The following is a 70,557-nucleotide window of genomic DNA, read 5'->3' on the forward strand; positions in this document are numbered from 1 at the left end:
TATTAACGTCCTCCACAAAATCCTATTTCTTGTTCGTATAATCCAAGTCTTAATCCAAGTATGAGATTTTGCATTGAGGAGCGAAGGCTGAACATGGACTTTGAATTTGGGGTTTGACTCGGTCAAAGAAAAAAAAGAGAAAAAGATAAGAAAGGAAAAGATTTACTTTCTTTTCTTATGCTGGAGTTACGTGCAATGGTTGACCGACTCTTACTTATCCGAATAGAAGTTGGTTGCTCGTCCTTTTGTACCCCACACACACACACACACACATATATATTCTTGTTGGTCTCCGTTGGGCGAAGTCTTGAAGCGCCGTACATGACATGAAGACTATTGAAGCGCCATCTCGTCGTTGAGTGCTTGAAAGGGTTTATCTTCGTTGGTTTTGTCCGCAAAATTACATCGAGAAGAATCAATGTTCGAGCCGACTAATCTTGTGAGTTTAAAGGTTTGTTTTAATTTCTTTGCGAGATTGAGAGATTATTTCGCTATAAATTGGAGGTTAAACACTGTGTACGTTATTGAATGTAATTGGAACTTGGGAATAACCGAGAATGCTTGAGTTACTTGAATTTGATCCGTAATCTCCGTGTATCGTTTGATCTATAATGTAATTCGTTGCTACTCTTCCCGTGAACATAGGTTTTTACGACCGAACCACGTACATCCGGTGTCCGATTTATTTTCTTATTCGATCTATTTATTGTTCAATCGCTTATTCCGCACAACACGGAGGTTGCGAGCCGAATTGGCTGCCTATTGACATGTCCACAACTTCGCTGAACACGAAGATCGGCGTGATCAATCTCGCGTGGGACGAGTCTTGTGTAGAGGTGATTGGCCATCGCCCCCCCCACACACACACATTAAAACTCGAAAGCTCCGACCTTCTCCCGACCTCATGCTTTCGGCGCTCATCTTGCTCTTGAGAAACCATCCGGTTTTCCAAAAACCCTAGTCTTATAACGAATGGCTAGAGAGCCAACTCTAGCTTAAGGGAAAATCCGACACCAATCATGTTGATTCCCTATCCGACCCCGCTCTAACAACGGTTTTGGTTTTTGAATTACCCACTATCTCACCCTACATGACAGGGGGTAATCGGTTCCACTGGAGCCAACCTTACTTGTCCGGCCAATTTCAAAGTCTACTAGAATCGGTCTCTTTTTTCAAATAATAATTAGACAAAATTTTGAAAAAGAGGCATGAAGTGCCTTTATTTTTCAAATAAGGACTCGAAGTGAAAGTTATTTCAAACAAGGGCATAAAATACTCAAATTATTTCAAAAAAAGGCCTAATCGAAAGACATTTTTGTTCTTTGTTTTTTTTTTAACTTTTTCTTCTTTTAATTTTTTTTCTTTTCTTTTTTTATTTTTCTTTTTTCTCCCCTCCCCAAGCCATTGCACGAGCCGGTGTCAGGCAAGGGCAGCTTGAGGCCGACAATGGCTAGAGGAGGGGAGGGGAGAAAAAAGAAAAAGAAAAAAGAAAAGAAAAAAAAAGAAAGAAAGAAAAAAGGAAATGGGAAAAAGAAAAATAGAAAAGAAAAAAAAGTTCAAAAAAATAAAGGACGAAAATACCTTTCGGTCGGGCCCCTCTTGAAATAATTTGAACACTTTAGGCCCTTATTTAAGTAAACAAGAGTACTTCATGACCTTATTTAAAATTTTCCATAATAATTATAGAAGAATAATATGAGCAATAAAATAGCTAAAACTAAAGCAATAACAAAAGTTAATTTTCATTTAAGAATGATAAATAATTTTCTTCCAATTTTAAAAGCCAGGTTCTAATCTCTTATGGAACGGGTGGGTGCGTTCAACACCCGAGACTTTAAACCTACCTGTACAACACCGAATCCAAAACATTGAAATTGGGAACCGAACCTATTCTTATGGGCGGTCCGGACACCGCAACCGCACCGGTTGCACAACCCTACCACATGATATTTTTAACATTTTCTCTATTGACTTCTTTTCAAGTTGGAATAATGATATGGATGATCCCAACTTCAATGAGCTCTTATTTTTTTTTTAATTTAGTGAAAAAAATTCGCTCAATATAGTCTTTTCATTAAATATTTTAACACCCGTTAGGCGACGTGAACTTGACTTAAATTTGCCACACTGATTCCCACGTGGAAAGCAAACATACCATTCCACGTCACATCTCCTCTACCCCAAAACAGTGTACATTACTATTTTGGTATAATAAACGTTGATGCGGTAGTCCACATTAGAAAAAGACACATACCATGTCATTTGTTTAACGGAATGCCTATATGAAATTGACTTTTAAAAATTCAGGAATTAAATTGCACAAAAAAAATTGAAAGACAGCTTTGAATTATGAAAAAAGCGTTCAAAGACCACCCATATCATTAATCCTTCCAAGTTATGCTTATTTGGCAAAACAAATAGGCCTTTTTGTAATTATTGTATAAGTTTTTTTTTTTGGGTCAGAATTTACTGTACAAGTTAAATGCACTATAAACGCTCAACTGTAAAAGTTAAAACATTTGACATGTTCTCAATTTTAAGCGGTGAATCAATTTGACTTATCGTAAGCATAATTATTCAATCAATGGGGATATGCATTCATGGTTGAACAGTTAAACTTGAACAAGATATTTGTTAAATTAGTGAACTAAATCAAAATGGCATTCACCTACATCAAATACAAAATGCATTCGATGTTGTTCAAATTATCAAAGACTCCTCCTATCTTCTCCATGAATAAGGGGTCTCTCCTCTATTCATTTCAAGACGGGCATAGAGATTTTAAATTCTGTGAAGTTGCTATCAAGAAGTTCCTGAAAATCATGCTTCATTTGTTTTGCGAAAAATGTCACATTTTTTAAAAATAAATTTCAAAAGGAAAATGAAAATATTTTTCGATGTCCGATACGGAACTTAAAATGAATTGAAAAATATTTTCCGTCGTTTAGTAAGGAAAATCTAAATTGATTTTCCAGTTTGGCCTAAAAGTGCTTATGTAGACGCTTACCATCCTACATGGTATAATTGACACTAACGTGAAATTATTATAAATTAAAAATATATATTTTTTACAATTATTTTATTTGTATTTTTTTATTCTCTTTCTTTTCTTTCTTTTTCTTTTTCTTTATCTTTATTCCTCCACCGCAATCAGCCAAAAGTGAGCTCGAGCTCGCTAGATCCCTGAGAAAAAAAAAACTAAAGAAAAATAATTTAAAAAAATAAATATGAATAAGTGCAAGACAAAAAATGAGAGAAAATGATTTTTGAAAAGAGGAAATCATTTTCCTCACTTTTGAAGGCGTTTTTTTTTTTTTTCATTGGTAGAAAACGTTTTCCTTGACTAGTTTATTTTCTATGAACCAAACACCGGAAAATCCAGAGATTTTTCTCCTGAAAGTTGTTTGCCGTAAAATAAACGAAGCCTTAAAAACTTAAAAAACATGAAACTCTCTCGGATTTAGGTCAACAGGACATTTATCAAACTTTTGGCCATCGAAATTTTGGAAACAGGTCCACAAGGATTCGAGATCAAACTCCTAAGGCCTTCAGATTGTGCTTATGTGAACAACAAAGGCATTACAATTCAATTTGAGATCAAGCCATTGAGACCCTCTAAATTGCATTCGAAAGAGAAATGAAATTCGCGCTATATTCGATCGGAGTCATGGCGCCATCTAGGCCTTCCAATTTCTCCTTTCATTACTAAAGACAAAATCAGATAGGCTCTTTATTTCACTCAGAAATTAGATATTATATTTATATCCATTTCTGGAAAAATTATCAAAAACAAAATTTAAATCTATTGCAATTGCGACAATTCAATCTTAATTTTTTTTTGTCAATTGAATCGTAAACCTTTTCCATTTGTGCTAATTCAGTCCTTCCGGCCAATTTAGGCCGGTTAGCGCAAATGCAAAAAATTTAGGACTCAATTGATCACAAAAATGTGTAGGACTGAATTAACACAATTATAATAGGTTTAGAACTTTTTTGATGATTTTTCCATTTAAAAGATCTGTGCATTTAAACGTAACCAAAGAAAAATCTAACATTTGCCCCTGCTATTCAATCAGAAATCTTCCTTCCTTGTTCTCTTCTCTAGCGAGATTTAACAGGAAACCATTCGAGGGTCTGTTGGTTTTCACAGCAGACAGGTTGAAGATAAAACTCAGTATCATCCACTATAGCAGAATGTCTTTTTCTCTGTAAACATCAATTTTATTCCTCGGTGATTTAGCATGCAGAAATAGTCATGCACCAGATGGGCAACAGACAATCCAAACGAAATATACCATCTTCTCTGCTCTATAATCCAAGGTAAATGACCGCCTGTGCCCTGGTGAATTAGGGCAAGCGCGGGCCAACCCCGGCCCCAGATGCAGGCAGCAATAGCAGCAGCCGGGGCGGAACATGGACTGTGAAGGGCCGGGGAGGGGGAAGAGAGAGGAGGCTGACTATCTGGGTTTTCTTCTGTGTTAGGAAATAAAGTCACAAGTTTGTGACACTATCTGATAAAACATACCAATCAGAGTTCCGGCCGAAGCCGATCAACAGCAGCCAAACTTAGTCACTTCCCAAAGGCCTAATTCCTCAAGGGGTGGAGTCGCTACAGAAGCATTTGAACAAGATGACCCAAGAAAAATTGCAGTTGAACACTTTATGACCCCAAAAAGATGTGGGGATGTGCCTTTTTTCCCTTTGCGACGCACAAGTGTTAAACACAAACAAAACAAAGGCGAAGTCCAAAGTGCATTCAAGTCCAAGTGACCATCACCTCCACGAGATCATGTAAGGTAGCAAGGAAATCAGAGTGAATGATGCATGATCATATTCATTCCACCTCTGTTCTCTACAATGCCAAAACTCTCAAGTCCCTAAAAAATAAAAATAGAAAGGGTTTTGATGATTATCTGGAGAAAGGCGAATGTAGAAGCATATACTTTTTTAGCTCCACCACCTCAACATTTTGGCTTTCTTCTATGACAGCCGATGCTAACAAGATGCAGTCTAAGATTGCTCCTCCACTTATTAACCAACTCTAGAGAAAAAGACCCACAAAAATCAATCCACAGGATGCATGACACCAAACTGATTTGCCTCCCATGATAAACCACCATCCACAACAAGCAGAGATGTTCATTCTTTGGCTTACAATTCAAAAAGCTTTCAAGCACAAATCCCACGATCACTCCCTTATAAGCCATATAAGTTCTAGTGTGCATAACTTCTCTTCGGAAAAGCTTACTACTTTGCAAACGACTGCAACCATAAAGGTTCTAAAATCACATCAGTGCCACAAAAATGAACCTGCAGATAACAGAACGTGCTAAATCATGAGCTCTAAAAACTATTAACATACCAACAGCAGCAACACAATTTGTTTTTTCCATTTTTAAAGTACAACACAGCACAAAGTTCTTTTATTTGACACAACCACTCCATATCAGGTTCACAAATTATCAGAGTCTGCAACTGCAAGTCCTGAAATGGTTGGATCAATTGAGATCACCAATAAAATGAAATCTAGTAAGGTGATGGAGCTAGGATTTGTATTTTTGTAACTTTTTTCTTGGTCGGTAGGGGGTCTCCATGTTATTCAAAAAACTTAAAGAGGGACGCCCATATAAAGTATATTATTGTGAGAACACACTCGCCCACAAAGAGAGAGACAGAGACGGAGAAATTCCTTTTGATTCTAGGTATTTCATACTGGGACTCAAATAAGAGAAGCACTTTTACAGAAAACATGATATATCTAAGTGCATTCAGATCTCCACAAAAGTTAGTTCCTTTTGCACATTGTTGATACAAGAAAATCAGAAGGAAAGGCTCTGTCTGTATGTGTGGATGTGTGTATGTGGTGTACACGCGGTAACTTAGTTATTCATTCCTCTTGAAATTTTCCTAACACCCAAGCCTCGCCTTCCAAATCCAAATCCTGTGGCCACAACTGGGAAGGATCCCATGATAAAAGGGAGCAATTGGACCCAACTTCTCAGTAATAAAGTTTTGAATAAAAGTAGCAAATACAACACGTTTTCTCCCACAAAACACAAGGAGTATGAACTGTTATTGTCCTCTGTTCCCTCCCTCACCCCACACAACAAGAAGATGTAAAGATGTTTGTAAGACTGCTCGTGCTTAAAAACTGAGCACCATTAATTAAGTTTTAACAGGTGCCGTGACTTGCTTGATCAAAAAATATCGTTGACACTTCCAAACAGAGCAAAATCAATCTTGCTTCAGGTTAGCCGACTGGCAAAGTAATGTCTGGACATCACCTGTAAGCGTTCTGACGCTTAAAAGTCGACTACAACTACAAAAGGCGTGGCCATCCTCAGAAGAAAAGGCTAAAGAGCGGGACATATGACATGTTTTCTCAACTTCAGTTGGCTGTCCTAAGTTTAGCCACATCAAAATGATACTCTCCCAAGAAATTACTCTCAGGATGAGGGAATAAACTATCCAGTCCACAGTTCTGCAACAGACAACAAAAGACATGGGCTTCTTTCTTCGTAGACCAAGAATCACACGAAACAACCAATTGATTCATCAAACACTCGTACAGAGAAGTTAAGTTAAAACTCAACAAAGCCACTTACTCAATTGCAATTCATCCGAGCCTGAAGATAACCGTCATCTTCACGTCTTTTAGCCGGTGATCATGGTTCCAGCTCCTTCATCCGTCATGATCTCGAGGAGCAATGAATGCGGGACCCGTCCATCAATTATACTCGTCGTCCTCACGCCCTGCGCCAAGGACCTCACGCAGCAATTGACCTTGGGAATCATCCCTCCCGCAACCAAACCTTCACCTATCATCTTCTTCACCCCCTTTATATCAATCTCCTTCACCAAGCTACCAGGATCGTTCCGGTCCCGAAGAATCCCCGCAACATCCGTCAATAGAATCAGCTTCTCTGCACCCAATGCAGCCGCCAACTCACCTGCCACAGTGTCAGCATTGATGTTATATGGCTGCCCTTCCTTGTCGGCGGCCACGGATGCAATCACGGGTATGTGGCCACTGTCCGTGAGGGGTCGTAGCACGGTGGGGTCAACGGAGGCCACCTCCCCGACGAACCCCAATTGGACGGCATTTGGGGCGGGGCGGGCAGTGAGGAGGCAGCCGTCCATGCCAGAGAGCCCGACGGCGGTGGCGCCTGCCCTGTTGATGAGCGAGACGAGGTGCTTATTCACCTTCCCGACGAGGACCATGGAGACGATCTCCATAGTGGAGGCGTCGGTGACGCGGAGGCCGTCGCGGAAGACGGGCTCGACTCCGAGGCGGCCGAGCCAGGAGTTGATCTCGGGGCCGCCGCCGTGGACAAGGACGGGGCGGAGGCCGACGCAGGCGAGGAGGACGAGGTCGTTGACGACGGAGGCGCGGAGGGCTTCGGACTTCATGGCGGCGCCGCCGTACTTGACGACGATGGTCTTGCCTCGGAACTTCTGGATGAAGGGGAGGGACTCGGAGAGGACGTCTACCCGGAACTGGCCCGGAGGGTAGGTGGCGGGGGAGGCCGGGCCGCCACCGGCGACTGGGGCGGGGGCGGGGGCGGGGACGGCGAAGGAACCGGTGACAGAGAGACAGGGAGTTCGGAGAGAGCGGGGCGGGGGGAGAGAGAGTGCGTTGGGGGTCTTGGGGGTTAGGGTTTTGGAGAGAGGAGGAGAGAGGGGAAGACTGGAGAGAGAGGGGTGGTGGTTTCTGGTCAATGCCATCTTCTTCTTTCGGTGCTCTTCGCTTCTCTCTCTCACTCCCTCTCCCTCTCCTCTGCTCTCTCTCCTCTGCTCTTCTCTTTGATGAGGGCTGCGGGCGGAGCTTTGGAGGCGCGTTCAGTCGTCTGTTTCGGCGAGGAATTGCCGATACCGGCAGTGGCATTTCGCAGAGCACGACACGCACGCACGTGCGTACAGACATAAGACATGTGGATGAATATAAATGGACATGTGCTTGGCCCGTGAATAATAATCATTTTTGTTTTTAGGAATAATTTCTGACCATATTTCATGAATAACTTTCTCAGCAAATGCATTTGCTCACGACAAAAAAAAATATATTATTGGATAGAAATTCGTCTGATACCAGCATTAAATTTTTTATTTAAGTGGATTAATCCGTAGATAAAAGAGTGGTGGCCATGCTAAGCAGAGAATTGCATTGAGTACGTGACTCCACTTCCTTGCTTAACTGTACCACCCAACATCACTGCAAAAGATCAGCACCAAAAGACATGCAATCCTTAAGAAATTCTTTCATGCCGCAAATGATGATCTTTTGAATTGATAGGAAAATCCTAAAAAAAAAGGAAATCATTTTTCTTTTCTTTTCTTTTCTTTTCTTTCATTTTTCCTTTGTTTTCCTTTTTCTCTGTGGTCGATGAGCGAGAGCTAGCAAAGGCTGCCCTCTCGCCTAAGCAAGCGACACCCACGCCAAATCTGGTGAAGGCAAGGGCTTGTGAGGGCATCGTGACTCTCACCTGTGGCCTGCCATAGTCAAAAAGGAAAAGTATGGAAAAAATTTGAAAATTTAGAAATATTGTAAAAATAGTCCACATCAATATCAGTCGCATCATATAGGACGGCCGACGTCCATGTCGGCGATTTCCGATCAAAATTGGATAAAATAACTATTTGATAAATCGTCAAAATGTTTATAACTAAATTAGTACAATTGAAAATATTAAAATTGAATTAATTGTTGTACAATAAATTTAAGGCTTTTTTGATAATTTTCCCTAATCAATTTAAATTGCAGTTGTAGCCAAGGGGTTCGGTGATGGTATTTGTGCCGTTGGTGATGGCGGTGGCTAAGTTTTGCACGGGTAATGGTGATTTTGGAGTTGGCGGGTGGTGGCGGTATTCAAGCACATGGACTCACCGGCGATGTGGGTCTCAAGAGTGGCGGTAGCCGAGTGCATTTGGTAGTCGTGCTTTGGAGTCCATAGTGGAAAGAAAACATTTTATATATTGTGCTGGGAAAAAATTGGGTAAGTATACTGAAAATCCTAAAATTTGTCATGAAAGTATAATTGAGTCATAAAGCTTTCAAAAGATTTAAGTCATAAAATTTACCTTGAAAGGGTAATCAAGTCCTAAAAATTTTCAAAAAGCGCAATCAAAGGAATAACTTGATTTTATCAATTTGATAAGTTGTAAAACTTTATTACACTTTCGTGATAAGTTTTAAGGTTTCTAACACATTCATCTTGAAAAAGAAATGCCATGACTATCACATCATCGTTCTCGATTAGTCAAACAGTTCATGTTAGCAAAATTCAACGGCATGGTGCCAAAGCTTGACATTGAGCAAACTTTGCGAAAGATAAGTAACTTGAAAATTGGCATTAAAATGTCTGCTAGTATTAAATATGGAAGAGTTGGGTGTTTTTCTGATTTGAAGGACCTTTTGTAACTTTAAGGGCATGAGGCTGAATACCATCTATAGTTTAGTGACCAAACTGGGTAAGTAAAAAATCCATGATGCAATAATAAATACCACCGAGGATGACAGTGAGCATCAAAGCTTGATTTTAGAGACCGAATTGAGTCAATTGAAAGTTCATCGATTGCATTATCAAAAAGTCCAGTAACTTAATCGAATTAACAAAATATCAAGAACAACGTTGCATATTGTGACCGAACTTCAATGATCTATGATGGCATTATTCTTCAAACTGGTCAAAAGCCACTCCATAATGGTTAACTAAGATTCGTGGGGGAAAAGGAAGTTCACTGGCACAATTAGGGTTCCGTTTATTTTGTGAAAAATGAATGATTTATAAAATATATATTTTTAAAATAATCACATGCAACGCTTGAAATAATTAGTCAACAAAAAATATTTTCATTATCAATAATAATTTGTGCCTAAACATTTGCTTTGACGAGCATGATAAAAAAAATCGGATAAAAGGAGAAAATGAAAGGAAGAAGAGAAGGGATAGAGGATGTGCGTGTCGTCGAGCAACGACGAGGATCCGTTGCTCTTTCCTTGGTTGAGAGGGAGAGCTACGTTTTATGAGGATGCGAATCCCCTGCCATAGAGGGTTAATGGCGGGGGTAACATAGAACGAAATCCGGCCGTCCATTTGAATCTAAAGGCCGAGATTCGTCCACATCATTTGAAGGAGGCGAACTCAAAATTTGGGCGCGAAACCAACGTTTTCTAAATAAAAAATATATTTTTCTCTCTCCTCAAATCTTACGGATCGACCCTCTCCCTCGCGAAACGTCCGCTTTCACCTCTTTCTGTCAAATTTCCTCCATCCTCCTCCTCCTCCTTTCGCTCCGGTGATGCTCCTCTTCGACGCCAGCATCTGCGGAACCGCCGTCAACCTTCCCGACACCAAATCGAGAGGCGCGTCGGTGGCTTCGAAACCCGAGCCTATATCCATCTCTCTCTCCACCGATTACGACTCTGTGTGGATCTCCTCGATTACGGGTTGGTGCTCGATCAATCTCCGCTTCTCTTCTTTGGATTTGGTTTCTATGATTTAGCATTCTTGAGAAGTTTTTAGGATTTTTCGGTTTAACTCATGTTGGTGAGTACGGAACTTTGCTTTGCATCTAAATGTACTGATTAGCTTGCCTTGAGCCGCTCTTAAGTAGACCAATATTGTGTTCGGAATGATCAAACACTTGAGTCGACCGTAAGAAAACATTTGGTATGTGAAAAGAAGACGTTGGAGTTAGTTTTACGTGAGTTCGGTGCTTAAGAATAGAACCTTCCTTTTCAATCTGCCTCTTCAGCTTGTTTACCATTGAAGTAGTTTATTTTGACAGCCCATAAAGGACAGTAAAAATTGTTGTGCATATGATGTTTCCTAATAGCCGATCAATTTAAGAGCGCTTCCATGATCGGGGTTTTTGCGAAAAAGTGAAGTAATATTGTCACAAATGAAATGGAAGATTGCATTTGCCGCATCCACATTCTATATTCATTATCCGTGTTGTGTCCAGATTGAAATCATCAAGATTAGCAATGCCTATGAATTGCTGAGTACCTTTTGTTTTCGTCTCTCAAGCTTCTCGGATGTTAATGCGTGCCGTCCAAAATTGGTCCGGAGCGACGCCTCCCTCCAATTTCTAGTTTTTTTGTAGGCTCTTTCCTTTTCTATTTCAAGGACATGGAAGCCTGTCTTAGATGAGGAAAATTTGCTATAAAAGGAATTTGGAAACATCAAATGAATTGTTTGGACTAAAATTGGTCGAAAGAAAGCATTTCTTGGTCTTAGCCAGGGCTTTCATACTCTATATCTAGTCATTGGAACAACTTTGAGACTTCAAGGCCCCGCAAAGACACATGAAGTGCATCTCGGTATATATAATTCCATTACATGGTTTGTGGAACAGATCTCCTTTCTCAGACACCTTATTGGTTTAGATAAAGACAATGTTGATGTTGTTTGATATAATCTATTGAGTGCCTAGTGTGTGTGTGAATCTTGTTCTTTGCTTTTGCATGTTGTGATCTGTTCTTTTTACTTTTTTTCCACTGTTCTCTTGTTTGAATTTGTTGGTGACTTTGAAGTTCTCCTAATTGCTCTAACTTTCTACAAGTGGCACCTTCGCCTTATACTCATTGATTTGTAGACATGCCAAAGTCAGTCTTCTCCCAAACTAGCTTCCATCTAATGCCCGAATATCATCCTTTAGACAAAAAGTGTCATCCCCGGAACTTGAGAGATCCTTAAGGATAAAAGAAAGGCTAGAAAATTCACTCACGTTGAAAAAGCTGCTTCTTATTCTAGTACTTGCTGGTACTTTTGTGGTTATTGCTGATGGGGTTGTTATGCCGGCAATGTTAGGTTCTCATTTGATCCTCGGACATTCCATTGGGATGTCTTTAAGGCAATGTATTTTTTTGTGTTCAGTATACATGTGGGTTATTTACTTGGAATTGTAGGTCTACATCATCATTGTAGGCCATGTCCTCATAGTTTTCTTGTTTTTTCCCGATGTAGTAGTCTCTGCTATTGGTGGATTAAAAGTTGGGGTGGCTGCAATTGGGGCGGGTAATATAATGTTTAGTGATTAGTATTTCTTACTTATTTGCTCCTCTTAAAATAAATTTTCTTTTGGTGAAAAGAAGACATTTCATCTTTTTCTTTGTTTTGGTTTTATGTTAGTTTGTTTGAGAGAAGCATTTTAAGAATGCTCTCAATAGTTGTTCGTTAAAATGTAAAAAATTATAACTCCCTACCTCGGACAATGTCTTGGTAGAATGTAGCTTAGGGGTAGGCCTTCATTTCTTTTGATATATATAAATGACAATTGTAAAGGGAAGTTTAGCATGATAATGAATAATACAGTTTTTTTCCCTTTCTAAGCATTACGGCATTTTCTTGAGATTAGATCAGTATACCTATAGCAGTGATGCTTTTAATGAGAAGTGATGCTTTTCTCAAACAGCTTATTGGTTTGGAATTTGTCTCTTGTGCTTTTCTCTTGCATTCCAACAGCTTTCATAAATTGACTTCTAATGATAAGTGACGCTTTTCCTAGTTTGAAGATAAACTACCTTTAGACACTTAGATCTTTAGAAGAGGCATTAAGAAACTCCCTCTCAAATGGATAGGGAGGGAGCACTAACTACCATACTTAGTACTAGCAGTCAAATTATCCCTCAAATGGATGATGATGGCACGAGGTAAGTAATGTCTTCATGAAAGTATGTTAGTTTTTCTTTTGTTTTATTGTTTGTTGTTCAAGTTTATCGTCTAATGACGTCACTTTGTCCACTATGTTTTTGTATGATTTTATCAGCTGTAATGATTGGACTCCACAAATGGGTATGGAATTTAATGATGTAGATGAGGCAAGAGAGTTTTGGAAGACGTATGCATTAAAAATTGGTTTTGGTGTACGTAGGAGAGTTACTAACAAAGAGAAGGATGGTTCCATAACTTCTACACGCTTTTGTTGTGCAAAAGAGGGACATCGACAAAAAGATAAACGGATGGAATTAGTAAAAAAGCCTAGGCCCGAAACGAGGATGGACTGCCATGCATGAATGGGAATCAAATTAGTTCGAGAGAGCGGTAAATATTTTGTGTATGATTTTGAGCCAATGCATTCCCATCCACTCCACTTTGCAGAGTGTACTCACTTGATACGGTCACATAGGCAAATAAGCGACATCCAAGCTCAGCAAATTGTGTTGGGCGACAATGCGGGCCTCACACAGAGAAAGTAGCATGACTTGTCTAGTGTACGATCCGGGAGAAGAGAAAATGTTGGTTACACGAGGATTGATGTGAAAAACTATCTTCGCACTAAACATGGGAGAGACATGGAGTTTGGAGACGCAGGATGTTTATTGAAGTACTTCGAAAAACGACGGATCTTAGACACATCTTTCTTTTATGCTGTTCCACTTGATAGTAATGAGCAAATAACAAACATATTTTGGGCAGATTCTAGAATGGTTATTGATTATGCCCTTTTTGGTGATGTTGTGACCTTTGACACAACATTTTCCACCAACAAAAAGTACAGGCCACTCGGTATATTTATTGGATTCAATCACCATAGAGAGCTTGTGATTTTTGGGGCTGCACTTTTATATGATGAAATCGCAGATTCATTCAAATGGCTTTTCAAAACATTCTTGGGGGCACACAAATATATAAGGCTTGCAACAATTTTTACTGATCAAAATGCAGCAATGTCGAAGGCATTAGAAAAGGTGATTCCCGAGACAAGACATGGATTGTGTACATGGCATCTAATGTAAAATCCTATGAAAAATGTTGGTCATTTAATGAGGAATGGATCTAATTTTTTGACTGATTTAAAGAAGCTTGTGTATGAATATGTAGAAGTGAAAAAATTTGAAGAGGCTTGGGATTCATTACTTTCAACATATGAAGCTATTGATAATTCTTGGCTCCAAAATCTGTATAGGTTGAAAGAGAAGTGGGCTAGATGTTATATGAAATCTACGGTGACCTTGGGGATACATAGTACACAATTGAGCGAGAGTTTGAATGGAGATTTGAAGAATTATCTTGCATGTAATATAAATCTAAATGGATTTTCCAAGAGATTTGATAAGGTTGTGAACGATAAGCGATACAAAGAGTTATAGGCTGAGTTTAATGCTAGAGAGAAATTGCCAATGATTTTGTGTCGGACATCACTTATGTTGCAGCAAGCAAGCAAGGTCTATAAACCTTCAATGTTTGAAAATTTTCAGACATAATGGATGAAAACTTTATCCCTGGTTATCAAGGAACGTAATGAGATGGGTATCTTGTGGGAATATGTTGTTGGTTCATTTGGTACAAATGATCCAAAGTATAAGGTCACGAGTGATCCAAACAATGACCTTGGGGATACGTAGTACACGGTTGAGTGAAAGTTTGAATGGAGATTTGAATAATTATCTTGCATGTAATATAAATTTAAATGGATTTTTCAAGAGATTTGATAAAGTTGTGAACGATAAGCGGTACAAAGAGTTACAGGCTGAGTTTAATGCTAGAGAGAAATTGCCAACGATTTTGTGTCGGGCATCACCTATGTTGCAGCAAGCAAGCAAGGTCTATAAACCTTCAATGTTTGAAAATTTTCAGACATAATGGATGAAAACTTTATCCCTGGTTATCAAGGAACTTAATGAGATGGGTATCTTGCGAGAATATGTTGTTGGTTCATTTGGTACAAATGATCCAAAGTATAAAGTCATGGGCGACCCAAGCAATGAAGTGGTAAATTGTGCTTGTAATCATTTTGAGACCGTTGGGATATTATGTTGCCATGCGTTGAAGGTGCTTGATAACTTGGACATAAAGTTAATTCCTAGTGCTTACATTTTGAAGAGATGGACACATGAGGCAAGAGATGGAATACTCGAGAAGCATGGTTTAGATGCTCGGGTATAAATTATCGTTATATTCTTTTTTACTCAATTTAATATTCTAATTTATTAGTAACTTCTAATAAATTCTATATATTCGTTTAGGGGAATGGTGACATGGATGTTACCGATAGATATAGAGAGGTGTGTCCCGAGTTTGTGAAGATAGCGGTTAAGGGCTCACAAACTATTCGGAGATATGAATTTATCAAGAAGATGATCTTGACCATAAACAAATCTCTCGATGAAATGCCACTTGGAGGTGAGTTTCGGAGAAATTTGACAGGCTTAAGTGAAGATACGAGTCTCATTGCAAAATGTACGGGCCTCAACAAGAAAGATGGACGCAAAGGAGGAAAGCGACATAAGAGCTGTTTAGAGAAGAATAAAAGAAAATGAAAGAAGCAAGGAGATGCACCTCAAGCTTCTTCGCAAGCTTCTTGGGCACCTCAAGTTCTTGGAAATTACAATAACTCTCCGGGTTTTTGTAGTAATCTACTCGAGACGTTTGAGGCACCACGAGACTTCAATATGCCTTCCATGATAACATCGCTTGTTGACGGGTAATGCACTATTCTATTTGCACTAAGTTATGTTCATCTTATTATGTTCATTTTATCATGCATGCTAATTTCTAATTTGTTATGTCTATTTGTGGAAGTTGTGGATTGTTGTCTGGATTAATGGTTTTCACTTTCTGAGGGGCAGAGTTTTTCATATTTACTAACACTCGGGACATTTCATTGTGGATGTTTAAGCTTATGAGCCTAGCTATGTAGCTCCACCAGGTCCCCCCGAACTTAGAAGATACAACTCCACCTCAAGTTCATCTATTTCAAAAAGATGCTACGATTTCGGGTATTGTTGTTTGTCCTGTAGAGAGTTCATCTACTTCATAGATTCTAAGGAATGTATGATGTCATATTATCATACCCTGCTAGAGCGGTTTCTTCCTAAAGTTTTGAGGGAAACGAAACTAAAAAATCTTCATCGGTTCAGAGTAACTTGGCTGTCACTGCGTAATGTTTTATTGTTACTCAATACAATTTCTAATTACTTTGACCAGTAATTTACGCTAGCGATACACAACTTAAACGAAACAATGTTATTAGAAAAGATGGCTCTGGCGGTACTCTTGGCATTGGCTTGCAAATAAATTATTAATGCTTGAAAACGATGTTTTCTATGTTGCCGAGTGATTTGAGGGCTAGTGCTATTACATTCCTTTCTTGGATGTCTTATACCTTTTATTTGTAAATCTCCAAGAGAATTTCTCGAAGGCAGATACACCTTTACAAGCTGGGTTATTTTTTTCTTAAGAATCATAAGGGACATGCTAGTTTTTCTTGTTTAGGTTTAGTGGTTGGAAGCTGCTGAAATTTGTAAGAATGGGTATCTCTGATTGCAGAACTATTCAATTAACAGAAGCCAAAGGCTTCTTTCTCTTCATCGTCTTTGTTCATCATTATTTGTCTTGAGTAAACTACATTTGCATGTTTTACGAAATATGCTCTTCCTTTTGGAGGACATTTTTTGATGCATGTATAAAACACGCTTCCCATTTAAAAGGAGGTCAAGCTACTTCAATTTTGTTCTTACTTCAAGTCATTTCTCAAGTCTATTAATAAGTTTGTTGTTACTTGATATCACTCAATCTGGTGCTTACTGGAAAATTATTTAAAAAATAGATACTCTTTCGAAAATCATTTTACAAAAATGTGATTTTCTTTTCCAGATTAGTAGAAGGTGGGAAGTATGTTCATCATCTTGTTTCTCCGATTATGTAGGTTATGAAATTTGGAAATGCGAATCAAATAAATTTTATTGCTTCGGAGGTTCGTGGATCATTTGCTGCAACTTTGGTTGAAGCACAGATTGAGCTTTTCAACTCTTTGATTGATGGATGTAGAGAGGATGTCAAAATGGGAAACGTTGATCCGAAGCTTGATTCTGTGGTAGTCTTCCCCCAACCACATCCTTCCCTCCTGTTGATCCGAAGCTTTTCAACTCTTCTAATGTTTTAAGTTGTGTACTGTTACTTCCTAATGTTTCATGCTTGACAAAATACTCGATGTTTTATTGTTAGTCAATGTTTTATTTATGGGGGACCTGATTGCGTTTTTTGTTTTCCATTCGCTACCATTTGATCCCTTATTCTTTTTCTTTTTTGTTTCTCTTCTGCTTTTGTTGCTCGTATGTTCCTTGTGTTTTGGATTTAAAGATGACTTTTTGTTCCGACTTCGTTCGATGTAATTGTTTTACATCCCCTTTCACACTTTTCTAATACGAAGCCCTTTTTAGCGTAGAATCGGAAACTTTTTTTTTCATAAAAGAAAAGTAAAAAAAAAAAATTTGAAAGGGGGACATGAAAGAGAAAAGTAAAAAAAGTAATCTCGCCTTGTGCAAACTCATGGTGTTTATATAATTTGTACCTAACCTCGGTTTTTCATTCATGTTTCACACTTTTCTAATGCGAAGCCCTTTTTAGCCTAGAATAGGAAACTTTTTTTTTTTTCATAAAAGAAAAGTAAAAAAAAAAAAAATTCGAAAGGGGGACATGAAAAAGCAAAATAAAAAAAAAAGGTAATCCACCTTGTGCAAACTCACGTCGTTTATATAATTTGTACCTGACCTCGGTTTTTCATTCATGTTTTGCACGTTTCTAATGCGAAGCCCTTTTTAGCGTAGAATCGGAAACTTTTTTTTTTCATAAAAGAAAAGTGAAAAAAAATTCGAAAGGGGGACATGAAAAAGAAAAGTAAAATTCATTTTGAACAATAAGGAAAGAAGATTTGCATATATATGTTTCAAAGAAAGAAATGCTGGTTGGGCGACGAAGTAATGTCCGGGACAGAGTGGAGGAAAGGAAAGGAATATGAGACTCATCATGCCCATCCTCCTTTCAATATGTCATTACTCACTAGTCCGAATATCTCTCACAGCGGGAGGTTATTGTGTTCCTCACACATTAAGAGCGTATAAGGCGTATGCAAACAATTCTCAGTAGCAAAAACATGAAAACCTGTCTGCGACTTAGAGGGAAAAACTTCAACAAGGGTAGGTTGTATTAAGAAAAAAAACACTAAGTCATTACGTGCCCCGCAAAAAAAACACAAACAATTCTCAATAGTAAAAACATGAAAACCTATCTGCGACATTACTAGTCATCCTTACGTATGAGCATATAAGTCGTATGCAAAGAATCTTTAATAGAGAGAGGACCAAATATAAAAGGTAGTCACATTTACTTAGTAACATTCATTAAGAAGCTCTAAATCTCCAGAAACAAGGTAGCATGTACTTTTGAGTGATTACAAAGGCATAAATGCATATACTAAGATCTTTTTCACATCCTATAAGTTCAAGCTAGATCTTCCACAAAATAATAATGCAAGAAGCATTTATAATCGATGTTAGCATTCCCGAAGCCACTAATCATATCTCGGAAGTTGTCATTCACCTCCCTCGCATTCCGTAGCTCCCATACGGTCAATCGAAACGAACCTTGGGTATGTTCCAATTCTTATATAGTCAATCGATGCGAACATTGGCTATGTTCCAGCTCCCTTAGGGTTTGTTCCAGCTCAAATCGGGTTTGTTCCAACTCCATTTCCAAATCTCTAATTATACGGCTACAACCATCGGGACAATCATCGTCCCGATTAGACATAAGAAGAAACCATATAATTGTTACATCTCTAAACCATTGAAAAATTAAAGTGTCTTATTACAAGAGTAAGGAACTAACATACTTGCTTCATATGTTCATTATTGGGACGAAATCGTGTAGGCAAATGAATTATCGTTGGCAACTCCTTCATATTGAAAAATTTCAAATACGCCTGTTTTGCGGCTTCCCAATTGTTATATCCTTTGTAATTACCATTACTAAAACCACTTACTTGAACTTCAGTTTGAGGCCAATTGTCGTATATGCCGATATTACGGCTATTGAAACCAACATAGTATTCCTTCGGCATTTCAACAAACCTAAAATAGCATAGAGAAGTAACATACAACACCAAGGGGCATTAGCATTCAATTTACAAAGAATTCTTGTGAAGATCAAAGTAACCACCTTGATGAGAAACCTAAAAAATTATCCACTGAACAAAATCAAGTGAGAGTAGCAAGTTCCTTGAAGCATATGAAAAGTTACAGAACCAAAAAAATGCGACAACCAATAGATGAAGCAGCAAATTTTCTAATGATTGGCAATCAACCAAGCTTTGAACTTCTAAATTAGAGCATCCGCATTCCTAAAAGTATCAAAGCGCAATAGAGAGAATATATATGGATGAGGCCCTCCTCCACTAAGGTTGAGTCAACATGTCATCTAACTAGTGTCCACTATTTTCGTAAACAAGTTCAGAATTTTTCATAAATCAGAGTATGTAGTCCAATCATGTTCACGAGTAAGCTATCTAGCTCCGGGAAGTCCTCACTCAACCAAGTTCAATACAACATATGGGTAAGATCTTCATGCCCCAAACAGGGCTGGCGGTTTGTTTACTCGTTCAGAATTTTTAATGCAAGGCAACGTCATCGGTAACCAAGGACATGAGCACATTTTGTCTAATTGATTCATGCAAAGAACCATAGCTCAAGAAGATAATAAACACCACCGATTATATGAAGGCTGTTGGAAAAACTCAAATGGTACATCGGCCCAATAGCACATAAACCTCAAATATCCAACATCCATGAAGAATGTGAGACGGGCAATTGTCCTAGTAAGAACCTGTCTAACCAGTCAACAAATCAAACCTCGCATCATCTTTTGGGTAAGTCTAGGTCTAACTGTAAAGTTGCCATCAACTTGTCGAAGCATAAGTAGTGGAAAAAGAGGGAGATACTGTTAACTTAGAATAAAGGTGCCTATTATTCATAGTCCACGCTGGAGCAAAAATGATGAGACTTCGTGAGTGATAATTGAAAGCAAACCAAGCGGTTGTTTCAGCCCAATCTTGAGTCGGGATATTGTTCAACAGCACTCACTATTTTTATTGGAACATCAAGATATAAACTAATTGGTTCCCAAAATGAAAGTTCTTACAAGACCACCCAATTCGGGAAAAACACAACCCGATGTCTACTACTATACAAATCCAAGACAAGAAAGGAGAATCTACGCTCCTCCCTTCAGCATTACCATAGGCTCCGGGCAAAAAATGAGACGCCAAAACCAACCAAAGAAAAGCAAAGCCGGTCGCTCCATTATTTTAATTGCAAGTCAACTATAAGAACTCTAAGCTTCACGGATTCGTAAGCCCCAATCTTTTGCCAACATTGATTCACTCGCCAAATAAAACAATCGGACTACGAATCGCCTCAATCGAAGAACCCCACCAGGAAATCCGAAGTGTCTCACACACGTACCCGACATACATTGGAAAAATTAGTAGATGCGTTAGAGAGAACAACTTGCCTTGTCCGCTGTAGCTTGCTGAGTTGCTCCCCTTGCTGCGGCACGAGAAATCGTTGAGGAGGAGAGAGACGGATATCCGCTCGAGCTCGAAGCCACCGACATGCGTTTGGACCCCGGGGTCGGTGTCGGGAAGGTCGACAGCGGTTCCGCGGAGGCTAGCATCGAAGGGGACCGTCACCAGAGACGAAGCGAAAGGAGGAGGAAGGACGACATTTGAGAGAAAGGAAATTTCATTCGATTATTATAGAGAGAGAAAATTGTATTTTTTTTTATAGGAAATCCGGATTCCCCCCCAAAATTTGAGCTCCCCTCCTTCAAATGACTTGGACAAATCTCGGCCTTCGGATTCAAATGGACGGCCGGATTTCGTTCTATGTTACCCCCGACATTAACCCTCTATGGCGGGGGATCCAAATCTGTTTCGTTATTTTTCAAACAAAGGCTCCATTTGTATTTTTAAAAAAATTAATTTTAAAAAATATATATTTAAAATAATAGTTTATGTCGATCAAAATAATTAGCCAATAAAATAGTATTTTCATTATCTATAACTATATATGTTTTAATATAATCTCGTGGGCAATGAAAATATTTTTCGTTTATTTACTTTTATAAATGAAGAGCGATCATTTTAGAATTTTGTATACTAAATCTTTTATTTTTCGCGAAATAAGAAAAATTGAATTTCACATTGTGGTCATCGACGGCCAATACGAATCCTTGCCATCTTTTGGCCCCATCGGCGTAATTTGTTCCTCGATTTAATCGGGGATCTAAGCAACTTTAAACATGCCTAGTCCAAGAAAGAAAATGGTTGCTTCTACCGTCAACCTTGTAATTACCTTGACTCGTGTTATCAAATCCGAACCCGACAAACTGGTTCAATCGATTGAATTGGAAATCGAAGTACAACCGTGTCCCTCTTTTTTCTTAATCAAACGGCCCAATCAAAAATAAATCAAACGTCGATTCGGTCACATGTTTAGGTCGCGTATGATAATATTTCTGTTTTCGAAACAACTTTTGGAACAGAAACACTTTTTTCTATTTCTTTTCCCGACAATAATTTCTGGAAACGTAAATGCATTTGGTAATTGCAAAAAATTTTGTTCCCATAACAAAAAAAAAAAAAAAAACAGAAACACGTTTGGTATAAAAGTCCGTATCCTTAACAAAATTCCTCCACCTGCAATAACTTCTACATAGAATCGATCACGTTCAACTCAAACTTAACTCATGATCAATTCAAACCAAGCATCGACCTCTGTTGGCGATGGCGGCGCTCATTCGAGCTCGCCCGGGCAAGCCCTACCCAATCCGGGTAGGGCTTGGCCTTGCGTGGTGAGCGTGAAGCCGACCCCAGCCATTGCCGGTCGAGGTTGAAGTTCGGCTAGCGATGGTGAGGTTCGGCTCGCAAGAGCCCACCCGAGCGAGCGCGAGACCGCCCCCTACCATCGTCGGCCGAGGTCGAAGCTCGATCGGCGATGGCGAGGTTTGGCCCACGCTCACCACGCAAGGCCGAGCCTCACCCAGATTTGAGCGGGTAGTGTCGGGTGTCGGTCGGTTGCCGAGAAGAGGAAGAAGAGGAGGAGGAACGAGCGGAAAATCACCGGAGGAGCGGCGGCGTCGGCTGGTCGAGGAACGTAGAAGAAGAGAAGGGAGGAGCTGCTCGTGTAAGAACAAAAGAGAAGAGAGTGTGTCTAAAAAATATTTCAAATGTGTTTCTAAAAGGTGTTCCGAAAGCACAGAAGCAAGTTTTTTTTGTTTTTTGTTTCTGCTCCAAAAGTGTTTCTGTTTTTTAAAAGTGTTTCCATAACACTTTGAGAACACTTTTTCTGGGAACACTTTTTTTCCATACGTGTTTTCCAAGAGCACTTTTTTACCATACATGTTTACGTTCTCAAAGTATTTCGAGAACACTTTAGGAACATAAATACTTTTTATGGAGCGTTGTCATACGCAGCCTTTAATGATGTGCATGCATTCCAAACCTCTTAGAGGCGCAATGTCGTCTTATCCATAGTTGGACACTCATGTTAGGTTGAATAAGCACTAGGGTTGTCAACGGATAGGGTCTCGGCCCCGCCCGAGTCGGCCCGAAACTCAACGATGCCGAGCTCGGCCCGGCCCGACCAGGCTCAAGCCCGAATTACATGTACCCCAACTCTTCGAGGTTGGGTCGGGTAGGATTCTTTTTTTCTTTTCTTTTTTTTAAATTTTTATTTTTTGAAATCAAAATCACTCCACAAACCTATAGAATGAAAAAATATAAAAAATAAAAAATAAAAATAAATTAAATTAAAAAGAAAACATGAGTGTTAAAAAAAGCTGGAGCCACTCGGCTTGAGTACCAAGTTAGGCCCGAAAAGGCTCGCAAATTAGGTGAATTTTAGTGCCGGGTTGGGTCGGGCCAGATAGGGCCGACGTTGACTTTTTTGACACCCCTAATAAGCACTAGCTTTCATGCGCTTATCACGCACGTGCACGGCTACTTTATATTAACTTTATAGTACGTTGTACTTCGACGATAAAACTGCGAAATTATAATCGGACATATGAAAATATATCTTTATACGTAAATTCTCTTCGGTTTACGGATTTGGCCGTTGAACTGGACCGCCAACCGGAAGCCAGAACTGTGCTCTGGCCGGCCCCGTTTAAAAGCGTTGACCGGTCATAAGAAGAAAGAGAGGCTGGTCAACATATTCGTTGGAACGGGGCTCGTCGAGATGGTGCGCATATATGCTCAGACCCTGGGCGTCTCGTGCTCCTTGGAATCTACCGGAAACCTGCAACGTTCGCGCTTCCCCGTCTTCGATCTCCGCTTCCTTCCTCTCCGATCGCATTCCAATGGAGGCGAGAGCAAGCGAAGAAGGAGAAGAAGCAGCCTCCTCTCCTGCACCGCCTTCTCCTTCTCCTTCTTCTTCTTCTTCTTCTTCCTCTTCTGCAGAAGTGAACCAGTGGATTGAGTAGGTTCCAGATGTTCACCGGTCGCATTCTTCTTCCTCCGTAGTTTCCGCGGATTTCGCTGATTATGGTCGCGAATCGTCTCTCAGGGCTCAGAATCTGCTCCGCCGGAGGCTGATCGAGCGCGACGATTTCCCGTGGAAGTTGCCGGGAGGCGGTGCGGCAGAATCGGGCGACGCGAGTGGCGGCGAGGTGCTGAAGTACGTCGGTGGCGTCGACATGAGCTTCGCCAAGGACGACGGCTCGCTGGCTTGCGCGACGCTCGTCGTTCTGGACCTCTCGACGCTGCAGGTCGTGTACGAGGACTTCGATGTCGTCAGGCTTGAGGTCCCTTACGTCCCTGGCTTCCTCGCTTTCAGAGAGGTGATTCGGATTTTGAGCTGCTCTGGGATTCTGATTTCGCGCGGTTGTGGGGTCATTTTCAAATTAGAAAATCTGTGGAATGATGAGTCAATCTTCAGTTGAATTCAGGATTGTTGCGATTGCTGTTACGAATACGTACAATTGGATGTTGGATCACTCGTCATTGTCTGTTCCTTGTTAGGCCCCTGTTCTTCTGGAACTTCTGGAGAAGGTCAAAAGAAGTGCGAAGGATATCTGTCCACAGGTGAATCCTGTAACGTTGATTTTCTCATGCGTTGTTATTATCGCCGTTTTTTCCTTCTCCTTTTAACATCTCCGACATTTCTTTGACTTGACTTCAACAGTTAATAATGGTGGATGGAAACGGATTACTTCATCCTCGAGGCAAGTGTTAAGGCTCACACAAGCTTTCTTTTCTTCTGAAATTTGTTAAATGTAACAACTATTAGGGACTGGTATTGAGGAAAATTGCTATTGACCACCAGCACTATGGAGATTTTGCATTGTCCTTCATGATCTATTTTTACTAACAACGAGCCAAAACTCTCCTTTTTTTTTTTTTTTTTCAGTTCTTTATTGAGTCTGATGGTTTCTTCTTTCAGAAACGGTCCTATGAGTTTTCTTGATTTTCAGGAGCTCCCTTACCTATTAATGTCTCATTTTCTTTAAGGTGTCTTCACTTTTTTGGAGTAATTGCATGCTGCCAGTTTGTGAACAGGCGTGTCTGGATAGACTTTTAATTGTTGCCTGTTGCTTCTTCTAAATTTTATAAGAGACGCATTACAAATTTGTTTGAATCTGAAACACCCAAAACAATTTTGCAAATGCCCATTATCAGCATATGTAATCTTTATGTCAATTCATGATGGAAGATTTGCTTTGGTCTTCTTTTGCATATAATATGAACAGTGTTTAATTAATTTGGGAAGCATGCTATTGCATTACTGAAATACTCGAGATCACTGATTCTAGGTAGACTGGCTTGGATGTTTATTTGCCTTGAACAAGAAGTATTCTATGTATGTATATTTACACTAACTGTGAATAAAGGAACTGAATTGGTGATGGAGAGCAATGGCCAACCTTTGAAAATTTAGGCGTGCTAAATGAAGATTTGTTGTTTATTACTTTGATTAATTAGAATCTTCCGTTAAGTGTTGGAGTCTATTTGGATTCTGATAAGTTCCTTTTCCTAGTTGTAGTTGGATTTAATGTTTCCTTTTCCTAGTTCATGGTGGATATATGTGTTTCCCAGTTTTATTAGGACATTTCAATTCATACTTTGACTTGGAGTAGAACTTATATAGAGTCTATTGATAGTTCTTTCTTTTCAATAGATTTGAAGATTAATGAAATTTGGCAATTCTTGTGCTTTGGGATTGTGTAATGCAAATCTTCTCTTGGATTTGATGCTTAAGAAACCATACGTGTGATGCTCAGGCAGCTTTGCTTATGAATCCATCAGCATGAAACCTCTCCTTGTCAATAGAATGACATTGCTATAATGAAAAGTTATGATTTGCATTGTTGTTTGGCATGTTTTATATTGTTAGATCAAGCAAGATTCTTGGTTTTTCTTTTTAAGCTATGTTATCGGTTAGTCAAGCTATGTCATAATAATATATGCTTTGTGACTTTGATGACTTCATTAAAGCCAAAAGGTTTGTTTTGGTAGGTTTTGGACTAGCCTGCCATCTTGGTGTTCTGGCTGATCTCCCCACCATTGGGATTGGAAAAAATGTGAGTGTAACTACATCCAGCATGGAATCTTGTGTTGTTGGTATCAAGGCAATGCTAACTATACTAGTCTACTTGAACATCACAGCTTCGAGGATGAGAACTCTCAGTTTAGACTTCTATGAACACTTTATCTACTTCTTATTTTCCAATTTTACGTGTTTGGGAAAGAACTAGGTTCCAGCATGAGCTTTCTGGACTCAACTTTTAGCTCAATTCCATATCATCTTCCTAAGCAAGTGTTTTAAGAATAAATCTATGTATGGTTTATATCCAGCTGCATCATGTGGATGGTCTGACTCTATCTGGAGTGAAGCAGCTTCTAGAAGCCAAGGATAACTTCTCTAAAGATCTTCTCACTTTGACTGGATCCTCCGGACGCACATGGGGTGTGGTAAGCATTTTGGCTTGAGTTTTTGGATTTGCTGGAGGCAGTATCTAATGTTCTATGTGCAATTCCTCACGTGCTTTGAAGCTGCCACTGGAAATACTAGTACTTGAATTGCAAACTGAAAAAAATGAAAAGACATATGCAGACAGTGATGACAAAAAATTTTATAGCTTTCCACGGTTAATGTAGAATTTCTCCATGATTACCTTGTTCATCATAAACTTGTATTATCCAACACTTGTACAACACTGTGATCTGAGTGATGCTATCAGAAGTTGTTGCCACTAGAAGTTCTGAGGCGTTGTCATACCTAGAATGATGATGCAGTTGACTGTGCTGCCCAAGACGGACTCATCAGTCAAACACCTCTTGTTGGTTCCCATTAGTAAATCCAATTACTCTTTGTGTCTTTTATGATGTCTCTTCTCAGTTTTCACATGAATGCGGTACTGTTTGAAAAGGAAGTATTTGTTATTTTTTACATGAGTCAATAGGAGATTATTCAAAATGGACCTGTATTTCGCAGCAATGAGACATCATAGGAAGTTGGCTCATTGTAATATTGAATTGTGATTGGCTATGATTATTATGATCTAAAATATTGTGAGAAATGAGATTGAAGGAAGATCTTACTAAGAATTCTGAGAAAATAATGGTTGGTTTCTCCCAAATGATAGTTGTAGGGTGGATAACAACTTCAGTTATTGCGGATATACAAATTGATGTTGGATACCCTGTAAAAGTTAAGTGGCTCATACCAGGATATTAGGAGATAAGAATCCAAAGTTTGAGCCCATTAACTATCTTGGTGGATGAGATTCCCCTTGAAACCATAAACCATTTTTCATGAGCCACGCTGAGATATCATAGTTGTGATGTTCTGAAGCAAGAGGTAGATAGCATGTTATGCTTGATCGTAAAATAAAAAAGGTGGTGTCAACGGACAGCTTCTTGGGGTCTTTTAATCATGTTTATTGGCTTTTAGAGATTTCGCTTCGAGTAAATTTATTCTTTACAGGCGATGAGATCAACATGGAACACGTCAAAGCCTATATTTGTGTCAATTGGGCACCGTATATCCCTTCAAACTGCTGTGAAAGTTGTTGGGATGACTTGTAAATATCGGGTCCCAGAGCCGGTCTGACAGGTAACCTAGTTGATGTTAAAACTCGAACCGGTTTGTGTTTTGTTTGCTTCTCGTACTAGGACTCTACTTCTCTATAAATTTGTTGTTTAAGTATAAAGCTTCGTGCTGAATCAGCTTATCACATGTTACTTGTGGTCTTGGCCCTTGATGGTGCTTTAATCACTCATTTGGACAAGGATGGTATGCTATTTTACAAGGACTGACAAATATCTGCATACCAATTAAGTAGGTGATAATTTTCATGGAAGTTATTTTTGTGACACTTCGAATTGCAGGCTGACATCAGGTCAAGAGACTTCCTTTGCAAGAATGGTTATATCTGTTAGGGAGCTAATCAGGTACTTCCATTTTGAATTGCTACATGTTCTGGTTTCTTTGCCAATACCATTTAGGTAGATGAGATATTCAGAACACTCATTCTTCTGGTATGAGAAATTGCAGGCCGTCATAAGATCATTATTCTTAGAATGGTTATGTCTGTTCCAAGCCATCAGCCTGATACTTGCATTTTGACATTGCTATACAGTTCTGTTTCTTTAATAATTAATAGGGCAGTACATACGTACGAGTAATTTGCACAAGTCTCATAGAGTAAGCAACAGTCGGTGCCATCAAAGGAGGTGACTCTTTTAGCTGCTCAATTATTGTTCTTCATGTCTTTTTGCAGTCAAAGCATGGTGTATCCATTGTTTCTTAGATCTGGTAAGTAGAAATTGACATATTTCAGACTTTATGATTTTCCTGATTACTGTGACAGCACCAAGAATGCTTTTAACAGCCCTTTTCTGTTCTTTTCTTTTCCCTCATTTTGACTGCAAAAAAGCTGGTTGTTTAGATGAGAATGTTGAAGAATATCACTAGGCTTGTTGTATTGAACTGTCAAATCAATTCCTTGTCATAAGTATAATCGGGAAAAAAAGTGGCAGCCAAAGCAAGACACATTATTCAGGTGTTAAGATGTTTACTTGGCTAGTTGATTTTTTTTTTTTTGGTTGGGGTTGTTTTTTTTTTTTTTTGGGGGGGGGGTGTTTGTTTCTGATTACTTGGCTAGTTCAATTAGGATGGCTCCTTTTGTATCTGTTTGCATAAAGAAGTACTTTAGCAAAGGAGGATGAAGAAATAAACTGAGTACACTGTATATCATAAGGTAACAACAAAAGCAAACATAGAAAAGAGATGAGAAAAGAAGCATATCTAAAGAGTATTATATCTGTAAACCAGTTTAATTTAGCTCCTGTTCCTATCTGGCCATAAAATCCACATGACTGACAAAGGAAGAGCTTTCCAAGTGTCAGGTGATGAAGTTCGCCGTTCCTTCCCACTTTTTCAATTTATCAAAAAAAGTTCGATCCTAAGTGGTAGAACCTGATGCATGGCTATGAAACCAAACGATAATGGTATATTGCCTAAAACTCACTTTTGAGTTCGTTTGAAGGAATAACATGTGCTATGTTTATGGCATGCTATATATTTAGCTTGTTCAAATGTTATTTGAAGCTAATAAAGGGTTGAAACAGATTAAGAAGTCATGTGGAGTGCTAGAGGTACTACACGATAAAATCAGTTCTATTTTTGTTAACCAGAATCATTAGATCTGTTCCTCCATTGTCCGAACCTTTTAGATCTTTAAATTTGTTTTCTTTTAGTCCTAAACAAAGTCTTTTGCTAAAAGAAAAGGGAGTTAAATAGAAACAATCTAGGGAAAAGGACACATAAATGCCGTAACTTTTGTAGATCCACTTTCTTGTAAAAACTTTTCGAGCAATTACTTAAGTGTTACATCCGTCGAAAAAAGATTACTTAAGTGCCTTCAGCAACAAATTTTGGCTATTTGTCCTATGCGTCTTTTTTAAAATAAAATGTGAGTTTGATGTGGCATATTAATAGAAACGAAGTCCAAACTGGACAAAGCCTGCATTCCAATTCATCCCATTTCCTTAGGATGATAAAGCATCCTCTCTCTCTCTTGCTCTCCTTGTTCTCTATCTATTACACTTTGATCAATGTGTGGCAAGGGATTGAGGAACAATGGCTCAACCATTGGAGAAGAAGAGAGAGAGAAATGGAGGATTTGACAAGCAAAATAGCGTGATCAAAAGTAGGGCTAAGGTTCCCATTCCCATTCTTTGGGGATTTTTAATATCGACCCATCCAACGCTATCTTTCCGATTGTCAAATTTGTACTCTGCTTTCTTCAGCATCGCCTCATTTTTGTGGAGTTTTGCTGATGTTAGTGATGGCTGAATTGTTTCATAGTGAGATGTTTCTAAGTGGGACAAGAGGCGCGAGTTGGTTTCTGCATTCACTGGAAGTGCTGTTGATTTTTGGTTCGCCTTTTGCTGCTTTATTTATACTTATGAATTGGTTTGATCACGTTTTCATTCATCTGTCTCTAAACGCTCTGTTTGTGCTAACTGAATGAGAATCTGTGATAAAAAGTGCTTCCCTTGCGAAGAAAAACAAGGGGAAATCAAACCGAAAGTGGCTGAGAAACTAATTCATCGAGTCAATTTTGTTTGGATTGGCGGTATGATTGTTACTCTCGACATTAGCTTCTATTCTTCTTCATTTTGATTTATTTTATTTGGATATTATGGAGAATGAGATTGAGCGCAGATGATGTGTTTCTTCACTTTGAACTGATTGGAGATAAGCATGATCGATGCGGACATGTTCTTGATACTGATGCGCTCTTGGAACACTTTCATCTCTTTCCCTCCATTAGTTCAATTGATTTCATGGGTATTTTATTTGTTTTGTTTGATTCAGCCTTTGTTCAAACTATATTGGGCTGGAAGACTTAAAGAATACTCTTAAATGGCTTGAAGATGTCATCCTGTTCTTGAACCTCGAAGAGTCATTGTTCTGAGCTTCCTCACTCATCCGTTACATTTTTCAGGTTTGAAGATGTTGTGATGATTTTATGGATGGTTGGTTTACTATGAGACCGCCATAACATACTGTGCCGGGACTTTAGGTACCATGCTTGTGTATTTACGCCTGTCTTTGGAAAGACTTCAGAGGAGCTGAATGGGTGGCTTGGTACCGGTTTAGTTGGAGGACCTTCTATGGGGGAACTTGGTTTGGCCCGTTATTCTACGAGCCAGCTAGTACTTCCCCTTCCGACCATTTGGCTCCCCCACCGAAGCCAGCTTATGTCCCATCAGCAGAGTTCGCCTCCGCTCTCCCACCTGAGCCGTCTTATCTTCCTTCGCCAGTGTTGATCGAGATCAAGGAGGGATGTTTCTATGGGATGTCTAAGTGAACCTTTCGGCAGGCCTCTTTGTGTTTGGCCCCCAATAGTAGAAACCCCATCGAATTGGATCGCCTACAGTAGCGTTTCCTTTCGTGACTATTGCATCCCTGATGCGGGACTTCTGGTTATTCCATGATACTTCTTATGTTGGTTGTTTTATTTGGGTTGTGTTTGTTCCAAGAAAAATTTCATGATAAAAGAAAATACTTTTCGAAAAATCATTTTTTCAGGATTTCTTTTCCCCCTTATGATGTTAGGAAATTCATTTTTCTAGCTTTAAGCATGTATATATTTTTGACTGAAAACGGTATTCTGCGCTTGAAGTGCAAAATATTAATTCACAGAAAATTCTTTCACTCAAACTAACAAACCCTTGCATTTACTCTTATTGCATATCTTGTTAATACCTAATTAAAATTCAAAGCGATAGGATCCTCCTAAGTTGAACTCGATGAGTCAGATCCAATGACACTAAAATGTATGTTCCACTTTTCCACGCAAATTCTGTTTAATCAAAACAGAGTTTCATACCTCGGACAAATTTCACCAGCAGCCCTTTATTTTGGTAAGGAATGTATGCGGACGCGTTATTATTAGTTACACCTTCTCTTGAAAAACAAAATCAATTAAACTAAACTCTCATTATATTATATCTTTTCAGGAAAAAAAGGAAACAATTATGAAGCAAACTAATTTGTCCTCATCCTTTATTTTGAAAATCCCGCTTCCTCTCAAAAATTCCTTTTTTTGGGTCGAAGCTTCCACTCAAAATTAAAAGGTTGGTTTTACAGCTCTTCCACCCTTGAGGAATAGGGAAACATACTGCGCCCTTTGCACAACTAGACATGACCAAATGGAACCGTGGGCCCAGAACCGACCCGTTGACCGGCCCGGAACCGGGCCCACGGTTCCGACCCGTTTAATTTTAAAAAAAAAGTTGGGGAGTTGGGCCCGGTGGGGGAAAGAGCCATTGGGCTCTTTGCCTCCGCTCCCCCCCAAAAAAAAAAAAAGCAACAGCCCAAAGAGCCGTTGCATGTGCCCAAAAAAAATTGATTTTTTTTTAGTTAAATAACTCTTCCCATCTCTATAAATACATATCCTCCTCCTTTCATTTTTCTTACAAATCCTCTCAACAATTTTCTCAATTTTCTCAAATTCTCCCAAATTCTCTTAATTCGCTCGATTCTCTCAATCCCGCCTCAATTTTCTCAATCGGATTTCGATCAATTCTCTCAAAAATGGCAAGTGGAAGCAGAAATACCGAAAAGGCCAAGATGGCGATAGGAGATTCCGAGTGTCCTATTCCTGGATATGATCCTCATGAGTATGCATGTTAGGAAGACGACAATGATAATATCAACGTTATTCCCATTCCGAACGTCGAACACGTCCCAACACAAGAAAGCCTTCATCCTCTTACTAGTGTCGAAAAAATGTCGACGGCAAATGAGCCGGAATGGAAGGGCCGAGAGAGTATATCTGACTTGTGGCTGCACTTCGACAATGTACGTGATGAAAGCGAATGTAAGTATAGTATAAATTGAAAATATTGTTCACAAACATACAAATTTACGAAAGACGACGGCTACGGAACATTCCGTCATCATCTGACGAAAAAACATCCGACGCAAGCGGGGATCGATACTAGGCAACAACAAATTTTCGGGTACGCCAATTCTAATACTCATCTTTTATTTCGTTACACCGATGCACTTTATAAACAAACATTAGCTGAATATGTTGCTTTTGATCATACTCCGTTTACTATTGGTGAAAATTTGAATTTGAAATATTTGATAAATATTGCGTTGGTTCCGCAAACACCAACTATTCCAAAAAGTACTCTTAAACGCGAACTTTTGCATCTTTAAAAAAAAAAAAATCTTTAGCAAAATTTTTTTACGGAATTCAATGGACGTGTGCATTTAGGTAGCGATATTTGGAGTGATTCTTGGCAAATTCATTCTTATATGGGTGTCACGTGTCATTGGATAAATGACGACTGAACCATTCAAAAAAGACTTATTGTATTTCGAGTTTTTGATGAAAAACATTCGGCTCATAATATTTATAGAATAATTAGGCAAGTTTTAGAAGAATATAATTTGATAAATAAAGTATTTTCAATTGATTTTGATAATATCGCCGCAAATACCGCTTCCATTCCCGAATTAGATGTGCTTGCCATGTTTTAAATTTATGTGTACAAGATATTTACGAACTCTTGAGACTTCTCTCGCTCCAATAAAGGGTGCAATTAAATTTTTATGGAGTCGTCCCCATTTTATGAAATCATGGGGAAAATTTTGTAAACAACATGGGAGAAGGGCAAAAAGGTTTCCAAAAGATATTCCGACTCGTTGAAATTCTACCTACGAGTTGCTTCGTCAAACTTTTGATTACAAAAATTTATTATGTATATTTATTTCGCAAAATATTGCCGAAATTACTTTACTTCCGCAATATTGGGACGTTTGCAAAAAAAAATTTAGATTTTTTGAAAATTTTTAATGATACTACTAATACTTTATCTGGTATTTATTATCCTACTACGCATTTATTTTTAATAGAGTGTGTTAATATTGATGGTGTTTTTAGTGAATATGAAAAAGATCTTGAATTAGATCGGACTATTTTAGTAATGCGAGAAAAATGGTTGCATTATTATTTTAAAATTCCTCTTGTCTACTTAGTTGGTATTATTTTTTATCCACGTATTAAATTAGATGGTTTACTAGATTATCTAAATGTTTATTATAATGATTGTTTACATTTGAAAGATTCAATAGATATTTCAAATATACAAAGAGATGTTAAAGAATCTATAGTAGTATTATATGGAGAATTTTGTACTAGATATGGTTTAAGTGATTGTGGATATTTACAATCTCTTGTCTCACAAAGCGAAGCCGATAGTTCACTTAGTAGAGGGTACAATATGCTTAAGAGTAGGCAAAAAAAAAAAAAAAAGGACAACAGGTAGTATTTCTGAATTAGAAAAATATTTAACCACTCAATTTGAGTTTCGTGATGCCGAACATAATACAGATTTCCAAATCCTAGAGTGGTGGAAGAGTCACTCACTCGATTACCCAGTTCTCGCCATCATCGCTCGCCGGATATTAGCAACTCATTCTTCAACAGTTGTAATCGAACAAACATTTAGCGCTGGAGGATCGGTTTTGGACTCTCGTCGTTCAAGATTAAGTCCGGAGTCCGTGGAAGCTCAAGCTTGTGTCGAGATTGGACGAAAGCTAGATTTCGACACCAAGAGTTGGATCGAGAACACGAATTATTTTAGTGAGGATTGTGGAGATACCATCGCCACGGATACTATAATGGATAGCGACGATTGACGATGAGATAAGTTGGGGTTATCAAAGGTAAAAGAACTACATGGACTTTGATTTTTTTATCCCCAAGAAGATATGTAGGCGCTTAATGATAATTCATTAAGTTCAAGCCCATTCCTCTTCTCTCTCTTTTTTTCCCAAATTTTATTATAATGTACAATTTGATTATAATTTATAATTTATTATGTTTATTTTATTATTTATTATTTTAAAAATTAAAATTAAAAAATGGAACCGAAACAGGCCGGGAATCGCCGGTTCTGAATCGGCCCCTTCAAGGGCCGGTTCCTGAACTGGAATGAGCAGTTCCTTTGAACCGGCCATGTCTATGCACAACTACCCTTTTTCAAAGAGGATTGTCCTCCCCAATGAACCTCCATAACCATAATTATCAACAAATTTGATCGAAAGATCTTTTATCTTCTTCATACCCCGATTTCCCCGACAAAATGGTGAACTACAAGTCCTCGTCAAACCGCCATAACTATTATGTCTGCTCTTGGCTTCCCTGCAGGAACTTTAGAGTGGACTAGAAGCTGTGTCCAACTCCCGGCTTTTTCTGCCGTTTCAAATTTAGGTTTTGAGGGATACTTCTCAGTGGCAAAGGTCTCAAGCAAGGAGATCCTTTGTCCCCTAATCTATTTGTGATTGTAATTGACATAATTCTCCAAGATTCTTCATAAGGCTGCTGAAGGGGCAGCTTGAAGCACCATCCCATGGCTTCCGCAGTTAGGCTAACAAATACTTTTGCTTATGATAAGAGATTCAGATAGTTGGGACAATGAAGGCTTTGCAGGAAGTGGTGAATACATATTCAGGCATTCTACAAGATGTCTTGGTTGAAACTAATCCCTCCGAAGACCGATCACTATACTTCGGGGGTTTGGAGCTCTCAACTTCAACAACTGGTTGAAACGGCTAGTTATAAGACTGGGAAGTTGCCTGTTAGATACCCGGGGCTATGTTTGATTTCAGGCATCTGTCGGAGAGGGACCGTAAAGTCCTCGTGGATAGGATATTGAGCAGGATTCGGCGTTGGAGTGCGAGAGAAGTACTCCCTTGCTGGTAGATTGTAACTCATCAATTCTATTGTAATTTACAACATAGTCTCCTGTTGGTGCGGGGTGTTCATCCTACCCAAGAAAGTTGTTAAAAACATTGAGAAGTGCTGTAATAACTCTTGGTTCTGCTGAAAAACAAAGGGTTGTAAAGGTGTAATGGGAAGATATGTATATGCTAAGGAGGAAGTTGCATTGTGTGGTGTTAATGATCCACACCAGCTTTGAAGGTTGAAGTGATCTAGTTAGCTGCTCCTATACATAAGTTCTCACTTGGAAGTGCCTGGGGAGTGTTTTAAGAACCTGAGGAAGAAAACTTCCTAGCCACAAACTCGTTTGGTTTACTCTTAACATTCTAAACACGGTTTTATAGGCTGGGTGGACATAGTGAACGGTCCTCTTGTAATAGTAGAAATTAGATGGGAAAAGGACACAAATGACCCCTCAATTTTGATTCAATATGTAATGTCGTCCATGATCTTTTAATTTGTTCAATGCAGTTCCTAAACTATTAGTAAGTATTCAATTTAGTCCCTAAACTATGCTTAATGTCGTCTTTGCATTAATTCTAGTTAACCGAATCTGCTAATGTGGTTTTTGATCCGCTAAGTTTGACAAAAATAAAAATAATATATATTTATACACTTGAATTATCCTGAGCAAGATACTCATGTCAAATCAAGATATAATAATCAATGTCATCAAATAATGATCGACATGTTAACGCCCTAGTATTTTTTTTTTTTTTTCCTCTTCTAAAATAGATGGATGAAAGATGGACACGTAGACTCATCAATTTTAAAAGTATAACTCAACACGTAACAATTCATGTTATCAAATATTACCTAATTTGTCGTCCGAGCAAACGAAAGGACTACATTGAATATTTTCTTGTAATTCAGAAATCACATTGAACAAATTATAAGTTCGGGGACGATATTGAACATTGGGCTAAAATTCATGGACTATTTGCGTCATTTTCTCAAATTCAATATAATCAAGATTTTGTGTAGTTAGCCAGGGGTAAATTCTCAATGTCAACTCTTCAAGAGTAATAGATCAACCAAATAAAAAAACAAAGGGAAAATTTTTCACCCAAAACAGAAAAACACAAATAAAAGAATGGTAAAATTTGATCAACCCATGACTCCCTTTTTTTACCTTGGGGCGACCCAACCTGAATTTCCTGATTTCGGTATCCTTGTTTTGGCAAGTGCTTAACAGCGGTTCTAATATCAATTGACAGAATTCAACTCTTTTTCCAATTCTGCTAATGTCTATTTACGAGAAAATGAAGACGGGTATAACCGTGTACGCAGTGTTAACAGCACTTATGATGAAGCCACAATCCTTTATGAAAACCATGTACCAGTATATGGAATAGCTATGACATCCACAAAATCATGTACAGCAACGAGGACACCAACACAGCTGGAACAATACCTCTTATCCGAGATCCGGCATTCCCAACCAAGCTCAAGGACTGCGTCTGGATCATGATAATGAATTTACAATCTCCAACAGAGGGATCGCTGCCCGAGATCACCGATAGGTTGGGGAACTGACAGGCGCTGTCGAGTTGGTTATTTTGCTGGTAGTAGCTATTGAACGCGTACGAGATGTTCCCTTGAGCATCCAAGTTGCCACACGAAGTCCCGTACCCGAGACTTGTGCAGTCCGCGTGGGCACAAGCGTAGCCCACACTAGGTGCCACTTGCGAGTCTTGGAGGCTCGCTGACTGTGACATCACACACCATTTCTTAGGCAGATATTTGACATCCCTTGCAGCTACCAAGCCATTTGAGTTTGTGGAACCAAGATGCAGCTCGTACTTTGGCTGCCCATCGTAATAGAACAGACCCCAATGGCGCTCGAAGTTGCCGGGTTGAATGCTCTTTCCATCTTCATCAATTAGGCTGAACAAGTAGGCGTCCAATTGGCCAGGTCTCATAGGGGTCCCCTTTCCAGCCGAGTACCGAGTCATGAACCCTTGGTTGAACCGCTGAGCATTCTTTGCATTCGCATTCTTGTCTCCATCTGTAGGCCATCCGACCTCTCCAACAATGATGGACATGTTTCCAAAACCATTCTTCTGCAGAGCCCACACAAGCATGTCGTGACTCGCATCGAACACATTGGTGTATACCGTGCCTTTATCGTTCAGCGTCGATGACGAGTTGTCGAAGAAGGCAAAATCTATCGGGAAGTTGGGGTCTTTGTAGAGGCTAATGAAAGGGTAGAAGTTGATGGTGAAAGGAGCTCCATTGTCGCTGAGGAACTTCACGATCTCCAACATGAGACTCCGGATATCTGGCCGGAAGTCTCCATCAGAAGGAAGGTTTGTCGAGCTCCCTAACACATCCGCATTGAGAGGGATGGTGACTTTGACCTGGGTGCTCAATCCGGCTTTCACAACAGCTGCCTGGACATTCTGGAGGGCGGGAAGGGTTGTATTCAGGTAGCTTCCGTTGTACGTCGATAGAAAGGGTTCATTCCCTACTGCAACATACCTAGAAGAAACATCATTCTTTGTCATTACAAGTAATGAAGTACTGAATGCTCATTTAAAGCAGCTATGATGAGTTCGGATACTTTGATCAAAATTGAGGGGACACTAGGTAAAATACTGGGCTGGCGGAGACTAAAACAGAACCTGATTGTTATATCTATTTTGTGCACTATTTATAGGATGCCAGTCCAAGGAAGTTACTTCCAATGTTAGGGAATATGATTTGCATTCTCTGTGTAATGCATCCCAAACAATGCCAAGGATAGGTCCCAGACCCTACTCTTCAGACATTGTGTCTAACATTTCCTAATTTGGTGTTCTCCTTAGTTTTAACATCGAAGCACATATCTGCCAGTCACAGGAATTTCTCCATACACATGGTCTGGATGAGAAGACACGATGAATAGGGGCAACATACTGGCTAGATACCTAATGAAGAAAAATATCATGTAGATTGATGCTTAAGGCAAAGGAACAAACTCAGAAACAAATAGGCAATTGATGGGCTCTGTCTAGCCAAAGGAGAGAGAATTCCTCAATAAGCCATATTTCGAATGGAATGGCAAATAACTTCCTGCTTCAAAGGAAAGAAAAGTTCTACTTTCGGAGATTCCACATCTACGCTGAATTGATTGTTGCAAACCTGGTTCTTTATTCAATCAAATGATTAAACTCCTAATGTAGAATTAGAGCACAATCTTGTTGAAGTCAATTATATCTGACAAAATTATCCGAATCTGTGTAATGAGGAACGCTTAAGCTTGGTGGTTAGATAAGATTCTGCTTTCTACCTAAAATGGCAGTTGTTATCATCATTGCGCAAACTATCCTCCGTTGTCGAGCAATCAGTTAGCAGGATCTCGAAATTATGATTCTGTCTAAAGGATCAACTCCTCATCCTATTATCTCTTTGAAAGCTGGAGATTTCTCAAGGTGCTATCCTGTGGCAATCATCCATTCTCTCTGAAGAACAACCTTGCAAGAAACAGTTCAAATGCCTTTCCATATGGCCTGTGTCTCACAGATCTTCAAGTGGTTTTGGAGTTCCATTTATACAGAATGGGAAAGGCCCCCCGGTTCCATTCAGAGTTTCAAGAAAGGAGGCCAGTATAGCCACTTCAAGATACCTTTTATCCAAAAGAATGATCTCTTAAAGAGGGAGATTTTGTTGGCCTGGGATTTCCCACCAAAGATATTTCGCATTAAAGAAAAAAAAGAAAGAATGAATGGTCTCCTACGCTGTCTACATATAAAGCGATAACTCTTCTGATTCTTGTTGGAAGGATAGAAAGGAGATGAAATATAAAGAAGATAGGGGAAGGAGCCTCAAAGAACTAGACTCAACACCCATGTTTGCGACTCCAGTTAGCTAAATAAAGGTAAATGACCCAAAAAAAAAAAAGAAAAAGAAAAAGAACTAGGATAATAGATAAGCTGGGTACGATCGAGAAATAGACGCTCTAAATTGTTCAAGGAAGTTGGGAAGGACCTTTGTAAAGTAGTCCTTTTGAAGCTGCACTCATATTTTCATTTGAAATCACTTCCTAGACAACTACATTAGCATGTAAACACCACTCTGCAATCCGAAGACACACAGAAACGAGAAGCCTAAGAAGACTCTGAACCAGATGGCTCATAATTGTTCTAGGACGTAGATTCTAAATTTTGCAAGTGAATTTTGCACAGGGCAAAACTCCAACCTCCTGGCTTTGCAAGTTTCAACTGTGAAGCAAGAACATCTCAACTTCATCACTAGCCTCAAAGAGACAGCTAACACAGATTTTACTACCCAGCTCTGAAAATCATGCACCACATACGCATGACTTTGGAAGGTCCTCGCCTCCCTTAAAAAGCAACGGAAGGAATCACAGATTTCAACGAGCAATACCAAATGCAGACTACACAGTGAGATGCCTCTGCTTACACAAATGGCTTGATATAAGCTTATGGCTTTAAGGAGGCAGGCAAGGTTAAGAGATCAACTCTTAGCTCAAATTGTGGCGTCATGCACATCTAACGATCATATTCCACCATCGACTAACAGCGATAGGGTCAACAATTCCCTGATGGACTAGGCCACCTTGAGCTCTTTGTGTAATTCCAATCAGGAGCATGTTATTAACCTAGACTACACTGTGCACTAAACTGAATCAATCTACAACCCCAGTTTCCAAGAGCCTCAAAACATGTGTGGAGAGGTTAATAGGACAGGCTTTGCGTTTTGGTACTTCCAATGAAATTGAAGTTCTGATTTTCATCAATACCACATAAGCAGATCCATAAACATTTGACTGAACGTATTGCTAGCGACTTCATCGAAGGTAAACAGAAAGAAAAAAAGCGTGGAGAGGTTACCGGATGTCCACTCCATTGGCAGAGATGTGTGAAGAGAGATTCTTCGCGACCCAATCCTCTGCTGCCTCAACGTTGCTCGCCAGAGAAGAGAGCATGTCATTCGGAATCCCCACCATCACCTGAAGCCCAGACTTGCTCAGAGCGCTCAAGATGCTCGAATTGGCGTCGAAAAACTTCACCTTCTGAATCCCATTGTCCTGCAGCATCCTCACCACCGTCGCAGGCGGCAGAGGATGCGTCGCCTGCGTTCCCCAATTCACTCCAATCCCACCTACCGAGCTCACCAGCTCAGCCAACAATAGCAGGGCAACACACAGCCTACTAAAAGCTATAAATTTAAAGAACCCCATATCCACAAAATCTCAGTTCGAACCACCCAAACACTCGATTCACTCGGGTCCTCCTATCATTCACACCGAACTTGTCACTGGAATCGACAAAGAATTCAACTGTCGGTGACCCAGAAACCCGAGTTGGTCTTCTTTATCTTCAAGCACAAAGGGAAAGAGAGGTCATCTTGAGCTTGAGACAGAGACGGACTAGACTATGGAAGGTTCCTCACAAGACGCAATAAAGAATCATCAGAGAAAGAGAGTTGCAAGCAAAAGAGAAGACAGCAAGCTAAAATTAAAGAAGACGAAAGTGGACAGAGTATATGTGTAAAGTATCAGCCAAAGCATATACCAGAACAGAGCAAAAGAGAGCGCCCCAAGAAAGCACAGAGACAAGAAAGATCACCAAGAACAGGGCAAAAATTACAGCAATGGAATACCAACGAGACCGGAACACCTCGAAAGTTCGTAGGAAGACGGCCGAACTCGACAACCAAGGAAGAGAGAGAGAGAGAGTGTGTTTAGAACAGGGGGGGAGAGCTGCTCTGGACATGCCGAAAAGGATATATTAAGTAAGGCGTCGCTTTCTACTTGCACTAGAAGTTGCTCTCACTCTTCTTTAATAGAGAAGGCGAAACGCGTCACGAAATTACGTTCGACTTCTAAATTTCAAGCATTGCAGTATTAAAATTCTTGCAACTTCGACGTACTTGAATCCTTCAACAACCACGCACCACCCACCCCCCCAAAAAAAAAAACCCTTCAATTAACTCTATAAATTTTAAGTAGATATTTAACCCGCACGACTTTTCTCTTACCATGTTTTTCAAATCTCATTTGACTCTGGTAAAAAAAAAAAATGCCACGTAAATATTCCGTTTATTAAACCTAACAAAACTAAAGAAGGATTAAAATGAAAGACTTTCTCATATTAAAGGACTTAAACCTATGAAATGAAATTTTTCGAACTCAAATGCATTGTCGAGAGAGAGAGAGAGAGAGAGAGAGAGTTATGCCTTGCTCGAAGAATTTGAGGTACTGTTATAGTTTTTTTTTTTTTTAGCATAATTTGACCATTCATTTGGAATTTTTGTGCAAATCCCAATATATTTCAGCATTGTTTGTTATGTCTTGAAATATTTTTTTTTTGGTCTATTATGTCTTGAAATCAATAATTATAAGTGCTTCTGAAGTTCTCCAATTTATGGAGAAAAGACGGAGGAGCTAGTGTGGTCCTACTAGATTTTTGACTTCTTTTATGGTGCCGGATCTTTAAAAAAAAGGTTAATTCACTCAATTGTTTGATATTATGAAATTTTGTGCTATGACGGTCCATTAATCTGAAAATTTAGACCATAAGGTATGAGTGAATATAACATACTATCTATCTACATCTACACGGAAAATTATTAAAAAAAAATTCTTAAATTTATTGCAATTATGTCAATTCAGTTATAAACTTTTTTATTTTTTTTTTTGTCAATTGAGCCCGAAACCGTTTGCAATTTTCTCAATTTAATCCATTTGACCTATCGGTACTGACATGGCACTAGCGTTGACATGACAAATATTAAATAATATTTCAATGTTTTTTAATTTTTAATTATTTTCTAATTTTCTTTTCTTTTTATTTTCATTGGGTTGGCATGAGATTGCCGACCACCTGCTAAGGGCCCGTCGCCCGTCGCCGATCGTTGGGCGAGTGGTCGTGGCTTGCAAAGGTCGCGATCCCTCGTCGTGGCTGGGCGAGGGCCACTAACTGAACAAACTTCCACTTACATTTACATTAGAGGTAGATTTCAAGAATATATTTAAATTTTTCGAATGGATGGGTCAAATGGGGAGTGGGTAAAAAAAGAAAAAGTGTGATCCATATTGACTTATTTTTATGTAATATAAGTTTAAGCGACTCATGCCGGAATAGATCCATACTCAACCAAATCCAACTTTAATTCTTAGTGTTTTTTCCTTTAAATATCTTTTTTGTCGAATTTTTTTCCGTTAAATATGACAAATAGCATATTGAAGAAAATTAATAAACTAAAAACAAGATAAGCATGAAAAATATTAGCAAATTAAAAATTACTAAAATTTTTGACGAATCAAACTAATAGAACACTGTCCTGTTAATTTTTTTTTCTATCTGATTGTTTTGGCGATAATCTTTAATTACAAGCTTCAACTATTACTTCCGATTTTCTTTGAGATCCTAACGTAATTATAATTGAGTGGTGTTCACTGGCGGGTGACATTGGTAGAGTTGTTAATGAGGCCAATTAAATATTGCCGATATCGAGAATTAGGAAAAATTTCAAATAAGGGCCTAAAGTGCCCTCATTTTCTCCAATAAGATTATGAAGTGCTATCTTTGTTTCAAAGAAGACCAATGACATTTTTGTCATTTTATTTTTTATTTTCTTTGAAACAAGATTCACTTTTAGGTCCTTATCTAAAATTTTCACTGGGATTTATTTGCACTGCATTCCTAGTCATAGTATGCATTATTTCACTCTAAAAATAAAATTGACGTCACCGCTAATCGTACTTATACCTATTAATTATGAAATCAAAATTTTTATTTGACCCATCTTCAATTACGGCTTGATACCGGCGAAAACAATGTTGCCGCTTACTTTAACACATGATTCAGTCCACCAACACACAATTTGATTGAATATAAATTTTTTTAGACATGATCCTTTAAATGTTTAAACAAACCCTTCCTCTTATCTTAATTTTGTTGTGAAAAAACATGAGTCATATCGACACAAAGCTTAGGTTAAGGATGCTTGTTGTCCTCCACATCGTCAAATGCGCGTAATATAATCTTTCGGATAACCTATTTGGATTTCGACTCCCGTATTAGCCCCGGATCACGAAGTTCACATAATATATTTAGGCTTCGTTTATTTTGTGAAATAATATATCTTCAGAAACCGTAAATTAGATTGCAAAGATGACCTATTATTATCGTCCCTTGGCGTGATTCCTCCCCGTCCAATCTAAGATTTAGGCTTCGTTTATTTTGCGAAAAAAAAAAAAAATTTGAAAAATATTTTTTTCTAAAAACGACATCTTGTGTCGCTTACAAAATGAACGAGCAAAAATTATTTTCATTATCTACGAAAACGTTTAGGCGCGAAATGAAAACACCTCCAATTGATTAATTATTCTAAATAATATGTATTTTTTTTAAGTAACTTTTTTCGGAGTCTTCGAAATGATTCGGCATTTCGAATGAGTTGCTACACGTGGAAGGAGAGAGTGAGTTTCGGAGTCTTCGAAATGATTCGGCATGTCAGATGGTGTTGCTGCGCTTGAGACAACTGGCGGAAAACCCAAAGCTGATCTCGAGTGGGCCCAAAACGAAATGACCGCTTGGATTCTTGCGCCTGTCTCATCGATGCCTTATGTCCTTGTTTCAAATTCAATCCCCCTTGCCAAAATGTACTGTAAACTTTTTATCCAAACCCAGTTCAAGAATTTATACAATTTTTTTTTTATCATTTATGAAAATATTGAGATATATATACTTTCGTTGGTAGTAAAAATATTTTTATTGATTAATTATTTTAAGCGATAAAATCGATCGGATTTTTTAAAATATTTTTCAGCTCATTTATTTTTTACAAAACAAACGGAACCTTATTTTGTCCCATATTCAGTTCACATGATTTTTGCTCTGTTTGAAGGTTCATGTCAAGAGCTACATGAAATCGCGAAATCGAAAACCCAACATTTTAACCCATATTAGGGTCTAAGATTGAGGTTTTTGAATTGAGGGGAAAATTACCAAAAAAGTTTTAAATTTATTGTAATTATATTAACTCGGTCATATTTTTTTTAATTCGGTCCTAAACCTTTCTCATTTGTATCAATTCAATCATTTTGGCCAATTTTGGCCAAAAATCGCTAATGTGGCGCGGCTAACGCTCACTTAGAATTTTTTATTTTTTTCTTTTCTTTCATTTTTTTTTCTTCTTTTTCCTCTAGCTAGCCACAGGCAAAGGCGAGGTGCGACCTCACCGTCGCTGGCGAGGTAGTGCCTCACCATGGCCGCGCAAGGTCGGACCTCACGGTTGATGGGCGAGGTCGGCGAGGTAGTGCCTCACCATGGCCGTGCGAGGCCGGACCTCGTGGTTGATGGGCGAGGTCGGCGAGGTAGTGCCTCACCATGGCCACGCGAGGCCGAACCTCGCAGTTGATGAGCGAGGTCGAGCCTCGCCATGGATGGCCTAGCCGGAGGCGAAGGCGAGCTTCACTAGTCCTTGCCTCTAGTTGATCGCTAGGCTCGATGGCTGGTTGGAGGAAGAGGAAGAAAAATAAAAGAAAGAGAAAAAAATAAAATTCAAAAAATGGTAAAATATCATAAAAAAAATGACCACGTTAGCGCACTGCCTCATATCAATAATTTCCGGACAAAATTGATTAGAAGGGCTGAATTGACACAATTGAAATAAGTTTAAGGTTTTTTGGTAATTTTTTAGTATTTATTTTATTTTTCGCTAAAAACCAAAACCAGTCCGCTGGTTTTGGAATCTTGAAACCTAGACAACTTCACGTGTTGCCTCTCCGAACAACGACATTAATTTGTTGACTTGGGTCGCAAGTAATCCAAATCTACAAGGCACACCAAGATCGTCCCCAGAGAAAAAGGGGAGGAAAACAGGAACGATGGAGGTCCAAGATGCCGCCTGTAAACTAATGTGAAAGGCAAGTAGTCAAGTGCTCGACACGAACTTTCCTTTGAGCTCACGCAGTCACGCAGTTGCTCGACACCAAGTCATGAGAATATTTGTTGCCGTCACTAAAGACGACAAGTAAGAAGATTCGGTCCGAAACCAGTGATGCAGAAAGCATGTGCAGATGACACGCCTCCCTCCAGGCGTTTCATCCACGTCGTGTTAACTCTGATTATTGCTTTTGTCTGGAGCAGATGGAACGTCCTGAGCTGCTTTCTCAGGTTCTTTCCCAGATTGACTAATGCATGAACTAGTCCTGTCATTCCTGTTCATTCCAGCCGTCTAGGACAAAAAAAACATGTCATGGACTCAAGCTAGGCTGCTGTTCTTCAATATGTTTATTCGTACATTATGTTGCACAGAGAGAGAGAGAGAGAGAGAGAGAGAGATAAGAGCATGACCAATAGGGAGAACATTCTTCTTTCTTTTTCTAATTTGGGAGGAAAGTATTAAGCTTCCCAGTAAGCATGCAGAAGTACCTCAAAACAAAACCTGTTTTATCCCTTTGAAGAATAAAATCACCAAAAGAGAAGAAACTAAAACCCAGAAAGGAAATTTTATTCATGCGATTTTGAAAGGGATGTATTGGAACATAACTTACAACAAAATTTTCTTAACCCTAATTCATCAGAAGAAGAAAACAGAGGAGAGGAGAACAGAAATGCTTAGCATTCAGCATTTCAGCATTGTGGGATGCATCTAACCCCATCTGACAAGTCAGCGATTTGCATCAAAGCAGATGCAGCCACATATTATCCGGGAAGACAGAATAAATTTTGCACTGAATACCTTGTGATTGTTGTCAGAAAGTTAGATCTTCTCGATCACCCTGAGCTTAGCACTCCTGCTCCGGCGGTTCAACTTCTCTTCCTTCTCAGATGGAGTTATTGGTCTCTTGGTTAAAATCCTACCCTTTTCACCATGTATTATCTGCCTAATCCACACTTCCTTGTCATTGTCATTAGTGACAGCACTTGCAAGATCTCTCTTCATCTCTTCACTTATCTCTCCATCTTCATCAGTTCTCTTGCCTCTCACAATGTCAAGAAATGTCTGTTTCACTATCCTGTCCTCCAAACTGTGGAAGGAGATGACAGCGAGCCTACCACCAGGTGTAAGGCACTCAAAACAAGAATAGAGAGAGTCTTGCAGTGTCTTGAGTTCATCGTTGACTGCTATCCGTAAAGCCTGAAATACCCGCGTTGCTGTTTTTATCCAACCTTGTCTTCCTGCCATTGGAATAAATGATGAAGGGAGCATATGCACTGATTAAAGGTCAAGAGCAGTAAGGGTATTTACTAAATTTGCCAGCAATCGAGATTTAGAAATCAGTGAATAAACATAGGAGTATATTGCACTTGCTCATGATCATGGTTTAAATAGATAGATTTTGTTAAAAAATGCAGGTTATGTCATTATACGTTTTGTTAAGAGAGGTGCTCAAAGCAGAAGTAAAAAGGCCGTTGTCTATGGTAACCTTTTGTCCTGGGAGTTGAGTTTTGGATTAGACTAACGAGGTCTCTAGTGGAATGCAGTCCACCGCGAACACGAGATTTAACAATCTTATTCTGCAAGGAGAACCAATTGCTTTCTTCACCATACTCCCGCAAGATTCGTCCAACTTCAGATTCAGGCCAAGAGTTTAAGATGTCTTCTGCTTTCAAACTTGCCTGCCAAGTTCCTGTTTCAGTCAGTAAAACACAACCTCATGTAATTCAGCATCAAGCAAAGGAAAAACATGTGAAGGACAATAGAACAAGCAGCACGGTGCAACTTTGAGCTACACAGTCTTTCAGCATAGACCAAACTGAAGGGAAAGAGAGATTGGCTCTGGATAAATAGTTTTATTCACACAAAGTTAATAGCATTTTCTCATTTACTTCACTTTTGTCTGATGGGGATACATACTGCAGAAAGCTACAAATGAAGACGAATCATAACCAGTTCAAGGTGGTGTTCTCAGAAACTGTCGGGGAGCAGAACTGAAAAGCCATCATGAAGACAATGAAACAAAAGAAGTTGCCACAAAGGAGATAAATCATTCAGACACAATGATATCTCTAGAAGTTCCTGTCCTGCTAGATGATAAAGAGCTGTAGAAGAAGTTCCAAGGGAATCTGATGCATCTCATCTAATTAGTAAACATGTTGACACCAACCATTACACTTAACTTTTGGATTTGGAAAGATTGGACAAAGGGAAAGGAAAAGGTAAAGTATAACTATTTTTGAATGAACTTTTCTCCCGTTACAACTGCCCCTTGACGGAGAGACTGACGACAGTTTCTTTAGCCCATTGGCCATTTTTTGGCAGTGTACCCTTTCCAAAAGGTTAGCTTCTAGGCTGACATAAAAGGAAGAAGTCAGCATAGGTTAAGGGAAAACACTTTTTTTTTACCGGAGTAAGGGAAAACACATTACTACAAGAAGAATGACAAGATAATAGAGGGACCTTGTGGTTCATTTTCCACATGATCCGGGACACGGGGGATCAGTCAAATGATTTTTAAGCTAGGGTTTTCACTATGTCCCCAGGTCCCTCAAGATCACAGGAATGATAAGCATAAGATACATAATAAAGTGAGCCTTTCTAGTTTTTTTTTTAGCTATATTTCATCACAATACTAAGCAACTCACATCCCCAAGAGTTTCAAATAGCATAAAAATTTCTTTGAAGCTCCGTCCACTCAAAGAGCTTAATACAGCATAAATTATCAAAATCTTAAATTTTCTTCTATAAAACAAGCAAAACCAATAGAACATCAAAACAGCTCTCACCTGAGGATCCATTCTCATATCAAGAGGTCCATCATTTAGGACACTGAAACCTCTTTCAGCATTGTTAACCTATAAAAAACTTCAGTGAGGAACTTCCAATGAGAAAACCTGCTATGATATTTTGAAATTGACAAAACAGATTTTGTTTTATTTCAACCAATAATGATATGAAGGATGCTCCATCTCCATTGATTTAATCTGAAGTTCAAAGTGGAAAGACTCGTGAAGACTAGAAGGATCTTAATAGAGGGTGAACAAGTCAGGAAACAACGGGAAGTTCCTGAAGACTTAAAGGTACCATAAGGTGAACAAACTCTGTGATGACTTGATCACTAATGTACTCACGAAGATCGAAATGAAAGCAATACATAAGTCAACTACCAGCGGAAAACTTGGATAGACTCATGGATCGCTGATATGAGCAGCTCTCTATATCTCTTGAGATGAACGTGCGCTTCTCATGATTCTACATTGTGAAATGAAGATCAAGATATTCATTTGACTATAAATCTGAGTCTCAAAGAATATAACAGCAAGCCTCAAGCCTTCAACTCCAGAAGGCATAAATAAAAGAGGATCCAACAAATCATCAATCACTTTGGTAAAAAGGATAATTTCCTAATCCAACTCTATTCGTGGAAGCTACACCTGGAGATTTGACTGTATGAGCGATCATATCTCAGGTGATTGAGTTGCTTATCTTCAATGGCTAAATTGATCCTCTTGATGATCATCGATGGCTATATTGGAGATTGAACACTATATAAGAAGATGAATGCACACTGAAGAAGAAATCAAAACTATGACAATGAACAGAGAAAGTTTCGTACAATGATACATTCACATTCCTTTTGTGTTGTGAGAAAGAATACATTTACCAAGAGTACTTGTCACTGATTGCAAGCTCATTTGAGAAGGGTATAAGTGTTTTAGTAGTGCTTGGAATTTGGTAACGTGATCTACCAGCTTCGGGTAGAAGCAGCATGCGCTATGGTTGTAACTACTCAAAGGATTACTATAGGATTCCAACCAGTTGGTGGCTATCTGGGAGGAGCGGATGTAAGCTTGATCTAAACCGAACCACTATCTACATGCATCATCTTCTATCTCTTTACTTGTTTCCATATTTATCTTATAGAAACATACTGCACTTGATACCATCAGCTTACTTTTTGCACATATTAAACCCTTCCTATATATATCAAACTTGATTCGTAAGTCCACAAAAATACATCAAGTTTTGCTACCCCCTCTAGGTTGAACTTTTAGCCATGACACTATTTTATGGAATTAACAACAACAAAATATGGAAAATGGCCTAAAAGATATGTCGAAAAAGAGAACGAGAGAAACATAAGGTAAAGGGGTAAAGGTTGGTTTGGTTCCTTTCTCTCTCTTTTTTTCCCCCTAGCAGCAACTTTTTTTTTTTTTTTGGTAAGGCTAGCAGCAACTTTTTTGTATGCAGATGAAGGAAGAAAGCAATGACTTTGTTCAAATTTCAAGGGAACTGGTTGGCTTCGCATATCTATGCCTTCAAAGGACCCGCGCTTATAAGGAGCTTGACTTCAACAACTCGAATATCCTCTCTGTCTTACTATACTTCCATCCAATATAACCTTTAATTACAAATCCACTCATAAATCGACCATTCTAATTGCCTACATAAAATTCTAAATATTGCAAAAGACCACTGTAAAATTTGTATGAGACGAAATACAACATTTAGCCAGTTTCCAACAGAAGATGTCACATCTTGCTAGTGCACCTTTAGAGTATAGTTCAACTTTTTGGTAGACCTGTCCTCAGCTGAGGAACGTGATCAGTTTAGCAGATAAGTAGAGGTGATAGTTTAGCTTACGTGAAAGAACTATATCACGTGGACGGTGAAGCAGAGCCTCAGAGTAAGGTTGTTGCTTGATGTGAATATTTAGTTTCAAAAGAAGGGATGAAAAAGTGATTTAAAACTCATCTAGTCTGATTAATTTAAGTGGATAAAAGAGAGCATTGAAGGGGATACTTCTTACACTCTCCAACCTAATTTAAGTAAGTTGAAGCAGATGATTAGTGAAATAGAAGAATGCACAAACACCAATATAGATAGGATAAAATGACCAACCTGCATCGATGACACTCCCAAGTCCATTAAGATGCCATCAAATCCAGAGTCCATCAGCTCATCAGCAACCTCATCAACCACGGATTTTATAAATCTAAAGTTCCTCAAAAGAAAATATCCTCTCAAGTTTGAAGACATGGACAAGGAATCACCATGCAAAAGAGCATCGATCTTGGTCTTTGCCATTTGATGTGCCATAGGATCGACATCCATTCCAAGATAACACTGCAATTCTGGGTGTGCCTGGATAATCTGTTATTTAGCAAGAGACAATAATGGAAAGGAATTAAGGATGACCATAAAGCAATAAAATAGACGGAAATGTTAGAATCAGCAAAAGCCATCTTCAACAAAACAAGGTCATGAGAATAGCAGCACACATCTTATTTATTCAGAACATAAGAAAACTATTACTCCAATTAAACAAATGATTAGACTCTGAGCCCGTTAGAGACCAAAAGATACGCATCCAGAAGATGCATTATTCCTATAGGACCCATTTGAAGCATAACTATGTGAGGGACCAGAATTCCAACTTCCCACTACAAGAAGTGAATTATACTTTTAAGAGAATAAACAAAATAGTATTTAGCCTAGCAGCAAAATAAAAGAAGTTCATTTGCTCTCTCAATTTATGAGTACTGATAGTCATTCTCATATAATGGAATAAGATAGTCAAGAAGCTTAACAGAGAGTATTTTCAAATGCAATTTGGGTATTAAGGACCATGTCAAGTTTGCCTATGGTGCTACTGCAATTCTGGTTTTTGCTTGCTAATATCACAAGCAGTGTCCCAAGACCATTATGCTGATTGCTGAGCCAAAAAAGGTATTATTAAGTTGTTCAACGAAGTATTCATTCTAATTGCTGAGCCTCATGGACTGAAGGTGGATGGAATATCTTATGATTGGCAAAAGCAACAAGGGAGCTGACTCTGCAGCTAAATTCAGCATAACAACAACTCTACGCTATTTTTCTAGCACTACAGTCATTCATCAACTTTTCAAAGAGATTTCCATTTAGCCCATCACCAAGGATCCTTCCCATAAATCTGTTTTCTAGCTCTTCCCTATCTGCTAAACTACCCACCATCAAAAAGGAAATGAAGCATAGATAAATGTTCTTCGGAGCGTCCAGAACCCACTAACAAAAACCAGGATGGAAATCTTGACTACATGCAGGTTTCAATTTCATGCAAAATACCCTGCTCAATAACTTCAAATTAAGTCCCTGAACGTCCTTGATCTCAGCATTTCCACCCAAGTATCTATCTTTCCACAAGCTTCTATGCAAGCAAAAGTGCGCTTTGCTGAAAAAGAACAAATTGAACAAACGGCACAGACGCATAAGGAAAATATGCATACTAACAGCAGAAGAATGGCCGGCGGCACCGAGAGTGCAGTCAGCGAAAGACCGGAGTTTCCGGCCCGAGAAGACATCCAGCACTTCACCGAGCAGCACCGGTATGTGGTTGTCGACGCCAAGCAACTGCTGGACCATCTCATCGTCGAGCTCTCTGGATGAACGCGTCCTCCGCTTCAACAACGCCTCCATCGCCGTAGCTCCTCTCCCATTCCCACCATCCACCTTCCCCTTCCCCTTCCCCTTCCCCTCCTTCTTCTTCTTCTTCTTCGCCGTCGTCTCCTTAACCGATGGGTCGCTCTTGCTGCTCGTCGAGAAACGCGCTCCAACGCAACGAGACCGAGATTCGAGTGGCGGAGAGCGAAACGAAATCAACCCACAACACACCCACGTTAGTTGGGGAGGTTTGAGCACAAAAGGAGACGACAGCGTCAGCAGTTTCAGTGCCGTCACAGTCGCCATCTCCAATTACGACCCACAAACCAAAACCCTAGTCCACTTCAATTTGGAGATGGAGCTTCACTTCCGCCATGGAAGCTCGGATGAGCTCACTTCTGGCTGCCAGGCGTGGCAGAGAGGAGCGGAGTGTTCCCCAACCCCAAATGCGAAGCTGACATCCAAATTTTCCGTTGTGCGGGGCAGTCCCTCCTTTTTGAGAAATTACAATTTTTGGTCCACGAGGTTTCTTAGGAGGTCGATTTTGACGCTTATATTGCTCGGGTACAATTTACAGAGATGCGTTTGGGAATAGCTTTGCAAAGCCCTTTGGACCTCTAAAGGCCCTTGGGCAAATGCTAGAGCATCTGGCTGGTATTTTTGAGAGTCCATTTTCCAAATGCTAGCTTTTTCAAGGCCTTCAGTAGGCCTTTTAGCCCAAGACTCCCTCACACGTGCTTCCAACTTTCTGGCTTTCTCGGCATGCAACAGTGCCGAATTAATGAATTTTTTGAATTTCCACTATTACCCTCACTTATTGATCTTAATTCCATATTTACCCTTTTGAACATAAATACCCTTTGATTTGACGCTCTCTCTTCCCTTGCTCTTTTCGCTCGCACGCTCACCTAACGAAGCCCAGCTCGCTCACCATTCTTCGTTCGCCTCACAAGTGTGACATCGCTCACTTGGTCGCCTCCGGTCGATGGTTGTCACCGATCGCCTCATCAACGGTGGCACCGTCCCTCCAGATCTATTGTCATAAGGCTCGCCGAGGTCGTGGGGCCCCGCTTGGGGTCCGGCGACCTCGGAGTGCTCACCCGGGCTCCGAAGTAATCCCTAGAAATCTTCTTCATCCCAAATCCAATGACCATGGAAGCAATGAAGAAATGGAATGTCACCTGAAGCCCCTGAAGCTGAAGCACAAGGCCTATTGGGATGGCCTCCTCTCTCTCCGGAACTCGATTAGAAAGGTACCTTCACTTTCATTGCTAATCTCTACCACCGATGTCCATCTCAACTCGATCGGCAATTTAGTTACCTTTGATTAGGTTGGGACATGATTCGCTTTGATTGGCTAATCTATGTTAAAACTGCAATAGGAGTGTAAAAAAAGTTTGTGTTGGCCCAACGCGACTCGGCCCGGCCCAAAAAATCACCTAATTTTCGGGCCGGGTGGCTCTAGGTTTTTTTAACACCAATGTTTTCTTTTTAATTTAATTTATTTTTTATTTTTTATATTCTTTCATTCGATAGGTTTGTGAAGTGATTTTAATTTCAAAAAATAAAAAAAAAAAGAAAAAGAATCTGACCCTACCCGACTCTGGCGGAAGAGTTGGGGCACTTGTAATTCGGGCTCGGGCCGGGTCGGACCTAGCCTAGCTCGATCTTGTTAAGTTTTGGGCCGACTCAAACCCGGCCCATTGACACCCCTAAACTGCGGTGACCAATCGATATGTTACCATTTTCTCCCATATTTAGCTTGCTCGATCAAACTGAATGGCAATAGCTCCATGCGGCTTATCCACATTTTGGCTGGGTGGTTTTGGCTGCCCAAAAAAATTATTTATAGTTCGATCACGATTACGCATAGTCGGGTTGCGCGGATCGTGGCTTGAGTTGTCGCTGGAGTGGGAATTTCCTCTACTTGGCTTTACAATGTGAATTTCCCGGTTGTTGGATCTGGAAAGGGAACGACTGTGCTGTGATTTGGGGTTTAACGTATCTAGGTTGAAGGAATTGAGCTGCACCATTTTGGTTTGGCCGATCAACATTTAAATTTTGAAGTGCCAATGGTTTATTTGAATAGAGTTGCATCTTTGAATTTAGCTGGTCTAGGATGCGTGCACTACTCATCGAAGCAAATATGACTTTTTTGTTTACTTTCGTCTATGTGGGATTAGGAGAAAGGAGGACATAGAGAAACCAGTCAAGATGGTACTCTGATGAATATTATTTCCATATATTTCATAATGTTCTCGAAGATGTAGGTTAGATAGCTGTGGATGGAAATGTGAAATCAAGCTTTTATTTGATGAATGCAAACATATGGATGTGAGTCATGTTCGTGAAGGTTAATATTCTATTTGAATGCTTAAGTTGTGGCAAGATGCTGAGAACAGGACATTGCTGACAAATTTTCTAAAAAAGAACTTGGACAAGGTGTTTCTAATGCTTCTCTTTTGTTGCTCTCTACTCCTCAATTCTGGATCTTGCCTCTTTACTTGAAATTTTACTATAGTTGTCTCCTCTTTCAAATGTTCATGCCCTTCACATGCGGACACAACAAAGAAAATTAATTCAGTAAATTACTTGTATTGTTGTCCTGCTTATCAAGTTGCGATTAGAAGTTGAGATTTGTCTCCTTGGTATTTGTTCTAAGGTGCTTCGTGTGTTTTCCTTTGTAGAGGCTAAAAGTACTGTCACTTGAAGACAAATTGACAGTCTTGGGATGTAAGTATGCCCCTTATCATGCTTTCATTAGATTCACTATATTAACTCCGTCAACAGGTGTAATTGAAACATTACCTATGCACATATTATTTGTTGATGATTCAGCATAATCAAAATGAGGATCAGGACGTGAAATCTGTGCAAGTATAATTGCAGGGTTCTTTGTTGATGATTCTGTTTCGTTTGTTGATCACGATAATTAAAGGGAAATCCCTTGTACCAATTTGATCGTAGTTGATTGGTGGTGTCACTACCGGGCCTCTTGCGAATTCGATTTGATTTTCAGCTTGCAATCTCTGATCCCCTTTACTTGAATTGGTTGTGTCTTGGTTGAATTTGTTGGAGTTGGCGAATACTTCGGGGACCCTTGTTTCTCATACCGGGCACGCTCACGTAAGCTTAGGAAAACTAAAGCATAAACCAACGACATGTAACCCTTGCACATGGATTGACGGGGGTCTCGTTGCTCGGTCGGCGAGCGGAGGTTCCGCTCCCCAGTGAGGGGTCTGCTGCCCCGCTTGCCGGTGAGCGGGCGGGGGCTCGAGGGCAACGTCTACGAAGCAACATCGGTTTAGGCTTGTGTATAAATTGGCCCGTTTGTTGTGGGATAAAAGGGATTCAGATAGGCTTAGGTTTTTGGCCCATTTTAAGCTCTATATATATTGTGCTCATATGAGAAATCATTATAACGAGTGGTGTGGTGTAAACCTAAATATTATAGTGAAATCTCTTTGTAGGACGTAGCCCTATTCTGGGGTTAACCTGGATAAACTCGTGTGTCATCTATTTTTCTATTCTCTCGTGTATTTGTTCGATCCGATTTAGGATATATCCTATCAGAATTGCCTATCTTACCGTAACTCTAGTGACTAATTACCAGCAAGAGTGACCTCAATGAAGGTTTCAGTCCTAATAAATTTTCTTTTGACTTATACTTTCTACCTAGAGAATTTTAAGAGGAATTAGATAAGAGAAGAAAAGAAGAAAAGATTAGTGGAATATGAGGAAGTTAATCTGTCTAGCATGTGGCTAAGAAACTAGCTAGATCATGCTTCTTGACATTGTTGCACTTAGAGGTAGAGGATTTATGAGCGAGCGTAAGAGATATATGCTTGCCGTGGTTTTGCTGACATGGTTCGTTGATTTTGGCAGAGTTAGATATGTTGTCTCTTCTGCTAAGTTTTGCGTAGCTTTCAATGCCATAATGGTGTATATTGGCGTTTCTAGTATAGCTGATAATCATTTTGATGTACTTAGGATCCAATTGGTCACTTCTTCTCCTCCCTATATATGCCCTGTCAAAACTAAATTGAATGTTTCCCATTGTTTTCCTGCTTATGGACCATTGGCATTGTAATCAATATCGGTATAAATTTCAACAATGGATCTTAGGAAAGAAGAGAAAGTCCTCAATGGGAATCTCATCAGGTTTTAAATTTTCTTGAAGAATTAGTGAGCACAACATCACTTTCTCGGTAGTTGTCAGAGCAAATGACACTTGCCAAGGCGTATGTTATCATAACAAAGGAACACAACAACCTTCACCTTGCATGGGAGCTAAGCTCAAGTTATGGATCTTGATTATGAATATTCAGTTAACCTTAATGATGTAAATGAGAAGACTAGTGCTTCAAATGATAATTTATCTTCTGACATGGGATGTTTACGTGATCGAATAACCATGAGTTTAGTAAATATTTAAGGATGGTTGGAATTTTCAATGACAACGTAAATCTTGTATCAGTGCATATGTGACTATGTTTATTATAATGAAAGTACTCTCTTTTTAATTGTGAAAGAAGTCCACTTTGATGTCATTTTTTTTATTTATAAATTTGTTGGTACGTCTCTTTTACATTATTCTCAATGCAAACATACAAACATGGCAGTCATTGTTTTCTTTTTTCAATTTTAAACAAATTAAAATAAAAAAATCTAAATAAGTCACATCAAATGACTTTCCAAATATATGTTTACGAAACGGCATTTTCCCAAACTTTCTTCTCAATGCACTTTTCAATTATAGTTTACCAAACAGCTTTTGCATTTTACCAAATCCCTTCGGACTAAAGGCATTTGCATTTTCCCAAAGGATTTCCCCAAAAGCCTTTCTAAACGCAGCCTTTATCAAATTTAGCTCCTTCCCTCAAATTTTCATTCCACATTTGGTAAAACTTGCTTGACACCCCCACAATGACAAGTGATGGTTTGCTATATAAGCTTGTAAGATAAGTTGCACTTTTGATCCCTCTACTTTTAGGAAAGGTCAAATTCAATTGATGTACTTTGTTTAAGTGGATAAGGACGAAAAATATTTTTATCATCTAAGAAGATAATTAGTCATAAATTATTATTGATAAGAAAAATACTTTTTGTTGACTAATTTTTCTCAATAATATAACCAATTATATTTTGAAAATTATTTTTCAAACTTTGAGCTTTTCGTGAAATAAATGCAACATTCATTTTCATTGCACCTCGTCCAGCATTAATTGAATGACCTAAATTGTTATTAGAGTGATAGAAGTGTAGTATTATCACCAAACAAACGGCAGGCACGATGCTTAAGGGTAAGACTTTATTCAATAGTTTGTAACCCGATAAAAACACACGAGTTCACCAAACAATAGATTTGGAAAATATCAAGTTTATGTAAGTATACCTTTTAGAAAATTCTTTACAAAAGTTCAAAGCATTAATAAGGAAAATTGCAAGACCTGGGAACTACTTCCATCCAAACGATATCGTCGCCAAACTTAACTTTTACCACCGTCTTCATGGTTCGATCCAACGCCTTACCTAAGTATCTGAAAAAATGTTTCCCAAATAGGGATGAGCTAACAACTTAGCAAGCAAAACTTCTAACTAGATAACTAAACCTCCATTGATTCATACCCATTTTCAAACCAACATAAATCACCACATCAAATGACAATTGGAAAGGCTAATGGTGAGGATAGAAGAATTACTTGCCTAGGAATCGTGTTTGAAACAAACGAAGCTCGAATCGAAGCAAAAACAAACCGGATCTCCATTGACCAGCTTTTGTCCTGCTCAAACTCACAAAATTTCCTCAACTTTTTGGATGATTAACCTTTAGATCCTTGTTTCCCACGATCTTACGGTTGCGTGGGAAAAAATAGAGCTCGATTCGCTTTCCAAACGAGCTCAAACAGGCCGTTTTTCTCAGCGCACACTAGAGGACGATAGTGAGAGAGCTCTTGGGTTTGGGGGGTTTCTGAGAAAGAGAAGAGGGGCTTAAATAGAAGGGATGGGGTTGGGTCGATTTAAGGGGGTTCGAGGTTCAATCCTGAACCGATTCTCACGCAATTTAATTCTTTTGTGATCCGTAATGACCGTCGCTCCAAAATTTTCTAACATTTAACTCTGGTTGTGCCCGTCGACCACCAAAGTTAAATAGTCCATTGCCACCTCAATTAACCCCCGATTCATCATCCCGATTAGTCCAATCTCGTTAAATACTAATCCGCTCGTTAATTTAATCGGCGAAAATTCTGGGTCTTACAAATTCTCCCCTTCTTAAGAAATTTCGACCCTAAAACATAGCCTTTGCTCCCTCCTTCAAATAGATAAGGGTACTTATTCTTCATCATCAACCATCACATCTCGTAATCTTAACCTCTTCGACCTCATAAACTCACAGATTCCCGGCATTTCCATCATACCATCCACCCACGATTCCATTACGAACCTTTCATATTTGTTTCCACAACTCGTCAATTTCGATATCACATTCACATTCCATGGATGTGGTTCCGTTAGTTACGGTCTTTACATAATTATCATCTTACATCCCACCACGACACCGCCAAGTCGCTGGCCGACTAGCTTGTGTGGGTCTCATTTCCTCTCGAGGCTACCTTGATCATGCCGTAGGAGCCCTCTCTGACTCACATTTGGAGGCACACATACAAACCAACTGTCACTAACACCCCATGAGGCATTTCGGGAATTCCTCACTCACGTTATCTCAATCCACTCATCCTCTTGTCGTTGGTCGTTCAAGATGCAATGCCATGTATTCTTTGAAAATATTTTTCACTTTGAGAACCAACTTTAAAATAATGCGATTTTCAAAACGAGTAGGATTCCACACAACACCTATACCCACCTTTTTTTTTTTATTATTATGTATGGCTTGGTTTATTCCTACCCCTATTGCCATCTTAGAAGCCCGCCAGCAGTCGCACCTTGCCTAAGACTCTCTGCCCTAGCATCACTCCTCGTCTTCTTCGGACGGGCTCACTACTGGCCCACCAGCTTTCACCCGGTCTGTCTCCAACCCACACATCTACGAAGTTGAGTCCCGCTCGATACGTCCCATACCATGTCCCAAATCTGATCGTTGTCCTTGTTAGAAGTAATATAATTCAATCAGATTGGCCCATCGTTCAAAATCAATATTTAAGCTTTACATACCTCATTCGCTTCCTTGTGAACCTCAATCATCAATTAGGGCTACCAATGAAAGTCGACTGCTAAAACCATCGGGATATAGCATAGAGTCAAGCCTATACTTCACAAATGTCAATCCACCACAATTCCATATCCACAATCATTCCAAATAGGCTAACTACCAAACTTCAACGATTCAAACCTAATCCTTACCATTTGAACTTACCGCCCAATCCACCTATCGATCACCGTACTATAACCACAAATAACCATAAAGATCATCAATCCCTAGTAGTGATCGACGAACCTCTTAACTAACAAGCAATAGAAGCTACCATTTATGACCTAACAAATACAATCACATGCACTTGTAAATTTTAATTGCATATGTGCCTACCAAACAAATTAGTCACTAGCGCGCCTTATTACTCCACTTACCCACTTTGATACCGCATTGTCGGGGACCAGCCCCTCGATCCTCCCGCTCCGATGCCAACTTACGTGAGGGGCCATCCTCACTCGCTCATTATACACGATCTGTTTTAATATGGTATTATATAATACATAGGCACATGCGGAAGACTAAAAGAAAATACAAGTGCAAGTATAAAATAAACGGCAAGCACGACGCATAAGGGTAATGCTTTATTCAAGAGTTTGTAATTTGATAAAAACACACGAATTCCCCAAACAACAGATTTGGAAGATACCAAGTTTATGTACGTATACCTTTTAGAAAGTTGTTTACAAAAGTTGGGCTAAAGTACACTAAAAGTGTCAAAACTTGTGTACGGCGCTCACTTTAGTGCCAAAACTTTTAAAACAATCATTTAAGTGCCAACTCTTTTAAAAAACGATCATTGAAGTGCCAACTTCTTCTAAAAATGATCACTTGATTGCCAACTCCAATTTAAGCCGACGTGGCTTGTCAAAAATCCGACACGTGCTATTTTTTATTAATATTTGAGCCGACGTGTCTCGGTGGAATTGACACTGAAGTGATTATTTTTTTAAAAAGTTGATACTTAAATGATCGTTTTTTTATAAAAAAAAAATTGACACTTAAGTTATCGTTTTGAAAGTTTTAGCATTGAAGAGATCGTTTTTCAAAAAAATTGGCACTTAAGTGATCGTTTTGAAAGTTTTGACACTAAAGTGAGTGTCATTCACAAGTTTTGGCACTTGTGGTGTACTTAAGCCCAAAAGTTGAAAGCATTAATAAGGAAAATTGCAAGACATGGAAACTACTCTCATCCAAACGATGTCGTTGCCGAGCTTCACTTTCGCCATTGTCTTCGGGTTCGATCCAACGCCATACCCGAGTATCTGAAAAGTTGTTTCCCAAATAGGGGTGACCTAATAGCTCAGCAAGCAAAACTTCTAACCAGATAATTAAACTATTTAATCCACTATTCATTTGAGCAAAACTATCAAGCAACAACCACTAAAATAAATCACGAAATCATCAAAGTAGGCATTGACTACGGTTAACCAGATTTCCATCAAACCCGATAATCGAACTATAGAACTCCACAATCCACACCTCTATACACACGGCCCAACGCACAAATGTGGGGTTCCATTCCAACGTTCCTCAATCTTTCCTATCGCAATCCAATGGCCAATACTCATGGCACCCCGGTTCCAATTCGGGTCATTCTAATAGTAATCTAAACAGTCTACTCCCCTACTCGGCTCCCCCATCACTCCAGAATATCGATTCAAACACAACTTCGGCAACTAATCCTTCCCCTCGCTCTTATGGCCGAACACTCCCTTGGGGTTCCAAGCTCATTTCACTTCAATTCGTCAAGATCCATTGTCAATCGGGACAATCGGCTTCGGTTGCTACCTACCTATACCCTTACGACACCAATTCTAGCTATAGGACCAATCAATAAGCCACGAAACATTATGGGCGCCTCTCCTCATGTGCACGGCTGAACATCCCCCTTCCTTCCATCCTTGATTCATTTCAATCTAATAGTAAATCAGATGATCAACCATTGGATTCGGGTTACCCATGATCTAAAGATACTATCTTGAGCACGGATCAATCTTATGTGGACGTTATCCCGTACATGCACACAAATCTTCATCGATTCATACCCATTTTCAAACCAACATAAATCACCACATCGAACGACAATTGGAAAGGCTAGTGGTGAGGATGGAGGAATTACTTGCCTGGGAATCGCGTCCGAAACAAAAGGAGCTTGAATCGAAGTAAAAGCGAACTAGGTCTCTCCACCAACCAGCTTCTGTCCCTGAAATTTCCCCAACTTTTTGGACAATCAAACCTTAGATCCTTGTTACCCATGATCTTATGGTCACATAGGAAAAAATAGAGATCGATTCGCCTTCCGGACGAGCTCAAATGAGCTGTTTTTCTCTTGACGCGCGCTAGAGGACGAGAGGGAGAATGCTCTCGGGTTTGGGGGGGTTTTGTGAAGAGGGCCTTAAATAGAAGGGGTAGGGTTGGGTCAATTTAAGGGGTTTCGTGGTTCAATCCTGAACCGATTCCGACACAATTTCATTCTTTTGTGATCCAAAATGACCGTCTCTAAAAAATTTTCTAACATTTAACTATGGATGTGCCTGTCGACTACCAAAGTTAAATAGTCCATTGCCACCTCAATTAACCCGCGATTCATCATTCTGACTAATCCAATCCCGTTAAATACTGATTTGCTCGTTAATTTAATTAGTGAAAATTCGGGGTCTTACAATAAGAACCAAAAGTGAACATCCCAAAACTACGATTATGGAAGGGTCATGCTTTTTCTACTCCATTTTCCACTAATAGACTCCCTATCATAATGTTTTGACCATTATATCATTTATGATCCTTGTCCTTTTATTTGGTTTATTCCTTTTCTTTCATTGTAGGACTCACTCAATATTTTTCTTACTTTTCTCTATTCTTGTTATGCTTTGTAGAGAACCTTCTTTTAGCCATTCTCAAGACAAGAGTAATGGCAATAGTAAACAAAAACGAAGAAGAAGAAGGCAATCCTGCTACGTCAAATCAACTAGTTCATCACCACCTTCGATCAATCAACGCTACCATCATCATGCGCCAGCTTTCTTCCCAAGAACTGTCCTTCTAGCTTAGGCTAGCTGTTACCACTCTCTTCTACATTTTTTTGTTGTTGTTAGACTCCTCCACCTCCCCAACTCTCTCATTTTCGGTCTCATAGTGATCCCCCTCTCCTCGATCCTCGCCTACAGATTCTGCTCTCCCCATCGGCGGCTCAACATCCTCAAGCTCGGCTCTAAAAGTGGCCTCGTTGTGATCGCAGTTGTAGTTGCGCTTGGTGCTTAGTCTTACACGTGGTCCCCAATCTCTAGTTCGGTGTTGATGTGAGCACCGGGGAAAGAGTGGTCGATATCGCGCCGCTTAAGTGAGGGGAGGCAAAGGATGTCAAGGCTGCGGGGGAGAGGTGCCACGTGATCCCGGACTCGATACATGATATATTAGGATCACCTATATACCGCTATTGGAGATCTTGTGATGGTTGTTTGAAGGGAATGATGAGGAGGAGGAGGAGGAGATGGCATTGTGATGGCTTGTAACAAGCCCGATGCCTTAATCCTTGATTAGAGCTCTAGCATCCCAGGGTGCCGTTTGACGCTAATTACAAGCTCTGATTTAATATGATATTATAGATAGTAAAGGGCGCACACGGAAGCTAAAACGACTAAAAATAGGCAATGAGCCACAAAAAAAAAAAAAAAAAAAGACAAGTACATGCGTAAAAGAGAAAATGGCAGGCACACCTAAAGAGTATGACCTTAATAGGGTTCAATAATAACACGCATAAACCACGCATGTCCAAATCATATGTTATATATATATCTATTGGTTACAATATTTGTTTACAAAACTAAACTACAATATACACTAAGAGGATTATAAAGGACAACTCTACTCCGAGTATTATCCGCATCTTCATCGGCGTGCTATCATCCGAAGTGGCCGGAACCTACTTATTTGAAAAGAAGTTAGAATAACAAGGGTGAGCTATAAGCTCAACAATGTCTAACTAAACGACTAAACTATCTATATCCCATTCAACCAGCTATAACTTACCCAACTCGGACAAATCTACACCCATCTCATGCGGACTCGGTAGGCAAACCGCATGCACGATTCCAAGGACAAACGAATGAAATTCCAATGTGGCCCACATCATGAATGACGACTTTCATCCATACATGACCCTCACACATATGGGCATGCACATGACTCATCATTTACCTTCCGTTTTCACTATTGAATCGAGTACCATAGGACACGAGCCATGGTTGTATGAGAGACACGGGCCTTATTTATCGTTCCGAGGGACACAAGTCTCGATTCTGAGTTTTACCTTAACTTTTTGTCCATGGGACACCGGCCATGGAAATCATGAAGGACAAAGACCTTATTTTCTCACGAGGTATATAGGCCGCAATTTCCTCTCCTCTAGGGTTCCATTTCAACGGGACACGGGCCGTGGACTTCCCGATTTCCACTCGGGCTCCCATGAATTATGATCCGGACACGTAAAGACATTCAAATGTCCTCGCCGAGACACAGGCCGACGGGACCCTCGGTTAATTTAACAGATTCAATGCGGGTCAACCATTATTCACTTCATTCACACATGCACAATCAACCTTGAACTCATCCGACAAAACGATCAACCACACGTACTCAATAGCCCACTTTGCAGACCACAATACAACACGTGCTTTGATACTTAGATGCAATGCAAGCAACCACAACTCAATAATCCATAACCGCAAGACATCAAATACACCACATGACCACACCGCCCTAAGGCCCGACACCCACAAATCACGATACTATTCGCGCCCGCTCAATTCACATAACAGAAAATCGTACATAAATAATTTCCCTTCCACACAAGCACAACTTTGGCTTTAAATACCCACGACTAAAACCTATGTTCCACGCCTAACCGGGTGATCAACGGATAGACTAGTAGTAAGGATAAAAGTTCACTTGCGTTTGGTCCTTCGTAACGAGAATCTAAGGCGCATAATCGGGACCAATTCTTTCTCCCATGGGCGTTGCGCGACCACTATGGGCAGAGAAGGAAGGGATGGCACGCGGCCGAGGGGAAGCCGAGGACTTCGGCCGTGGTGTCAAGCGGTTGGGGCTTGAGTGATTTCCACAAGGAATGGAGCGTCGAGTGAACGGAGGAAACGAGAAAGGGAGGGGGAAAAAGATATCCACGAAGTGAAATAAGGGAGTGAGGGAAGAGAGAGAGAATGTGTATTTATAAGGGGGAAAAGAGTTTGGGTCGGTTGGGGCTAAGGTGGGGCGGTTCAAGGGCTAGAAATGGAAGCTACACGATCCAATTCCGAAACACTCCTCTCATGGACCAAAACTATATGATTCATAATTAAAGCCGACGCTCAAAGGTCCTATTAGTTCAATATTCATCATCTCATTTTGTCCAAAATTAACCATTCCATTTAATAATCCAACTTGTGGAATTTTCTGTCTTCAAATGGTTTGCTTAAGGAGACGAAAAGTGTTGGACATGGAGGCGATGCACATGGAGGAGCTGCGCACGAGTCAAGGATCGACACCGTTATTTAAAAATTTTCACGTTGTAATTTATTTGATCTTCACCTAAAGAATACACAATGAGAGACCTGGAGGGAGAAATTAAAATCCTAATCACAATTTTTTTTTTCCTATCAGCAAATTAACATTTTATCCGGGGGTGTGAAAACTGAATAGTGTGCCCGAATAAGAACACAAATCAACCCGACCCGATTTGAAATTTTCGAGTCTTTTCGGTTAGGATATTATTTCCTTTTAGGTATATGGTTAGAAAATGTGTATTTTCATTATTTCTGTCTGGTTCGTGTTTTTACTCGAACCGAAGCATGTCGAACTAAAGTTGCATTACTCACATCATTCTGGGAAAGAGAAAGACTAGTATGTGCTAAGGAACAGAAGCATGTTGACCTAAAGTTGCATTTCTGTCCGGTTCGTGTTTTTACCTTAACTCAATTGAGATTTGCTAAATCGAATATATTTGAAAAGGAAAGAAATTTTCGATTGGAATATTATTTTCTTGAAAGGGTTATCAATTCACGTTGAAAATTTCTTTTTGGTTGAAGCATATTACTCCATATTGCCACACAAAAGAATTACTCGTTTTGGCCCGTATTGGTGTGTGACTGGTCGTTCAACAAAGAAGTTGAATCGTTGACTTCTTGAAGCCGCACAAAATAAAAGGGAAAATAAAAAGGAAGTTAGTACAGAGCCGCCACATAGTGATATCTGAAAAAGCTTAACAAAGAGCACTTGGGGACGCACGAAAAAGAGGTACTCTTGAACACATAGAGATTTTGTGCTTCATGAATTTACATCCAATCGAGTTTTTTTTATTTATAAATACTTTGGACTTTGATGTAATCTAGATGTGAAAAGCACGAGTATTTGAGCGATTGTAACTCCAATTATCCGATTATAGGGAATTATTGTTGCTCGCTCTCCTCATGGATGTAGGCACGACAGTCAGACCGAACCACGTAAATCTCCGATGTACTTTATCGTTTCTCGTTAATTTCTCTGGTAATTTCTCTTAACTTATTTACAAAATCCTGGTTAGTTTCCTCATTAATATTACCAAAAAAAAAAATAAAAAATTCTAATAGCATGATCTATCTTGTTATAGGAACGACATTTGCTAGTCGTAATCTTGATTGTTGATTACTAGTGGAATCCAGTTGTTGATAAGGCTATTAGTTTGAGAGTAGACGTAGGCTAACTCATAAGCCGAACCACTATACATCTGTGTGTACTTTGCTTTCTTATCTCCGATTTACTTATTAGCATCACACACACATTGATTTGTTGCAAGTAACCATCTTCACCGATGATTGTTTATTATTCCGCAAAATTTTTAAAACATTACCACTCAACCTATTCAACCCCCATCACTTACAAGACCCCGGCCGCTTTGGCCCTTATCATCTCTGTTTGTTCTCAATTTGCCGCATTGCTACCATGCCCGACGGATCCTCCATTTCCACTAAATTGCGGCCTCGCCATTCCATCATTGACAACCATGGAGGAGTCATCGCCTCTGGATTTGGAGGCTCAACGCCTCAATAATCCCATTGAGCTGCCAGATATGGTCTTCGAGCTTTAAGATCTAGACGTCGAGCCTAGACATGTGGTGTTGCTATAGTGTATGGGCTGTATGTCGTCAAGAGACAATAGGCTTTTTTGTTGTTGGCGGTGGCGACGACGGACAGAGTAGCGTGGCGAAGTTTGACGTTGAGGTATGGTGGCTGCAAGTAATGAGACGATATCTATCGGTGGCGACCGGTGCTCGAATGGACTAATTTTATTTCCGTAGTCATTAATAGGGTTTAGAATTTTTGGGAAGGGGGAAGAGGGCTTGGTTTTTCCTTATCGAGCTTCTTCAGCTAATTTTAAGTTTGGTATTTTTGAAAAAAGACACAACCCGACCTGAATCCTTCTTCTGATTGGGATCTTGTTTGGGTCTTGGGTCGGGTCAAAAGAACGCGTTACTCGACTTGACCGGATCGGACCCAACCCGACCCAACCCAACCCATTAATACCTCTAACTTTATTAGTAAATTTCTGGAGCATCCCACAAAGTCGGAGTAATTCTTTTGGTTACCTAAGTAACATTTTGTTGATTGATTTATCTTGTTCCTAGTCAAGTGTTGACACCTAAATTTTGACTAATCTTTTTGGTCATTTATTTTGCATAAAAATTAGGAATTAATTTTAATTCCTACAAAAAATAATTAGATCACTTTTCATATTTATTTTAAGCATCGTATTTCATTACATTGCATTTACATTTAATTGGATCGACGGTGGAAAATGGATTGAAATCAACGAGCGGTGGACCAAAACTCAAAAAGTAGAATTCGGCCAGCTAGGGGGGGCAATTTTGAAGAATTCATCAAGGTCTTGAGGTATAATTTGAGCTTAAATCAGCCCATTTAATATTTAATTTGGAAAAAGCCTTTTAATTAAAAAATATCCATTAATTAGAAAAAAGGCTTCATGGACAGAATATTTTGTCTTCGGTCCAAATTGCGATTATCCAAAGTTGAGGGACAATATTGCAAATAATAAAAATAACACGAAACGTTAGCTCATTATTATAAATATGTGCTCTTAAGGTTCACATCAGAGAGGAGGCCACTTTATTGAATACGCGGCCATATTGTGAGGAGAATAATTCACGTGAGAGAGGGAGAGTCTTCACTTTGCAGAATCGGAGGCCGCACAATCGTGATACTAGAATTCACGTTCTTCAAGAAAGAACAGGGAAGAAGAAGGGCCTCTCTCTCTTCTTTGACTAATCAGTCAGATTATTCATGCGAGAGAGGGAGGCCACATAAGAGGAAGAAGACTGGGCGATATTCCGGGTCTCGAAAGGTTCACGGGCCGAACAGGGGAACAATCCATCCTTAATCGGTGAAATTCCTTTGTTTTGCAGGTCAATTTATAATCCAAGTATCGAGTTGCGATCGGTATCTCGATCGGGACCAGCGTTCGTGTAATCCTCATGCGAACACCCACGGAGGAGTTGAGAACCACCGGGAGTCCAGCCGTACGTTGCTAGTTGAACTTGCCGTACCAATCCATGCCGAAGTAACGACGGACCACCACAAACCAGGCGGTGCACCCTCGTTGGCCCTCACCGTGATGAGTCATTGCCCCGACAAACACCTTTTCTTTGCGGGTTCCCTCTGAGTGCCGAGCCGTCCCGGTGAACTATCGTGTCCCGAGCCCGCCATGAGTTCTCGCCATGCACGGTTGCCACCGTAACCAGCAACCTCCTCTCCGACGTTACCCATTGCCCGTGACGACAAGGTCACCGATCCTTGGAGCTGCTGTCTTGGCGTCTCCACAACGAAGATAGCTGTCTCCAATCACCGAGCCTCGAGGATAATTTATTCCATCGTGAACTTGCTCATTTGGATTAAGAGCTTCTCCGAGTCAGCTACCCTTTCGGACATAAAAATATTATTGTTTTGCGGGTTGCACATGGATTCACGCCCGCATTGTTCCAATACTCACACAAGAAGCAAATGATTAACTTGGTCACCGAAAAGATTCTCCACGGAGCCGCAAAACGGGGCCAAGTGCCCAAATTCCATGTCCTCATCTCTTTACCCTTTTTCCGATTCTAATTTATTTCTCTTTGAGGTTCGATCGGTCTGCAATATTTGCTCTTTTGATTGGGATTTGTGTTGGGAATTGTGTTGGTGGATGCTTACGTTGTGTCCAAGGGCTATCATTGCAATACACTTTGACTCCTTCAGCTGTCCAACGTGGCCCTATGGTGCTGGTGACATTGCATCCCACCTTCTATCGTCACAATTAACCTCCCACCGAGACCCCGGACAAATTTTACGAGTTTCTCCCTGTGATTTCCTTGCAGGCTCTCCGGTGATTTCCCTATGCTCGTTTGGCCTCCACGGAGAGCCGATCGTAGGCCGATCCATCCAAACTTTCGCCGAAACGCCGATCCTCCGTTCGAATTTGGGAAGATTATCCGCAAGATTAGGTAAGGCTATTATTCGAAATATTTTGAGTATATCGCATTGTGTAATTTGAAATTATCGTTATCTCTAACATATTTGTCTTGCAGATGTTATTGCCTAATTTTGAAAGGATATAAATCCTTATTGATAGGGTAATATTGCATTAGAGATAGTGCAACATTATCCTATTATTAATTTGGCACATTATCTGTAGTGATTTTATTTGAATTCGCATCATATCATATCTTTATCTTGATTGCTTGATTTTTTTGTTATCGTGATGTAATTTGCACTTAAATAGATAATCTCGCTGATAACACATTCCCCTAATTGTGTCTTGTCCCTTGAAAAATAATTTGATTTCGATCTCGAAATATGATTGTGCCCGTACGTGTGAATTATACATCAAATCCTCGAGATTGATAATTCCTCAATAGAATTTCAAGGTTTGCCCTATGTATATAGGGACGACGGTAATTCTATAATATATTCACTTGCTAGCCCTAATCTCGGGGAATGTTGTGAATAAAAATCGAAATTTTGGATATAAAGGTGTTTTATGGGAAAAATTGTTTATTTTTTGTTCAAATTTTGTATTTTTCTCTTTAAATTAAATTTCCAAAAAATACCAAAAAAGATGACACCTTTTTCTTAAGGTAAATCACATTTTTTTTTTATGCTTTTCATGTCATGAGTAACATTTAATATAAGTTGGGACTTTGAGAAATCAATTTCTTAGACTATAATGAATGTTATTTCACTTTAGGGTAGTTTTCACCTTTATTTTTCATAAATCTGAAAATACATGGAAAATACCAAAAAAATGTCATTCTCATTACATAGCACATAGTTTAGTATCATGTTTGTCATATCATGCACATTTGGCACATCATACATGCATACTTCATATTAAGTTATCATGTCATGCCTTTGCCCGTCATCATATTTCATATCATTATTTGTAGTTTTGTACGTCATTTATGCATATTTTGCCATGTCATATAGGTTAGTTGCATTGGCATTATACCTAATAAGATACAACCCAAATCATCAATCAAAAGAGTTTTTCATGAAAATTTGGTATCGAAAGGGCATTAATTGAAAAATTAATGTAATCAAGTCCCCGAATTCATTTAATCTCTAGTTCGCATTAAATAAAGTATTTTCTCCTGAATACTTTATTTAGGTTTTTAATCTACCTACCACAAAAGATTAGTGGCGACTCCAAATTAATAAATTTTGCATGTAATTGAACCTAAGTTGAGATTCGATAGGACTTAGGAGAGTCCAAATTAGGTTAGCTAATCTAATTAACCTAATAATCCGTTAACCTGAAATTTCCTAAGTTTAGGTCACGACATCAAGCATTTGGCTTTTTTTTTTTTGTCTGTCCTATTTCTAGCTCTTCTCTCTTTGACTTTTGTTCTGCCTCTTTACAGTGCGAGAGTCGAACCATGCACCTATGATACTAGCGTCCTCATCTCCCCAATTCTTTTACTAGCGGGGCCGCATGCCTATTGGCGCTTTGTTTTGATTTCACCAATAGAAACTTGCCTCAATTCTTCTCATTGATAGTTATTTGAGTCGTAAGTAATATGAAACATCAACTCTCATGGGCTAAATTTTTAATTGTTTCGTGGAATTTTGTCCTCTAACTGCTCGATATTATCACATGCTCGATATTCGATGATAAAGAAACGCTAGAGAATTTCCCTTCTCATATGGGAAAAGGTCTCTAAAACATAAGTAGAGAACAAAGAGAACTAAGAAGAAGGAATGTGAACCTCAAGAAAAAGAAAAGGAATAAACCAAATAAAAGGAATGACACTTCATATGCCAAAAAATGTGGGACCCACAAAGGACAAAATAGTCTAACTACTGTGATAAGGAGTGTATTAGGGAAAGAGGGAGTGGAAAAGCGTGGCCCTAACGAAAATGTTATTTGCTTCTTTTTAACATGTCTTTGTCAACTAAGAGAATAGAACATTAAAATAAGAGTCCTCTTAAATATGTTTGTCTTTTACCCAAGTACATGGATAGATAGATAGATAGATAGATAGATAGAAATATTCACATGGTAATCTAGGTCAACAAACTGAACAATAGATCAACGTGTTCCTCCACCTAATGTTCAAAGAATGAAAGATAAAAGTAAGAAATAAAAAAAACACTAACCGCTAAGGACCCTCATCGATGGCTAGGTGCCTCACTAATACCACGGGATAATTGCCAAAAAAAGTCTTAAATCTATTGTAATTATGCCAATTCGTTTATAAACTTTTTGTTTGTTAATTTAGTCTTCAACTTTTTACATTTGTACCAATTCAGTCCTTCAGAGTAATTTTGATTGGACATCATTGACGTGGCCCGACCAGCATTGATGTGGCAATTTTTAATAATATTTTAATATTTTTCGATTTTCTGATTTATCTTTTTTTTTTCTTTTGTTTCTCTTTCCTTATTTTTCTTTCCTTCTCCTCTAGCTAGTTGCCAAACCTTGACGACCACCTAGAGGCAAGGACTAGTGAGGTGAGATTGACCTTATTAGGAGCTAGGGCGAGGCTCGCCTCTGGTTGTTCCCTACCCGACGACCGGCGATCGCCTAGAGGAAGAGGGAAGAAAAAAAAGGAAAGAAAAAAATAAAATAAATACAACATCAAAAAATTTAAAAAAAATGTCAAATATTAATAAAATTGCCATGTGGGCGAGCTGCGCAACATCATCGATTTCTAGCCAAAAGTAGTCGAGGAAGGACTAAATTGATACAGATACAAAAGGTTTATGATAGAATTGACAAAAAAATGAGTCTAGGACTGAATTGGCACAATCATAATAAGTTTAGGATTTTTTTAGCAATTATCCCCTAGTAGCTTAGGACCAACATAGGCATATGTTCGTACGTCTACACATGCACAAACGAACACATGAT

At 39.3% G+C, this 70,557-nt stretch overlaps 5 protein-coding genes and 2 long non-coding RNA genes across 15 annotated transcripts; 3 read left to right on the forward strand and 4 right to left on the reverse strand.

Annotated features, from left to right (window-relative positions):
• Positions 1 to 4,740: 4,740 nt before the first annotated feature.
• On the reverse strand, positions 4,741 to 7,742 carry LOC115749628 (acetylglutamate kinase). The gene is made up of 2 exons (XM_048277720.1): positions 6,606 to 7,742; positions 4,741 to 5,113 (listed from the first exon to the last, which is right to left on the reverse strand). Exon 1 carries the CDS (start codon positions 7,723 to 7,725, stop codon positions 6,655 to 6,657), a length of 1,071 nt encoding a protein of 356 aa, XP_048133677.1. The 5' UTR covers positions 7,726 to 7,742; the 3' UTR covers positions 4,741 to 5,113; positions 6,606 to 6,654.
• Positions 7,743 to 12,639: 4,897 nt separating this feature from the next.
• On the forward strand, positions 12,640 to 16,761 carry LOC125314919 (protein FAR1-RELATED SEQUENCE 12-like). Of its 4 annotated transcripts, XR_007198264.1 has the most exons (5): positions 12,640 to 13,329; positions 14,829 to 14,885; positions 14,972 to 15,507; positions 15,577 to 15,724; positions 16,654 to 16,761. XR_007198264.1 is itself a non-coding variant. In XM_048278325.1 (2 exons), exons 1-2 carry the CDS (start codon positions 14,592 to 14,594, stop codon positions 15,263 to 15,265), a joined length of 588 nt encoding a protein of 195 aa, XP_048134282.1. In that variant the 5' UTR covers positions 14,407 to 14,591; the 3' UTR covers positions 15,266 to 15,537. The 4 variants fall into 4 exon arrangements, 1 of the variants encoding a protein (XP_048134282.1); XR_007198265.1 differs by lacking the exon at positions 14,829 to 14,885; XR_007198263.1 differs by lacking the exon at positions 12,640 to 13,329 and having other exon boundaries at positions 14,716 to 14,885.
• On the reverse strand, positions 12,692 to 14,438 carry LOC125314920. Its single transcript, XR_007198266.1, has 2 exons — positions 14,336 to 14,438; positions 12,692 to 13,956 (listed from the first exon to the last, which is right to left on the reverse strand). It is a non-coding gene; the product is annotated as an uncharacterized LOC125314920 (long non-coding RNA).
• Positions 16,762 to 22,999: 6,238 nt separating the features above from the next.
• On the forward strand, positions 23,000 to 30,368 carry LOC115749630 (endonuclease V). Of its 4 annotated transcripts, none has more exons than XM_030686527.2 (10): positions 23,000 to 23,196; positions 23,227 to 23,263; positions 23,351 to 23,624; positions 23,806 to 23,868; positions 23,969 to 24,008; positions 25,300 to 25,364; positions 25,639 to 25,755; positions 26,771 to 26,899; positions 27,175 to 27,237; positions 29,799 to 30,368. In XM_030686527.2, exons 1-8 carry the CDS (start codon positions 23,037 to 23,039, stop codon positions 26,894 to 26,896), a joined length of 882 nt encoding a protein of 293 aa, XP_030542387.2. In that variant the 5' UTR covers positions 23,000 to 23,036; the 3' UTR covers positions 26,897 to 26,899; positions 27,175 to 27,237; positions 29,799 to 30,368. The 4 variants fall into 4 exon arrangements, with proteins under 4 accessions (XP_030542387.2, XP_048133268.1, XP_048133270.1 ...); XM_048277311.1 differs by lacking the exon at positions 29,799 to 30,368 and adding an exon at positions 29,669 to 29,792; XM_048277313.1 differs by lacking the exon at positions 29,799 to 30,368 and adding an exon at positions 28,915 to 29,774.
• A 5,329-nt stretch (positions 30,369 to 35,697) lies between these two features.
• Positions 35,698 to 40,297, reverse strand: LOC115749626 (glucan endo-1,3-beta-glucosidase 5-like). Of its 2 annotated transcripts, XM_030686519.2 has the most exons (3): positions 40,115 to 40,292; positions 39,431 to 39,987; positions 35,698 to 37,076 (listed from the first exon to the last, which is right to left on the reverse strand). In XM_030686519.2, exons 2-3 carry the CDS (start codon positions 39,778 to 39,780, stop codon positions 35,951 to 35,953), a joined length of 1,476 nt encoding a protein of 491 aa, XP_030542379.1. In that variant the 5' UTR covers positions 39,781 to 39,987; positions 40,115 to 40,292; the 3' UTR covers positions 35,698 to 35,950. The 2 variants fall into 2 exon arrangements, with proteins under 2 accessions (XP_030542379.1, XP_030542378.1); XM_030686518.2 differs by having other exon boundaries at positions 39,431 to 40,297.
• A 4,737-nt stretch (positions 40,298 to 45,034) lies between these two features.
• Positions 45,035 to 51,354, reverse strand: LOC115749627 (ribosomal RNA small subunit methyltransferase H). Of its 2 annotated transcripts, none has more exons than XM_030686521.2 (5): positions 50,766 to 51,351; positions 49,398 to 49,649; positions 47,282 to 47,350; positions 45,982 to 46,174; positions 45,035 to 45,733 (listed from the first exon to the last, which is right to left on the reverse strand). In XM_030686521.2, the coding sequence occupies exons 1-5, from the start codon at positions 51,219 to 51,221 to the stop codon at positions 45,315 to 45,317; spliced, it is 1,389 nt and encodes a 462-aa protein (XP_030542381.1). In that variant the 5' UTR covers positions 51,222 to 51,351; the 3' UTR covers positions 45,035 to 45,314. The 2 variants fall into 2 exon arrangements, with proteins under 2 accessions (XP_030542381.1, XP_030542382.1); XM_030686522.2 differs by having other exon boundaries at positions 45,581 to 45,733; positions 46,019 to 46,174; positions 50,766 to 51,354.
• A 145-nt stretch (positions 51,355 to 51,499) lies between these two features.
• Positions 51,500 to 55,034, forward strand: LOC115749625. The gene is made up of 3 exons (XR_004016361.2): positions 51,500 to 52,168; positions 53,603 to 53,740; positions 54,638 to 55,034. It is a non-coding gene; the product is annotated as an uncharacterized LOC115749625 (long non-coding RNA).
• The last annotated feature ends 15,523 nt before the right edge of the window (positions 55,035 to 70,557 follow it).

This window comes from Rhodamnia argentea, chromosome 4 (assembly GCF_020921035.1).
Source record: "Rhodamnia argentea isolate NSW1041297 chromosome 4, ASM2092103v1, whole genome shotgun sequence".
Taxonomy (NCBI): Eukaryota; Viridiplantae; Streptophyta; class Magnoliopsida; order Myrtales; family Myrtaceae; genus Rhodamnia; species Rhodamnia argentea.

Coding starts and splice junctions, on each gene's coding strand:
- LOC115749628 (XM_048277720.1), bottom strand. CDS start 7,725: ATGGCATTGACCAGAAACCACCACCCCTCTCTCTCCAGTCTTCCCCTC.
- LOC125314919 (XM_048278325.1), top strand. CDS start 14,592: ATGAAAACTTTATCCCTGGTTATCAAGGAACTTAATGAGATGGGTATC. Junction 14,886..14,971: donor AGCATGGTTTAGATGCTCGG/GTATAAATTATC, acceptor ATATTCGTTTAG/GGGAATGGTGACATGGATGT.
- LOC115749627 (XM_030686521.2), bottom strand. CDS start 51,221: ATGGCGACTGTGACGGCACTGAAACTGCTGACGCTGTCGTCTCCTTTT. Junction 46,175..47,281: donor ATATGAGAATGGATCCTCAG/GTGAGAGCTGTT, acceptor GGAACTTGGCAG/GCAAGTTTGAAAGCAGAAGA. Junction 45,734..45,981: donor CTCAACTCCCAGGACAAAAG/GTTACCATAGAC, acceptor TTCCAATGGCAG/GAAGACAAGGTTGGATAAAA.
- LOC115749626 (XM_030686518.2), bottom strand. CDS start 39,780: ATGGGGTTCTTTAAATTTATAGCTTTTAGTAGGCTGTGTGTTGCCCTG. Junction 37,077..39,430: donor GCCAATGGAGTGGACATCCG/GTAACCTCTCCA, acceptor TGTTTCTTCTAG/GTATGTTGCAGTAGGGAATG.
- LOC115749630 (XM_030686527.2), top strand. CDS start 23,037: ATGCTCAGACCCTGGGCGTCTCGTGCTCCTTGGAATCTACCGGAAACC. Junction 24,009..25,299: donor CGGATTACTTCATCCTCGAG/GCAAGTGTTAAG, acceptor TTGTTTTGGTAG/GTTTTGGACTAGCCTGCCAT. Junction 25,756..26,770: donor CCGGACGCACATGGGGTGTG/GTAAGCATTTTG, acceptor TATTCTTTACAG/GCGATGAGATCAACATGGAA.